The sequence below is a fragment of the Erigeron canadensis genome, chromosome 7, assembly GCF_010389155.1.
Source record: "Erigeron canadensis isolate Cc75 chromosome 7, C_canadensis_v1, whole genome shotgun sequence".
Taxonomy (NCBI): domain Eukaryota; kingdom Viridiplantae; phylum Streptophyta; class Magnoliopsida; order Asterales; family Asteraceae; genus Erigeron; species Erigeron canadensis.
This window is the reverse complement of record NC_057767.1, coordinates 4,672,586-4,728,464: the sequence shown is the minus strand read 5'-3', so window position 1 is coordinate 4,728,464 and position 55,879 is coordinate 4,672,586. Positions and strand designations below refer to the sequence as shown.

The 55,879-nt window shown below is 33.2% G+C and overlaps 5 protein-coding genes across 8 annotated transcripts; 1 reads left to right on the top strand and 4 right to left on the bottom strand.

Moving 5' to 3' along the window:
- Positions 1-1,508: 1,508 nt before the first annotated feature.
- On the bottom strand, positions 1,509-4,266 carry LOC122607770 (F-box/FBD/LRR-repeat protein At1g13570-like). Of its 2 annotated transcripts, none has more exons than XM_043780807.1 (5): positions 4,130-4,266; positions 3,045-3,673; positions 2,840-2,968; positions 2,598-2,756; positions 1,509-2,072 (listed from the first exon to the last, which is right to left on the bottom strand). In XM_043780807.1, exons 2-5 carry the CDS (start codon positions 3,642-3,644, stop codon positions 1,758-1,760), a joined length of 1,203 nt encoding a protein of 400 aa, XP_043636742.1. In that variant the 5' UTR covers positions 3,645-3,673; positions 4,130-4,266; the 3' UTR covers positions 1,509-1,757. The 2 variants fall into 2 exon arrangements, with proteins under 2 accessions (XP_043636742.1, XP_043636743.1); XM_043780808.1 differs by having other exon boundaries at positions 3,045-3,670.
- Positions 4,267-9,882: 5,616 nt separating this feature from the next.
- Positions 9,883-11,535, bottom strand: LOC122608796 (adenine/guanine permease AZG2). Its single transcript, XM_043781879.1, has one exon. It carries the CDS (start codon positions 11,533-11,535, stop codon positions 9,883-9,885), a length of 1,653 nt encoding a protein of 550 aa, XP_043637814.1.
- Positions 11,536-20,218: 8,683 nt separating this feature from the next.
- Positions 20,219-25,402, bottom strand: LOC122607536. 3 transcript variants are annotated; one of them, XM_043780527.1, is made up of 9 exons: positions 25,191-25,402; positions 23,558-23,638; positions 23,231-23,437; positions 22,880-23,002; positions 22,738-22,795; positions 22,169-22,242; positions 20,890-20,978; positions 20,490-20,602; positions 20,219-20,413 (listed from the first exon to the last, which is right to left on the bottom strand). In XM_043780527.1, the coding sequence occupies exons 1-8, from the start codon at positions 25,278-25,280 to the stop codon at positions 20,533-20,535; spliced, it is 792 nt and encodes a 263-aa protein (XP_043636462.1). In that variant the 5' UTR covers positions 25,281-25,402; the 3' UTR covers positions 20,219-20,413; positions 20,490-20,532. The 3 variants fall into 3 exon arrangements, with proteins under 3 accessions (XP_043636462.1, XP_043636463.1, XP_043636461.1); XM_043780528.1 differs by having other exon boundaries at positions 23,228-23,437; positions 23,558-23,632; XM_043780526.1 differs by having other exon boundaries at positions 23,228-23,437; positions 25,191-25,400.
- Positions 25,403-26,792: 1,390 nt separating this feature from the next.
- LOC122606964 (elongator complex protein 3) lies at positions 26,793-33,777 on the top strand. Its single transcript, XM_043779869.1, has 9 exons — positions 26,793-27,365; positions 28,986-29,055; positions 29,151-29,323; positions 29,510-29,684; positions 29,961-30,127; positions 30,554-30,773; positions 30,878-30,982; positions 31,711-31,863; positions 33,408-33,777. The coding sequence occupies exons 1-9, from the start codon at positions 26,887-26,889 to the stop codon at positions 33,564-33,566; spliced, it is 1,701 nt and encodes a 566-aa protein (XP_043635804.1). The 5' UTR covers positions 26,793-26,886; the 3' UTR covers positions 33,567-33,777.
- Positions 33,778-49,724: 15,947 nt separating this feature from the next.
- LOC122607869 (kinesin-like protein KIN-10C) lies at positions 49,725-55,626 on the bottom strand. Its single transcript, XM_043780939.1, has 11 exons — positions 55,410-55,626; positions 54,511-54,691; positions 52,972-53,353; positions 52,443-52,645; positions 52,080-52,362; positions 51,447-51,634; positions 51,300-51,346; positions 51,188-51,209; positions 51,036-51,098; positions 50,429-50,467; positions 49,725-49,966 (listed from the first exon to the last, which is right to left on the bottom strand). The coding sequence occupies exons 1-11, from the start codon at positions 55,613-55,615 to the stop codon at positions 49,922-49,924; spliced, it is 1,659 nt and encodes a 552-aa protein (XP_043636874.1). The 5' UTR covers positions 55,616-55,626; the 3' UTR covers positions 49,725-49,921.
- Between the last annotated feature and the right edge of the window lie 253 nt (positions 55,627-55,879).

Genomic DNA, 55,879 nt, shown 5'->3' with positions numbered 1-55,879 from the left:
TTCTTATACATGTGGATAAAATGTAGATAGTCTTGTTTATATTAAAATAAAGAAAATAATTAATTTTTAAAAATATTTTTCTAAAATCTTCTTAAAACTTTTAAAGTATGAGGTGTATTCTACATTTCTATTATTTGTCTTTTTTAATCTCAATTCTTGATTTTATACATGCTATAATTTTATCATTAAGAGAATTTTTATGAAGCTTAATCAGGGGAATTTATCATTTCCCTTAAAATAAAGAGAATGCCTACATCAAAAATTTCCGGCCAAACAAGAAAAAAAATGAGAGTATATAAAAAGAAGCAACCGTGTTAGTCGGTCGAATATGCCAATACTGCTTACATTACATTCAAATTCACATATAAAACATCTTCAACAGATAAAAATACTTGGTAGTTTTTTATTTCGTCATTTCATTAATGCACTAACTTTAACTTGTTAAAAACCTAACATCTTTACAAGGAAAAAAGAAACCTTAAAATTTTTTTTTTTGTTATTATCAACTCATTAGTTTTAATTAACTTATTAAAAAAACTATCTATGAGGTCTTAACTTAATGCTATCAACCTCTTCATAGACTATTTCTTAAAAAAATAAAACTTTTTCATTAGTCTCCAGTCCCCTATTAGACTATCCACACTCACAACTTGCATCAACTCAATATTTAATAAAAGTTTAGTTTTTTTTTTTCTACCTAAACAACCCAGGTTAGCTCAATCTTTTATACACATTTATAACCCTACCTAAACTACTTTTTAATTAAAATAAATATGATGGAAAATAGAGTAATATACAAATGGAAAAGAATAAGAGTGAAAATGAATCAAAATTGTGCAAACAAAAGAAAAGGAGTTGTGACTTTGGGTTAGTATTGTGGATATTGATGATTTATTTTTTATTTTATTTTTTTTTTTTCAATTTTAGATGACTTATCTGATATATATTAGTTACATGTCAGAGGTGGAGACAGTGATGACAGTAATGGTGTGATTATTACTTAATAATGCAAAATTAATTGATATAAAATAAAATAGTATAGTTATTTAAGAGTTTAAATAAAAATAATTGGTAACGTCTTAAATTTGAAGTATTCAAGTTTAACTTCTATTAGGCTTCTACCCAGCCACAAAACATGCTCGAACATATCTAGTTAGTTAATAAATCTAAACAAGTTTAAAAGGTTGCTATTCAAAATCTTGTTGAATTTTTCAGACTTCCTTTTCATTTTTTTTTCCTGGAAAGGATGATATCTAGTTAATTAACTAGCTATTGCCTAGTAGAGACTACGACCGAATCACTATAGGAAATTAGGAACTTAAAATGAATTCAGCAATCTATGCCGACCACAACATAGTTGACAACATCAGACCCTAGACTATTGTTTCATGTAATATTTTGGACCAAACACTCCAACAGCTTCGGCAGCAACTAATTACTGAAACTTGTAACAAGTTTGGCTGTTAGGTTGAACACATTTAAACACTATCTACTGCAGCACAAAGAAGTAAAGAAGTCATATAAATTCTACTTTAAATATTTAACATCCCAAACGTTTCAACAGCGGGATTTGGGTAGAAGCCAGCAACGTAAATAAGAAAGAAACAAAAGATCTAAATGGATGAAATCAAAGAAAGACTAGTAGCAACTCAACATGTGCAGATTACTTTCTGAAAGTGTCAAAAGTTTCCACTTACCAAGCTGAGTGATGTAAAATCATTCGAGCTAAAGCATCTTTACACAATTCAGCATGCAGTTCAATTGCATTCTTTACCACCTTCAGAAACGCCAACGATTTCAACCATTGGTGATGCACGTGGGGAAGATACGAGACTCCTTAGTATCTTTAACTCTTCATCTTTACTGTAAACCATTAATCTGACAGTCTTGAGAACAGGTGATTTGGCCAATATAAGCTTCACAAAGTCCAAGTTAAGTTTATTGCTGCCAAAACTTTCCATCTCCAATTCAATCAGATGTTCCAAGCGAATATCAGAATAATCTTGCATTGTCACAGGGTAGAAGTCATCTTCAGCAAAGTAATTCCAGTGACCTGTATCTTCGCATGACATCTATCGATGTATTTTTGGGTCAGTCGATTTTGGCATAAGTACAAGAATAAGATTTCAACCAAACAATTCAACTATCATACATACCCAATGTAAACACTAAAAGGATCATATCTGCCAATTGTTCGTTTATAAAAAATGTAAAAAAACAGATTTTACAGCCTAAAGGTCATTTCACCTCTCATATATACTAAATAAACAAAATACATTTAAGTTTTTACACCCATTCTATGCCATCACTGGTAACTGGATATACCTTATAAAAACCAGATCTCAGAGATAAGATGATGTAATTTAGACACAGGGAACATAAGGTGAACTTATTTTATTCGATTACAATTGGTATTAAAAAGGAGAATACATTATATATGAGAGTCAAATGGGAACTCCCTGTAGCATATACAGAACTGGTATTAATAGATTTCTAAGTAAATTGGTAGTAAGAGACTTTTAATCATTAGAATGGGTATATGATACCTATAAGGAGACGATATATGAATTTAACCAGAGTAGATTCATGTTGTGTACCTCTAACTTAAGTTTCTCCAAGTTCGGGGAGCTCCTAATCATAAGTACAAGGAAACACAACCAATCTTGCTCCAGGAAACACATTCTTTCTAGACACAAGGATTTGAGGTGGACTAATGGAGCTGCAAGCGCTTGTGGGAGTGCCCCTCCACCAAAACACTGTAACCACAGGCCAAACAAATATATTATCGAAAAAATTGCCAAGTTGAATCCATAGAATTTCATGTGGGTCATAAATTTACCCGAATGTCCGAAACACAAAACGCAAAATGTTCAATCACAGGCAAGTACTTAAACAGGTCAATGATAGTGGCATCTTCGAATTCGTCTTCATTATTAGTGATATGAATATCACCATCACAACCCGTGAGCTGCAACAAGTCAGAGGATTGAGATATATAGTGAAAACCAATGAGGATTATTAGGAACAACTTACTAATTACTCACCAACGTGAAGCTTTTAAGTAGCGGATTATGGGATAAGATATGCACAAGTGTTTTTCTATAGATGTCTACATACTTTAAGTATAAGGTTGTAAGGCTACCATATCCATTGAAAGTTGTTGGTGATTTCTTAAAGCTACAACCAAAGAGATGTAGGTCTGTTAACTGATGAAAGGAGAAAATCGATAAGGGCAGGTCACACGTAGAAGTCAAGTGAAGTTTCTTGACAGTATTCTTAAGCGACAAATGAAGTAAAATTTGATCAATTTCAACACAGTAAATACTTGTGTCACATGGTTCCGTGACCCTCATGGAAAGGGTGAAGTCGAGTATCGGCCCTTGGTGTAGTAACAAAAAATTGTACATAGCATTGAAAAGTTTACATCTCCTACTCTTCTTTCTCCTTTTCCATGGTTGTTCCTCCAGATTTTCATCGGTTGAATCATCATCAAATAGATCCTCCCTAAACACAACTTTCGGAATTTTGGTCCAAAAATACCTCCATTCCTTAGAGAGAACACTCGTCCGTACTATCTCTTCAGTCGGTAGATTCCATAGCATCTTTTCTATTAAAACCGATGGAAGGGTGATATCGTTGCTCATCGTGGAATTACTAATTAACTATGCTGCTGCTGAAAAAAAAAAAAAAAAAAAAAAGCTTAACTACAAAACTTAATGCGAGATAAACGAAACTTAAAAGCTCTCAAAATGGCCACATAAATACAAGACGATATTAACCCTACTCAGCGTCGCATCAACAAAATCCCCTTTCAATACTAACCTAATACAAATTTTCTTCTCACATCATTAATCTGGGACCCTAAATATTATATATTAAATGGTGTGAGAGAAGGAAATAAAATATAAAAAAAAAAAACTTGCCCAATACATCCGTATTTAACGATACATGCCCTAATTACACAACATATATAGTGTTGTTCGGAGACAGAGATCATTGAAATTGTAAATAATTTACATGTCGAATTGAAACGCCCCCTATAGAAAAGATAATTAAAGAAAAATATAAATAAGGATTCATACCAATTATGCTGAAAAATGGACATAGATCATAAAAGAAGGATTTGTACCTTTGATTCTCTTCTCCTTCTTCTTGTTGCTGATATTCGGTTTAAGGTTTATTTTTATTAAAATTTTATTAGTCTAATTTAAAGACGAATGAATAGATTAGGCGGTTAATATCAGACTTAACCCCCGAGTCTTCTTTTGTAAGTCTTCAATTTGATTTGAGTTTGGGTCCCAATATGTTCTACCGGTAGAAAAAGACCTCCAGTTTTGTTGGACATGAAAATCAAACACTTGACCTTTATCTTTAGAGATAATGGCTTTAACCACTGATTCAACTCAACTTGTTTTGTAGCAATCCCTCTATAGCAATAATAATGCACGAAAGTAACTAAATGCAAGTTTTTACGGAGTATATATATAAAAATAATAATTAGTCTTTCTAACTAAATAATCTAAGAATCCTTCTAATTATGAGATGATGATATGAGGAAAAATCATAGGCAAAATTAGAAAAGAAAATGAGTGGATAACACATGTCACCTTTTAATAGTTTTAGAAGGATTTTAAGGTTATTTTTTATGAGGATTGATCATTTTCCATATATAAAAATATAATAATAACAAGGAAAACGATAAATCTACAACTATAAGAAGGTAACATGTGGTATCCAAATTCTCTTTCCTAATTTTGACCCTTGATTTTGCCACATGTCTTCATCTAATAGTTAGGACGATTTTTAGGTTATTCTACTAAGAGGATTAATCATTTTCCTAATAATAATTCGAGTATATGCACGATGGTATATTTTGTATATTGAGGAAGTGAATGTGGGGTTGTCTCACATCCAACTTTGGTGAAAAACCCTTTACATTTTGTTTTTTTATTCCATAAAATTCATGGAAAATAATTTGTGAGGGGTTTTTCACCCAAGTTGGATGAAAACACCACATTCACTTTTCCCTTTGTGTATATAGTGTTTAAACAAGAACACCCTTAAAATAAGAACAAGAGTAAACGACCCAACTCATCATTTTGGCTTACCCTAATGATCAAGTTTCATCCTTAACTATCTGAAATGACACTGCCAGTCCTTTTGGAGAGGAAAAGGGCCACATACAGTCCTTTATGTAAACATCCGTTTGCTTTAATCCTTTAGCCCTCGCACGTGGATAACTCGTGAGGGCAATTATGACTTTTGCCACCCCCTTTTTCATTTTGCTTCGGTGTAGAAAACTATAGATATACATGTAATATAGACACTCATCAAAGCAACACATAGAGAACGAGCTAGTCATAGATTGAATCGAGGTTTAGATACAGAAACAAGACAAGAACATAGAGATTACATCGAAAATAAATTAGGGTTTTATCAACGGTAAGAAAAACTGCTTCAACAAGGTGAGGGAATGATGTGCGAAATCTAGCTTTAAATTTATAAACACGATTTACCGAAAATACTGATTACTACACACTCACAGGCAGTGTACCTGATTGCATGCAGTATAGTTAAAACTAGTAAGCCGAGATCGTTCGCAAGGACTTAAACAAGCATTTGTAAAACGCTAAATGATTCAAGTAAAAATGGGGGTTTTGTGGCCGAGTTGCCACGTTGCAAGTAGTTAGTAAAATTTGTTAGTAATCCCGGAGGATTAATCGAAAGAGAAGTTTGTTGTTGAAAACAATAATTTAAAAGTCACCCATCTTGATTTCGCTCAACAGAATGTTAGGATTGCACATTTGATGAAGTTCAAATTCAATTTAGTGATTAAATGATCGAGACTCAAATTAATCGTCAACCCCGTACCCGTCAAGTTAACAACTTATTCTACTCTCTTGCACAAACTAGTTTCAAGTTAAACAATTGTTTTGGTCATTTCAGATAACAATTTTTGCCTATCGATTGTACCCAACCGTCAACCCGTTAATTCTTATCAAATATCGATTACCCTCTACCGTACCCGTCATAGAACCAATTGCTTCTAACTAAGCAATCAAAATAACTTATACCCAAATCCTAGTCGTCACTAAGCAATGAGCACAAATTATCCGCAATCAATAATTGAACAACAAAGAATTAATAGATTAAGTTCACGACAAAATGTTAAATCAAATCACTTGAATTAATAAATATTGTGCAATCCCTACACAATGTCTCACTCCATCAAGATGGATGAAAAGGCGATTAGCCACTCATATTAAAATACGAATAACAAATCAAATAGAAAGAATTCATCGTTACCGAATACAGAGAATTGAACGGAAATAACGAGAATAATCCAATCGTAATATTGATCTTCAAGGATGATAAATCTGATCAAAAGTCTTCTCAAAAGGTCTTCAAAATGGCTGGAAAGTATATGATAGGGTTTTGGAATGAAAAACAAGCTATTTATATGTTTCCAAAAATTTTATGCAGATTCGTCCTTAAGCTGCGTGGCAGCCCCTCATTGACTGCTGTTGACTTTTTGACTTTTATTGACTTCGTCTGGGACACCACTGGATAAGCTGCTGCGCAGCTTAAGCCTTTTGTTTTACAGTTGCTGTGCAGCTTACTTGACTCCAGGTTTGACTTTTGTTGACTTTCACCAAACTTCATCCAAACGACCCGGTAATCATCCGTAAGCACTTATTTCACTTCAGGAATGTCGTTTTCTTCAGAAATACGCTCAAGTATCTGCTATTAACCTGAAACACTAACAAATACCATAAACGCACCAATTGTATACGAAAACGACTCATTAAACATGCTAACTAACTATATAAACCGTGGGAAATGGGTATAAAATACGACATATCAGGGAACAATTCCGATTTTTTTCTATTTATACACGAGAACAAATGATAGTTACATGATAGGTCCTTCATCTTCAATTATATCCAAAGGCTGCTTTAACTTGAATCTTCATGTGTTTGTCCATCTTCAGTCCTTCCTAGTTCAAGAGCTTGCACCAATAGTCCTAATGATTCCTACAACACAACATTCTAAGTTAAAACAATTAAATTGGTATTTTAACATTCGGGCTCGAATTTTTTCTTTCATTCTCAAAGATGCTCTGGGCCGAGCTTAGTCTCTATAAAAATTGAAAGAATTTCTTCTGAAGCTAAACTTAAGGTTGGAAAACTAATGCTTGTTAAACTTACAAGTCAATCTCAAGCTGAACCTAACGTGTGCGAGTTCGACCCAGTTTAGTTCGACTCTTGGGCAATAGCGTAACGTTGGTTTTCCAGGATAAAGGTTATAAAAACGCAACCAAACCTTCTAACTTCTAAATGACCTGTTTGCCAATATATATATATATACATAAACCAATTTTGATTTTACCACATATTTCAAATTTGTTATACAGAGAAACCACTTAACTCTGCTAGTTTGCTACAAGTCGTCGTGATATGCACTTTGCCCTATGAAAACTAGCATTGTTTGTTACAAAATGACACCGAAAATCATGTCATTTAAATAGGATCTGCATTTTTTCAAAACTAAGTGGGACGCTTGCTCTGCTGAACCTACCGTGAAGTCCGAATACAAGAAATCTGGCACCTAACATTGCCACCAAGCGTCTCCTGTGTGAAAACAAGCACCTTGAACAAGCAAAGCGTGGAAACGGAGTTGGCTGTCAGTAAGAATCTATGCAACTAGTCGATAGTTTATACTATGGTTATTGTTAATTTGCAATTAAAAATATGGAATACAATGTTACCAAACACAATTTGCCCATAACGACAGTTGTAAATTTCAAAACAACGTAACTTTTGGAATTGATAAAACTAAGTGGTTTAAAACATCTACTATTGGATTTCGAAGCTAAGACAAGAACAAACACCCTAAAACATGAACCAAGGAAAAACAACCTAAACTATTTCATCAAAAGATGCCCGACCGGCCATAGGAAACCATTCTAATGGTCGCTCGGCCATAGGAAATCATTCTAATTATGTAGTTCATTGGGGTGTTGCGTACAAAGTACTCAGCATCATATTAGTTGGCCGTTAAAAAAAACAGCATCTTACTTTACCAAAGACGTTCTTATCCAATCTTTATGCATGCTTCTTAAACATCTCCCTCACAGCTTCACTATAGGCAGCCGTCTCTTTGCCATCAAAATCATCGTCATCAATATGAATATAACGATCATAATTATATCCATATGGGAGATGATCATTTTCATATAAAATTAGTTCTACTCCTTTCATAACAAACCCTGAAACAGGCAAATCCAACAAGGGGATGTAACACCTGCTAACCTTATGACGAAAATCGTCTACTTTAGGAGGTGGGGTAGACGACTTTCTAACCTCGGAAAGTTTTGCACCACTAAGAGAGATCCTTCCTCTTTTACATCTATCTGTAATGGAAATCTTTTCCAAAAAGGGACAGTCACGAGCCAAACCGAACAACATCATATACCTTACAAACGTATCCTCCAAACATTTCCATCCAATGTCGATATCACACCAATTATTCTTCCTCCTTGTCAAATATGGTTTTTCTTCTTTTCCATTTCCGGTAATGTAATATGATCCCTTTGTGTTACGTATTATTGAAGTGGATGACAGAAACACAAATGAGACGATTCTATTATTACTAGCTATAAAACCTTTCCACTTTAGAAATTTAGGTAAACCATTGAAACATGACACGGGAAGTTCGATATACAAAAACCTGATTCTTGTAAACTTTTTCATATAGTCAATCAACCCATAAACCAAATTATAAAACCTCATAGCAGACCAAGCACCATAGCTGCTCTGGTGATCACGACGTTTTGATATAGCAAACATATATACATGCTCACGGATTATGCGTTTATTGGTCTTCCAACGAGAAGGAGCATTAAAGTAAATGGTGTCGACTTGACTCACGATTTCATAAAAACGTTTGGAAACACGTTTGCAAATGCCTAGTGTTTTCAAATTCGTTCTACTTAAAATTTCGAGAACAATTTCGTGAGGCAAACAAAGTAATGCACCAAGTCCTTTAGTAACCTTACCCATATATGTACAACTTCTTCACCTGATCAACATAGCATATTACTAAGAAAAAACGTAAACACTCATATAAACTCGTTATTATCAAAACCAGAAGTACACTAAAGTAAAAGGTATATTATTGGCTATTGCTATATAATATACTCCGATATATATGTATATGTATTATAATAATATGAAACAAATATGTATACCTGATGGAGAAGAGGGTCAAAATAGGTTTAGATATTGTTTTGATGAGGAAAAAGGGTGCATATATAGTGTTCTGTTTGTATATTGGTTTTTATTAGTACATTTTTAATTAATTGAACACACCTACGTTTGCCTATATCTTGTTTTTTAGATTAACTAAACTAACTAATAATCAGGTGGAAAGAAAAATTACTCCAGTAATTTTCGGAGTCTTCAAGTTTACTAACTTTTATTGGGCTTCAACCCAGCCCAATCTACATCTCCTGTGTGAAATCTATGCGACTAGACGATAGTTTATTAGTTTGTAATGTGGGTGTTTGTGATTACATCTTGTTTTATGGTGAATGTATGAAAAAAGTAACTTTTGAAATACAGTAGAAAAAAAACTTGCTAAAAGCGACAAGTTCAAAACATCTAGTATTAGAATTCGAAGCTAATACAGGAACAAACACACTAAAACATGAACTAAGGAAAAACAGCCTAAACTATTTCATCAAAAGATGCCCGGACGGCCATTGAAAACCATTCTACTGGTCGCTCGTGCATCTTTTGTCATTTTGGCTAAATGGCTAGGCATAGCTCAACTAAAACAAGAACTGTGAAAAAAAAAATTGAGTTTTGCTGCTAAAAATATTTACAGCACCTCAACAATGATCCGATCAGCTGCAATAGTAGCGGATACTTGATTTTGCTCTTTTGACACCATCTTCTTCATCTTGATCAACCATTTGAACCACCAGACTCCATAATCATACAAATTTAGAGCAATATACATACCAATCCCTCCTATAATCCCATTTGAAATCGAGTATGTCAAAGGCATGAGTAAAATGGTCACGAAAGCAGGCACGCTTTCTTTGATATCGTTCCAATCGATATCTTTGATAACCTTCATCATCAAAGCCCCAACCATCACTAAAGATGGACCAATGGCCCATGGTGGCACACTACTAAACAATGGTATGAAAAATATTGACAAAAAGAAATAAAACCCAACAATGATGGCAGTTAATCCTGTTCGTCCACCTTCACGAATCCCAGCTGAAGATTCTATGAAGGTGGCGATTGGAGAGACCCCGAGCGTTGACCCAACAATCGAGGCCCCTGCATCAACCATATATGCTACATATTCCCCTTGGAAACCGCCTTGTTCATTTGTAAAACCCCCTAGTTCCGCCATTGTATATAATGTGCCCGTTGTGGCTAGTATGTCTACGTATAGTAACGTGAATAACGCGACCCATACTTGACTTCGGTTAAAATTTGTGAAGCTTATCGCGCCTAAGGTTGAGTCGATTTTGTGAAAATCTACCACTTTTTGGAAGTAATGGTATTTTGTGTCACCTAAAGGAGTATCAGGGAAAATAGTAACGGATGTGTGCCTAATCCATGATATTAAGGTTACAAATAAGATACCATAAATCATACTTCCTTTAATATTCTTCATTAAGCCATAACAGGTGATTAAGAACCCGACTAAGCCCAACCAGAACGTTGGGCTTCTCATGATTCCGTCGGCACATTCTCCAGTTATGCTGTTTTTATGAGTGCATGCTGCTAGAGTTACTAAGGTGTCTGGGTCAGGACCTACAAGACCAACACCTTGATTAGTCTGTAAACCCACAAATGCTATGAAGAGACCGATACCAGCCGCACAAGCTAGCCGGACAGAACGAGGTATGAGCCGGGCTAGCTTGGCACGGAGCCCAAAAGTGGCAATGAATAGAAATATACAAGACTCAACCAATACAATGGCCATAGCAGTTTTGTAAGAAATGGGCCCAGACCCATGAAACCCCACTAAGTTGTAAGCCAAGTAGGCGTTGGCTCCCATACCTGGAGCCAACCCGAAAGGCAAATTGGCAAAAATGCCCATAGCTAATGAACCAATCATCGAAGACAAGGCGGTGGCAACAATAAGGTCGTTTTTAATCTTTGAAAGGCAACTTTCATAGCCTACATTAGGCTTTAACATGCAATCCGGTGAAACAGCCACCATCGTCTGGTTAGATGATGGTGGCGTGCAATCGGATATGGAACACGTCCCGCCAGAATCCGCCAAGATTGTGGCGTTGACAGTGATAATGTAAGCCATTGTGAGGAACGTTGCCGTAGCGGCCCGAAGCTCCTTAGTGAAATACGTTTTTCTATCTTGTAACTTGAAATATTTGCCAATTTTGCTATTTGAAATTGAATCATTTAGGTTTCTCTCAAAGTTTTCCCACGAATTTCCCAACTTCACACAAAAACCATTTCCATAACTTGTACACAACTCTCCTTTTCCCATTTCTAACTCACTTTTTTCTTTATTTGGCTTGCCTATTTCATTAGTTGTCTTATATACAAGAAACTTTTTTATATTGGCCTTAATTACTGTGTTTTAATGTTTTATATTGACATGTAAAAATATGCCATGTGACTTGTACATTGTTGATTGTGAGCTTTTTAAAAAAGGTCAATTTTAAATGATGGAAATGCAAATGGGATTGTTTAAATATTAGTGAAAGATTCTGTTTTTGTTGTATGAAATTACCTATTTTTAGTGGGACAAAAATGTGTGCTTCATGTGACTAGTTGACTGAATAATCTTTCCTTCTTTTAAGCTATATGCCAATTATCGATTTTTCATTTAATACACTTAGAATATTATTATATATTTCATGGTTATGTGAGCATACTTTATTACCTTATTATTTTTTTAAAACCAGAAAAATTTTATTACATAGTAAAAACTTTGGTGAGAATAATACTATAGTTTTCTATTGTTTCTTTAGGAAATTTGGGTACTTGATTTTAATGATCAATTTATCATTCTTTTAAATAAATCTTATTTGACAGTCATTTTGATTTGAAATTTTAACATAGTTTCTCTCTAATCGTTTGTTGTTAAGATTTCTCAAAGATATATCTATTTATTTAAGCAAAGGTTTATCTAACATATTAAATTATATATCTAACATGTTAAAGTTATATAGTATTTAAGGTTATATATAACTTTTAATAATTGATTGATAACTTGAATATAAACATTTTAACTTCATTTTATTTAATTTTAGATAGTATGTGAAGGTTTTTGTCAGATTTATTGTATCGGATAAAGATAGAAATTATCTACGTGTTATATATATATACATTTAATATCTCATGTATAATAAGGTTGGATGTCGTTTTTATTGTATATTCTTGTTTTAAAACATGAGTTATAAATACCCTTTCATAATTTCATTGCAAATACATATATTTTTTAAATTTAGTAGTCCTATATATACTTCTACAATGTCATGGTTGCTAATAGAAGTATTTGTTAACATTATATTACCAAAAATTAATAAATGTTTCTCTGTTAATTAATCCAATGTATTTAGTGATGAACGACAATATGACATTACGTTGTTAAAGAGTTAGGCCTTACCTTTTGAATTGTGACCATCAAGGAGTCAATTAAGGGTTAATTATCTTTACTATTTTATAAAGCAAAAACCTATTTTTATTTTTAGAAAGTTCTGCCTTTAAAATACCGAAAGTGCCCTTCGACATTATATGTTTTTAATGAATTAATTTACATTTCAACTCTTATATTTACAATATTTTCACTATCACCTTTACATCAACCTACAATCCTAAACCATTTGACACCGCCACCACCACCAATAATACCATCACCGACAACACAAAACCGCCATCCCCGCTAACGCCGCCGCATTGCGCGGGTACCATGCTCGTAATTTATAATTATTATAACAATGTTAGTATGTATCCACTCAACTTTGAGAGAGTTCGTACTGCTCAACAAGTACTTAATTAAGATTATACGAATTATTAGCTGTTTTTCTGTGTAACTTCGTTCTAACAAGTTGTTAATTAATGTTTATATCTGTGTATATATGCTTCCAATAATTACTCAATGTATGCATGTATGTAAACTACTTGTGTTAAACAAAATATACGAATGTCAACTAATTAATTACTTAACATACCAACAGTTGTTGTATAATGCATTTGAAAAAACTAAATTAAAGATAATATTTTTTCAAACTTGAAACTATAGACCTGTTGTGATAAAGAACGACACCTTCGACCACTAAATTATCTTGGTGGTGATATAATATATATTCCCTTTATTAAGTCAAAAAGTCAAATATACATTCTTAACAACTTAATTGTTTTATTACAATTTCTCTTATACGTTGAATATTAAGTACAAAAACTACAAGTTAGCTAGACTTTTACAGCTCATAAACACAACAAAATTTTCAAATTTAACTTTTCTACGTTTCAAACAAGCCTACTATACTCACTTTTGCTTTGTGGCCAAACCCACTAAACTATAGATATATTGAATGATTAACGAATCAGGTTAGTTCCATTTCCATTTTTAATTTGTACCTAAAAAAAATATTAGAAAAGCTACATAATATTTGCGTTTGACAAAATAAGATTTCTTTGACCAGTTTTTTAGACCTAAAACTCTAAACATCCTAAATTGGTAAATATATACTAGCACGGTACCTGCGCAATGCGGCGGTGTTCGTGGCGACGACATTGTGGTGGTGGGGACGGTTGTTGGTGTAAAGGCGGTGTCGAGTTGTTTAGATAATTGATGTGAAAATAACTGACGTAAATGGTTAATGAAGATATTTTAAAAGATAAAGGACTTAATATATTCATTAAGGGCTTTACACATTTTCCTCTATATAACTTTCAGTATGGAGTTATTCTTTTTATAATATACTTGTATAGAGTATAAATATTTTCTAAAACCAATTTCAAAATATTTGTCTTATGTAAAAGGTAAAATCTTTAGAAACATTTTCAAACGTTTTCCTTCTTTTTTTCTGGAATTAAAAGCTTTTAGTTATTTATGAATGGTTAAGAAAACAAACTTATTACTCAACAAGTTTAGAAAGAATTGTCCGAGAGTTAAAAGTTTCATTCTTATTCCTTAATTAAAAGTGAGGTCTTTTATAGAAGCAACCTTATTCCCTTTTAAGGTAAAATTGTCTACACCCTTCTTCTTCTTCTTCTTCTTCTTCTTCTTTTAAAGGTGTAGATATATCTGCTCGTAATAGGAGATGTAACTTACGTTGTCTTAACCGGATTCGCGCTAGAGAGCCCCCTCACCCTCAATATCTAGTAGGAGGAGAAACTCCCAACTAAACCGCTCGAAAAGGCGACATTTAATTGGGATAAAATCATGCTCCATCTGCATAACTCAAATCTGCTTTACTAGAGCACTTTATTGTGAAATTCCTTCAAATTTCCTTCTCATGTTTCGAACTCGAGACCTCCGGCATGTAAAGTTGGTACTCAACTACTGAGCTATAATTAGAAGTACGTCTACACCCTATCTTATTTGAAGTTTTAAGTGCCATAATATGTAAAACATAGTATTCGATATTGTTTTTATTAGATAATAAAGGTCAAAAGATTGGGCTAGGGTCTTTGTCCATATGGGTTGGTCCAATTGGTGTGTAATCTTAGCTATTAGGGCGTCACATACAGAGTATTCAGCGTTGTCTTAGTAAAAATGATGATATTGTAATTGTTAGCGTGTAAAACTTTATGACATTATACAACAACATTTTATTATATGTTTTATGATTATTTATGTATTACGTAGGACAGTGATTTAACTTAAGTTTAAATACAAGCCAAAAAAGATTATCATTATGTTAAAAAAAATAGAATAAGTGCACAGAAATGTATGTAACTATGACTGAAAAGTTATAGTGTACATGAATTATTAGAAACCTTTATTGTATGCACGAACTTAGTAAAAAAGTTCAAATTATGTAAAATGATATATGTATCACCTCATATGAACTGACACGTGCAAATTATTCATTGGTTAGTCATAGTTAGTTCCATAACATGAACATTTTTACAAAGTTCATGCATACAATAGAGGTTCTGAAAGTTTATGCACGCTATAATTTTTCGATCTTAGTTATCTACATTTCGACGCATTTATCCTAAAAAAAATAATGTTTATTATTAATTTTGGAGAAATTATTCAATTTAATGGTCACAATTTTTTTTAACTAAATGGTGCATATTTTTTTAGATATAGAAGGAAATGATATATTTGTTTCAATAATTTTAGAAAAAACGTTATTATCAAAAAAACAATGTTTGAAGGAGAAAAAAATTAAACTGGTTATATATGAAAAACTCATATTGATCACAAGACATCTTTTTAAAAAATGGCCAGCAAATAAAAGTCCAGCTATCTGGAATAACCCAGACAAAAAACGAAGTGAATGCAGGCAACATTGCATAGCCACTAAAAAAAAAATCCATTTGTTCACATTTGATTATAAAAAGTGTGAAAAAATTTATGAATTTTATCATATATAAAAATGTGTTATTAAAAAAAATTACATTTAAAAGTGTGAATAAATTTTAAAAGTGTGAACAAATGTCAAGTATTTTCACACTTAAAAGTGTGAAAGTTAATTTGTAACCCATGATTTTTTCACACTCTCCAATGTGAACAATTGATATCACTTTACACACTTGAAAGTGTGAAATTTTCTTTTCTACATGTATAAGTGTGTAGATATTGTGATTTTTAAAATTTATTCACACTTTTAAATATAAAATTATTTACGCACACTTTTAAATGTGATTAAATTAACAAAATTTTTTAGACATTTTTTAAAATTATAGAAAAATAAGTGTGAGAAAATGACATATTTATTGTAATGGCCCAAGCCTAACTATATATCTCCATGTCCAAAAAAAAAAACCCAGAATTTGAACTTCGGGACTCGTGATAAGTAGGAGCGTATTTATTAAATTTAATTGTTTAAGATGTATATGTAAAACACTTCAAATACCAAATGATAATGTTGTTAGGCCTATTAATTATTATTTTTAATTTTATTCGTAGTCTTGAATATAAATGGAATATGGTGTTTGGTAAATTACAAATATATGGTATGTAATGCGCATGCAAATGGGTTGTGATTAGGCTCGCAAGTTCTTCTTAGCCAAAGCTTTATTGGGACATGTTCATTTATATATAATTTTGTTTTTCTAACTGTCGAGACCTTTTTATTTGTATATACATACAAATATACAATATGATGTTTTTAAGACAATGTTTCAATATTTTATAGTACTGTTTTGTTTATTTTAAATTGCATGCCTAAAGATACGGTATTATAGTTCTCGAACTATGAATAATGGTTCAGCTTTTAAGAAATAACTTTTCAATATATTGCAATTATAGTTGATAATACATGTGTACAAAAGCTTTATAATCATTAGTTTTTGTGTGCTTTATGGCAAAAATGCTAGAGTAAGACTTTCAACTTAGAGATAGGGAATAGAGATGTAAAAACAAGTATAAACTTTTATGTGATAACTTGGACTCAAATTGGTTTCAGAGACTATCACAAATCAAATTGGACTCAATGCAGGAGTAAATAACCATAATGTTGAAATATTAATAGTCCGTATAATTTTATATTGATATCTCACAATCATTTTAGTTTTATAAACCATTTTTTTTATTTAATTTAATGTTCATATCTCAAAAACATATATAAAAAACATATCTAAAACGAATTAAGTTAGTAGTTAGATGAGTTGTATTTCCCCTTATATCTCAGTCGTTGAGCACCAACTTTTCATGTTGTAAGTCTCTAATTCGAGACATGGGAAGAACATTCCAAGATATTTCACAAATAAAGTCCCTCAGACCCTAGTGAAGCAGGTATGAATCCCGCAGAGGAGGAAAGGTTTTATCATAATTAAATGTCGTGTCTTCAGGTTGCAAGCAAATGATCCACACCTTTTAAAAAAGAAGATAGTTAGATGAGTTTAATAGGTATGACTATATGTATAAGGAAATTATTATTTAAATTTAAGTTGTAAAAATATGTTAATATACCCACGCAATGCGACGACAATGGTGATAGCAGCGTGGGGGTGGCGGTGGCGACATGTGCTGCTGTGACGGGAGGTAGGGGCGACAATGGTGATCAATATAAAAGTAATTGATGTTAAATGAGTTAGTGTAGTTATTTTAGGGATTGAAGAGTTTATGTTGTAAATCATTTCATTAAGTGTATGATAGGTATATTAGATAGGTGAGGATGTTTAAATTAATGAATAAAGAAGAGAGTATTTTTGGTAGTTTGAAGTTGTAATTTGATATTTGAGAAAATGATTCCTCTTTTATATAGGAGTAAGTATATAGATTAACTGATTAAGTAACACAAAATAAAGATGTAAAGTTTTTATTATTAAAAACTATATCCCTTATTGAATTTTACTCATTTTGGAATATGTAAATTGTCGAAATTGTTCTTAATTAATGAATAAATTACACTGGCCATCAACTATTTATCTTTAAAAATATCTCCATTAAACCTCTTTACATCAATTACATCCATAACTCGATGTCGTCACTAGTACCAACAGTCGCCGATATTACTATCGGTCGCTACCATCACTACCAATTGTTGTCACCACCGACGCCACCATCACAACATTGTGCAGAGATCTTGCTAATTAAGTTCAATTAAAATATATGCTTCTAACATATAACAAGTCTAAAATTTAGATAAGTATGAGTTAAAAGAACTGTAAAGCTTTCCGGGACATCAACTTGAGTTTGTAAATTGGTATTCTACCTGGATATGAAAAAATAAAATACAAAACGTTCATAACGATCTCAAACTCCTATTCCTTTTTTGATACTCAAAAACTTTTAAAATTGTTGTGACATGATAATTGCTTAATGATTATGTAACTTCTATTCCTTTTTTGATACTCAAAAACTTTTAAAATTGTTGTGACATGATAATTGCTTAATGATTATGTAACTTCTGGACAATAAACTCGTGAAGAAACTATTTTCTGTCCTTGGTCATGATCGTTTACCTACTCAATAAATTAACAAAATTTTATATTTGTTAACAAATTAAAAAATGAAATTCCTTAAATCGATGAAAGAAAACAATTTCTCCCTAATTCAAACATGTTGGGTCTAAAATGTTGATCTGAAATTTGGTCAAGCTATCAAATTGGGTCTGCCTTTAAAAAAAATGCCGAAGAACTCCTTAGTCTTTTAGAAAATTTTTCCTATCATTCTAACAACATGCAACGCTGTCTGACGGTGAGACAACACATTCTAATGAACTTGGATTTGGACTTATCAATATCTCGCATCCTAGGTCTGATTTTGATTGTGATCATCATATGATGAAACATTTACGTAACTCTCATCTTTTATCTCATCTTTTTTTTTTCTCTCTATCACATGAACACCATATCATCTTTTTCTCATTTCATATTTTACAAAATGCGATTACTAACTATATATTCTACCTCTTTCTTACTTTTTTTTCTCAAATAATTTATTATATTACGTAAGAAAAATCCTCTCTTTTTTTTATCATTGGCTGAAACATCAAGATGTCCCATCCCACCTCTTTCTCATATTTTCTCATAAGAAAACACTTCCCGTAGGAGAAAACATTGTTGGCATCGGTTTTTTCGAGAACACGTACCAGAAAATGGTGTGAAAACACCCATTGGGTATGACCTTAGTTCATTCTACAACTTGAAAAAAAGAAAATAACAATGGTGTACCATGGGGAAGTATAGAGCAAATTTCTTTAGCATGATAAATGAAAAATATAAGATAATCAAATGATTTATGACTTTATACAGTGTTGCAATAATAACTTCATATAAGTATAACACCTTCTTATATTGATGATTGATCATGTTTCTTACAAACACTTTGTTATGCTGCTTTCATTTTATACGGTTTTTTTTTTTGAAGGATAAGATATGATACACAATTCTTAAAGCAGGATTGGCGAGACCAAAACTCCAAAAGCCATAACTAAGAACATATTAACACAAATTAATTTTAATACAGATTCGAAACGATCAGGTGAGCTCAGCAGCGATAAAGAAATATAAACAAATAGCGCCACAAATTAGAACTCCATTGTAAGCAAGTAGATAAAACAAATCAGGAGAAGCAAGTACGCAAAGTAGAATTATTAGCACAAGGTTTGAAGATGAAAACCAGTGGTAACGTCGATCAACTAGCTCATGAACCCCTAGATATATTGCAGCAACTAAGATTAGTAATAAGAAAGGAGTCAAGCTGATCTCTTCAGACATTCCTGAACTTATTTTGTTTAGATTTTGATGATTCTTGTTTGCTCATTGGCATTAAATTAGTGATGTAGGTAATCTAACTCAACAGTTATAAATCAAACACTATGATAATGAAAGATGGAAGTGATTTCAATTATAATCTATCTTGAGTCTTGACAATTGGTTGTTTGTAAATTAATCTTTGTTCTTTCTTTTTTTGGAATTTAAGTAAACCAAGAGAGAGTTGGTAAGCTGAATAAATGAATATTCAATTGAAACATTAGCCTCTCAAATGATCAATAAGCCAGTGCATGTACAATTTCAGTTATTATTGAAAAGAATAATTTTTACATAATAGGTGCATATTTCTATGTTCCTCTAGTGAACACACAATTAATGCCTAACAGGCTAACACCCACAAATCCACAATTGATAAAAACGCAACTCAAGTGTGGCTAACGTGAACCCAACAAAAGGCAGCCGTTGCGACCCATTTACTTGTATATTGGTAGCTTTTTATCTTTAACAGGTAAAAATTCGTCCAAAGCATTGCATAAAACATCTGGTATCGTTAAATTATACCGCTAGTTACAAAGCTCCAGTAAGGTATCGAGAGGGCTATCACATACATATAGTTATATTTGAAGTTGAAACCACATAACAATTTTAGTCAACACCCAAACAATTCATTAAAATTAGAGTAGATTGCATGAATGGTCCCTGTGGTCCAATTTTCTGGGAGTATAAGAAATGTTTCCAGAAAGTTGAAATGGCTGCAACTGCTTGCAATGACCATACAATAATTTGACATTCTAGTTAGTGCTAATACAAGTTCTCAGATAAAAGACGTCCAAAAGTGGAGTTCATCAGCTCTCTAATAATAATGTATGATACAAATCTTCAGACTTTGACAAACTCACCCATGGATTATATTACATGAAAAGAATGTGTCAGAAGATAAATTATACAATGGCCTGTGAAAAAAATTGGCACTCCATGCTCCCAATCTTATATGGTGCCGTATAATTCACAAGCTTCACCTAAAAAATCAAAACAACTTTACAAAGTTGGACTTACTTGCATTGAATTTGAAGATACAAAATATGTCATACATACCTCAATGAACTCTTCTACTGAGTAATGTCTCAAGACTTGCCAACTAATATGGCTTTTTCTTTAGACTTGGTTTAGAGATGCGCCTTAGTATCTGCGTACCCTTTCTCAGTTCTCTGCAACATTAAAATAAGTTGTGATGTAGTTCCAACAATAAATTAATTATAAGGGGGGTGGTAATATAAGGTTGTTAGGTACCCAAGCTTACGTATGGAACACTCACATATTAGTTTTTTAATCCATAGAGTTCATAGGGGCCCAAGCATTTATTCATTAAGCAAAAAATTTTAAAAAACTAGTATGTGAGGGGTTCCACACCTAAGCTTAGGTGTCGGACAGCCTCATATTCACTTTTCCCTAATTATTATTAGTAGTAAACGATACTGGAGTAATGATGTGGCACCTTTGGTACACATATACTATGAGATAGAAGACAGGGAGCAGCACCAGAATCATTACTGATATAATCAAGAAGAATCTGTTGGTATGCTTCTGCAAAGAGTTAGCGTAAGTCATCAGTTACACCAATAACAATAAGGGCATCAAATAGGTACAAACATTTTACTGAAGTTGGGAAGATATTTGCAGAGACTTGTAGCGAAAGGATTCTATGCTTTGAAGAAGTGTTTGGAATTGCATTTTGAAACGTATTATCTGACTAACTTTTTTTTAAAAGACTGATTATCTGATTAATAAATTTTGAAGTCGTGAAATCAGTTTTAATTGTGCAGATTATCTGACATTACTTCTGATTATATGATTATTATGTCGAATAATCAGTTTCATACCTGTTGTACCAAACTGAAAATCAATATATACAACAAAGTTACCTATTAGTTAGTTGATTTGTCACATCTAGAACACTTACACAACTTGTAATAGCTTCAAATAGAAGAAGCACATTTAAAGACTATCTCCTTCAGACTGTTTATTGCAGCTAATTATCTATTTCAATAGGAACATCCAAACCATCCCTAAATAATGCGGTAACGTAATACTTGTAATAGATTATTTGCCAACGAAAGGAGTAGACTATGTTTATTAGATCTGTATGGCAACCAACAGTCCAAAATATATGTGATATAAGAATTGAAAATTAGCAGTTATAAGGGGAGCAGATCTAACAGTCGGTATTGGTATTAAAAGCAAACTCAATGTGGGAATCATATTAAACAATTATATCTAGCATTCTAGCGCTTCATGACATACTATGACACCATACAAGTGGCTAGAGGTAGCAAAATGGGAAAATCAAGTAACAAATCGAAATGTGCCCCTTTCTAGTAATGGTGAAAATGAACCGGACGAGTTGACCTGAGAACTCTTTTTGATTAAAGGTCTCCTACAAAGGATTATGCTTTATTATATATTATCATTGCAATAGCTGAATAACAAATTAGATTTAAAATAACATTAGCTGGAAAGCTGTATGCAGCAAAAACAGACTTTGGACAAATGTTAATCGTTCCATGTATTGACCACTTGACCCAATTCTGTTATCGTTTAAACCCGTTAGAGATAAGACACACCCAAACTGAATTATATATAAGTAAATAGGTCGAGATTTCCACCTATAACATTGAGATGCGCTCAATCTGAATTTATTTGGAATTCAAGTATCTAACCTTGGTAGATCTAGTCAGTTAACCAATACAAAAAAAGTAGTTATGAGTGAAGCTTACCCTGCCTCCCCTGCCAAAAGGCTTGATTTTGCGTGAACAAGAGTGGGCATCACAGAATTGGTGCAAAAATAGTTCTGCAAAAAAATCATAATTTATTACATCACCAGCAATGTACATGGTAAAAACATCATGTAGATCCATTGGGAGTGGCAATTTAGGCAGGTTTGATGAAAAATAAAAACAATTTCAGGTTAAACCTGATCATGTTAAGCACATTTTGTAAAATGTTGTGTCAGTTGGGGGGATCACGCTAATGCTCTTTCCAATTTTTGCAAAAAAAGAACAATTAATGAGTTAAATAATACTATTAATGAGTTTCATAATAATTACAGCACAATTCTGTTAGAATATAATAATGATATATATACTCGAATGTAACGATTAGGAGGTTGCAGGCACTGAAATAGACTTTAGGGACGAGGGACCTTTCAACTCATTTGACCAGTTCCGTTTTAACCAATATTTTTAATTAGGCCAGGCTGAGATAATTGACAGCCAAGTCAGTTCATTCATAAGTTTAATGGGTCAAAAGTGCAGCCTCTAAGATCCAAATAAACATCAAAAGTTACCATGAAGTCGGCTTGCTGATGGACCCTGACGAATAGGAAAACAGGTGTCTGCAAGGCTCTGCATTAAAAATTTAAAACTAGTATTATTATGCTAGAACTTTTTTTGTAATGAACATCTAAAAAAGTTTTCTTGTAAACAAACCTCACATATGTGACGGTTTCTTGCTGCAGCTGCCGGGTTGCACTTTGTTTTTGGAACATTGGAATTCGCTACATAATCACAGTGCAATGCTCCACACAAATTCGACAAGCAATTGCTGTGACTCTGAATTTTAAATAAGATATCTATCTCAGAATACAATAAATCTAGTGTAAAAAACAACTTTTAGCGAGTCCGCGGAGACTACAAATAATTACCACGGAGATAATATTTTGTCAAATCGTAAAATATAAAATGCAGAATTTAAAAAAAGCATGGCAGTCTGGACTACAGATAGCTTAAATTGGAAGTCATAATATATAATAATAACTGTAAATAGAACACACATACAACATTTAAAAGATTGTAATGCCTGTTGTCAAAATGTTGATCAAGAAATTTCTCAGCTCGAAAGATTTTTTTGCAGTATCCACAGCGCCATTCATTCACGTCCGGATGAATTTTGTGCTCCTCTTGCTCCCTGAATATGTCATTGCCAGGATGAAGCTTACAATTATGTGGCAACTGATAATTTTCTTGTTCAACAAACGGAGTCAAATACTGCACGTACAAGGGTATATTATTTCCTTACTGATTTATTAAAACCAGTGTTTAATCGAGAGAATTATATAGAGTAATAAAAATAGCAGATGCCAGCCAAAATCTGGCAAACATCAATACCTCCTCAATAATCTTATTTGCAGCCCTGCTTCTTTCTCTTGAACAATGAACCTCATGAGCATGTTCTACTGAATCCTGGAGCTAAAATATTCACATCAACTTAGTAGGAAAGGTAAAGTTGCAATCAACATTTGTAAACCAATGATACAAGAAAAAAACTTTAGGAACTCTTGCCATTATGCAACTACCTTATGACATTAAAGTTTCTCATACGGCAAAAATTGCACTTATACAACATTTACAAAGAGTACACTACTGACAACAAAAGCCAAATTTAAAGTACAGCAAAATAGATCATCCCATTGAGTATCACCTATTAAGCAATTCAAGGACACTTAATACTTCATTTGAGCTCAATGGTAGAACATCTAACAAGTACAGTAGCATGATTGGTTCTTCCAAAGATTGAAACTTAATGTATAATGATTTTTAACATGCAATTTGTTTTTCGTTGCATATATGTGGCTGTGTATGCCACTTACTTTCTGGAACACAAAATTTACTAAACCTACTTGTCTCTACCGTAGCAACACACATACCAAAAATAAATACTTTCATCTTCAAAATGGTCAAAGCTAATATCTTAAACGTAGTTTTCACACAAATTCCAGTGGATAGTTTGTGAGATGCAGTAATGCAAAATCTTGATCATACACTCACTTAGTCACATACCGATTAAGATTTACTATTTACTGGCATACGGAAGCCTCAAACTTGTAACAAAATACTTGCTCGCATATCCTAAACCAAAAGAACACCTATACATCATACAACAAATTTATGTAAGAAAATTCACCTTTAATCAAATACAGAGTGATGATGATCATTGTCTGTGACCGATCTTTAAAAATTAGTCTTAAATGGGAAAAATAAGCTTTTTAGAAGACTACTAGGTGTCTGGATTTGCTTGCTTTCGCTTATCGGCTTATTGAAATTTAAAAAAAAAAAAAAAAAAACAATAAGCTCGTTTATTAAAAAGCAAAGAGCTTTACACTCCAAAAGCTTCTAAAAAGCCCCTGTCACCCAGCCTATATCACATCTTTACAAGCTAGTCTTAATTGGGAAATATAAACTTTTCAAAATTTATACTGGGAGTTTCAATTAGCTTATTTTCTGAGCCGATCAGCTTACGAATAAGCTCATTTTTTCTAAAAGCCGAAAGCTTTAAGCTCCGAACAAGCCTTTAACAAAAACATGCACCTATATCACATATTTACAAGCTAGATCATAAAAGGTTTTAAATTTGCTATAAAAAAACACTTTTCAAATTCTTTATAGAATTCATTTTTATATTACAAAAATAACATAAAAGTCTAAAACTTAATCTGATTGACACATATTTGATCTTCAGTAACATAAAAGTCTAAAACTTCTATAAATCTAGAAGTTCACAACTTGCAGAAAATCACACAATCTGACTTCAGATATGAATATTCAAACTTTTAAAAAAACAATTTAATAAATTTACATTTTTTTCACACAAATATACATTTAGCTATATCTACATATCATAATTTATCATAATACCTCTGTATATATATACTCCATATAAATAAACAATTGGAATAATAAATTCTATAAATTTAATTTAAATATAATTAGAGGAAACAAATAAAATAAAATAAAATCATACCTGAGTAGTTGCAAAGACTTGAATAATCGATTGTAATGAAATTAATACTACAATCGTTAATTTACATGCCCTAGTTTTCGGTCTCGCCATCTTCAAATGAACTTTATTATAAAAAATTTTACTTTAATGGAATTTGGCATGTTTAAATTGGAAGGTTAATGTATATATTAGAGACTTGAAGGGTCAAAGTGAAAAGTTTATGTTTATCCTTGTTCAGTTATTTACGATCTCAATTCTCAAGGACCTCAAGTCCCGACGGTCCTGTCCCAATTTTGGTATTCAGAAGTAGTACCGAGCCCCAAGTGGGACTGAAATGAGAAGTGATATCGTACCATCTTTTTTGATAAATTTACCTTAATTTATAGCTTACACAGACCGTATAAATTGTTAATACAGTAGTTTGATAAATATATTAAAAAGAATGATGCGATTATCACTGCCCGATCGAAATGGTAAAGATTTTTGAAGGTTTTCTGGGCTGAGATCAAGACAAGACCACGTCGAGAATTAGAAATTTTGCAAAAATTATGGGATCTTTTGGTCTCGTCCCAGTCATCCCGATCCCGCAATGCGGAAAACCATAAAAATCGAAAAACTGAACCGAAAAAATGAAAAAACCATAAAACCCGAAAAAACCCGAACCGAAAAAAATGAAAACCGAGAAAATCATGGTTTTCGGTTTTGATTTTCTAAAAACCGAATGTTATGGTTTGGTTTTGGTTTCATATGAAAAAACGAACCATAAAAACCGAACCGAACCGAACCAAAAATATATATTGTTTATTTATTTTGTATTCATCTCATTTTATACTCATTCTCATTAGATATGTTAATATATTTGATTTTGTTAGTATACAAAACAATATTAATTATATGTGTTATGTGAAACTAAGCAACAAGATCGTTTCAGTTTAATCAATTGCATATTGAAACAACACGTGAAATATATAAATAGTTATATACGAAGGTTATTTGAAATAAATATTTAAAGTTTGTTCAACTTATGTTATGGATTTATCGTCATTGTTGTATTGTGTTTGTTACTGATATTGTTTGAATAAGTTATCGATGTTGTATCATAATCATAGGGTATAAACTTTAAACATTTTTAGCTCATGTTAGCTTAAACCCATAAGTGGTTAAAAACCAATTAAAACTGAACCGAAAAAGACTCAAACCGAAAAAACCGAAAATCAATGATTTTAGATTATAAAAACCAAATTATAATGGTTCGGTTTTTGATTTTAGTTAAAAACTGATTCAAACCGAACCGTACTCACCTCTATCCCACATTATAAGAGGACGAGACCAATACCACATTTAATGGATGGCTTATATAACGTATGTTAAGGGTCAGGATGAAAAGAGTTGACGGGGTAAATTGTTTTGAACGAAAACTGAAATTAATTAAACGTTGGGATGAAAACTGCAAGTCAAGTTTTGGATGAAACCGAAATTCATTAATCGTAGGGATAAAACCCGCGAGTGGAGGTACATGATAATGGCGATTTGTGTAATTAACTCCAATTGCAAGGTATAGTATGGCCACTTCAGAAAAAAGATAACCCATACTTCTGTTTACACACACAAAGTCACGAACGGTAACGCATCAACAAATCTTCACTTCTCTGAGTCAAAAAGACGTTAAAAAGAAAAAAAAAAAGTCAAAACCCTCAAACCTTCCCAAATCTCCACTATGGCGACGGCGGCAGCAGCGGTCCCAACTGACGGCAGAAAGCTTCCACGGCCAGGCCGCGGCGGCGTAATATCATCCGGATTAACAGAAGAAGAATCACGAGTTCGCGCCATAACAGAAATCGTAAACAACATGATAAATCTCTCACACAACAACGAAACTGTAGATTTAAACGCTTTAAAATCCGCCGCGTGTAGGAAATACGGACTCTCACGCGCTCCGAAATTAGTGGAAATGATTGCGGCGTTACCGGATAGTGAGAGGGAAGTTTTGTTGCCGAAACTGAGAGCAAAACCAGTCCGAACAGCGTCCGGAATTGCGGTTGTTGCGGTTATGTCGAAACCGCATAGGTGTCCGCATATTGCGACTACAGGGAATATATGTGTGTATTGCCCAGGTGGACCTGATTCGGATTTTGAGTATAGTACTCAGAGTTATACTGGTTATGAACCGACTAGTATGCGCGCCATTCGTGCTCGGTAAAATTGTGATTATTTTGTTTCGATTTTAGTATTTTTATCGTTTGCGGTATGTTAATGTATTAGAAACCCTAGTTCATTGTTAGGTTAGTGGAGTGAAGCCGGTTTTGATAACGTGGCAATATATATAGCTAATATGTTAGGGAATTTGTTTAATACATTCAAGAACAGACTAGGCTATTCGTGCTCAGTAAAATTTGATTTTTAGTTTTTGGATATGTTGTTTCGATTTTAGTGCGTTTATAGGTATGTAGAGGTATAGGAAGCCCTAGTTTATACTTTTACAGGTACATTTAGTTTTTTTTCCAAAATGCATTGAACTTTAGTTGAATGTTTGTTGTATGTATTGACCTTGTGTGACTGACTGACTGCTAAGTTAGTGACGTGATGCCGGTTGTAATGACGTGACAACTTATATAGCTGACATGTTAGGAAAAACATACGGGTTACCTGATGAAGAGGTGAGGATACGTACAATAGTAATAAGTGAAAGTTAGAGGGATGTACCTATGCTAGAATTTCTGTGAATTGTAATACATGTAAAAATGCATGATCTAAAATTGAAATGGAGGAATGTTTAGAACTTATGTGATGCTAGCAAGATAGGGATGTTGTGTAGTGGATAATTATTCCATCACTTTTACTGTATATTCAGCGTAAAATAAATCCAGATTGATACCGGTTTTGAAAAGTTGTGCTAAATTGATGAGAATTAATCATATGCCTAAAACGGAGATTGAGACATGTTTCATAATGAAAGGTTGGTTTTACGGAGAAAGAAAATGCTTATTCCAAATGTCAAGTATTGAATGAATTAGTCATATTTATAGGTTCATTTTTTAGGCCATATGTGTTATTACATAATATTCACTATATACCCTCATCTTTTTATAGTTTGAATAACCCATGTATAGGAAACTGCAGGCTACCTTGAGTTTAGCTAGGTGAGTGTGGGTTTGTTAATTTAGTATTTGCCACTAATACCTTTTTTTTGTAAATTTCAAATTTAGTATTTTTGAAGCTGCAAGCTGCTGTTTGGATTTGTATAAGTTACTTTGTTGTAGAATATAATTGAATGGAGACTTCTTTGAAACATCATATATCTTTACTGTATTTTAAACTTATAAAGCATTATTTGGCCTTAGTTTTGATATAGGTGGTCCAATACTGTTTTAGGCATATTCATATTATCTAGGTTGCACAATACTATTTTGATCATCTGCATTTAAATTCAGTCATCTAATACTCTCTGATTATGACCCAATTATGAGTAGTAAGTTAAGGGATTAATTGTCAATATAAGCCGATTGTATAAGGAAAGGAAGGAGTTGGAGTCGTCAGTTTGGCTATGAGATTGGGAGAAAAATCAGTTTAGATTCACTTTAAGCCTTAATAATAGGGAGAGGTGATAGGGGATAAGTATCCACTTCATTTTATGGTTATTTTCTTTAGTATTCCAAACCGAGCATTTTTCTCTTTAGTATCTTTTTTGTTATACGATATAAGCACTTAACTTTGTGACTTCGCTATTAAGCCTTCAAATGCTCAAATTTTGGAGATAATTTCTCTGTTAAATTTATGACATGTATTGATTATTTCATTTATTATTTACTTTCGCAGATATAATCCGTATGTCCAAGCCAGGAGCAGAATTGACCAGTTAAAGCGATTGGGGCATAGTGTAGATAAGGTTTGCAACAGTTGCATGTATGTCTAATATTCTTTTGGGTTGTCTTAATGATTGTGATTATTGTTGATAGAGACTTGCTCATGTGGTTAATTTAGGTTGAGTTCATCTTGATGGGTGGCACCTTTATGTCATTGCCGGCTGAATACAGGGATTACTTTATAAGGAATCTTCATGATGCTTTGTCAGGGCATACTTCTGCAAATGTTGAAGAGGCGGTTGCCTATTCTGAGCATGGCGCAACCAAATGTATTGGGATGACTATTGAGACGTAAGTTGCTTAACTTGCCAGAAATTTCATATCACATTGTAGGCAAACAAATCACTGCCAAATCTCTTCTAGCTGGTTTCTTATAAGCATTTAATTAACGTTATGATTTGGAAAGATATGATTCTTGATTAAATTTTTGGTATCAAAGGTCTGTTTTTAACATCAATGCTCTTTTGTTTCTTTTAGGAGGCCAGATTACTGTCTTGGGCCTCATTTGCGACAAATGCTTTCCTATGGTTGCACAAGATTAGAAATTGGAGTTCAGAGCACGTATGAGGATGTTGCTCGTGACACAAATAGAGGGCACACGGTAGCAGCTGTTGCTGATTGCTTCTCGTTGGCAAAAGATGCTGGTTTTAAGGTGATCCTTTTTCCAATATATGCTATTGCATTCTTCTTAAAGTATCAGAAAGACTCTACGTTACTTTGCTTAAACTTTATTAGTTTGTCGAATAATAATACCTTCTTTTGAATTATTTTTTTCTTTTTCCAATTAGTAGAAAAATTGAATGACCTCATCAACTGTGGTCAATGTATGTCAACCTTTCTTTTTAGTTATATGTAGGTTTTGATGATCATTAGATACTTGGACTTTGTTCTTTGCTTACTTTATCAGACTTTCTAATTGTTGCACTAGGTGGTTGCTCATATGATGCCTGATCTTCCAAATGTTGGCGTCGAGAGGGATATGGAAAGTTTTAAGGAGTTCTTTGAGAGTCCTTGCTTTAGAGCTGATGGGCTTAAGATTTATCCAACACTTGTTATTCGTGGGACAGGTCTTTATGAGCTCTGGAAAACTGGCAGGTATTGTGTTTTACTCTTGGAAGCACAACATTTGGTCATGTTCAAGTAATTAGCACCAATATTAATTATTGTGTGGTCAATATTGACCAATTTACCTACGAGTTGTTTGATCCAGGTTGCGTTTTATATTGAGCTTTACTAATGTGTCAAACCAAAAGCCCAAAAGTCTACTTTAAGGTGTAAAACCTCTTAAGCTGTCTCATGAGCTTCATATTTTTATTTATTACAATCGTAACATACTAGTTTTTTGCCATAAATAAAAGATGGACAAAAAAGTGTGTGTGGGTCGACGCAACTCGTCTTTGCGCTGTCCTAATAATTACCCATTCTTCCTGTTAAATCCATTATCCTGCTCTCCTTAAGGGTACATCTTGTCACTTCTAGCCAATATGATTGTATATCTACCGAAATTTTATTGATTTGCAGATATAGAAATTATCCTCCAGAGCAGCTTGTAGACATAGTAGCTCGAATCCTGGCCATGGTGCCCCCCTGGACACGTGTTTACAGGGTTCAGAGGGATATCCCCATGCCTCTGGTTACATCTGGAGTTGAAAAAGGAAATCTTCGAGAGCTTGCTTTAGCCCGTATGGATGATCTGGGTTTGAAATGCAGGGATGTTCGTACACGTGAAGCTGGAATTCAAGTAAGCAGCAGACATATGTGATTGCACATTACCATTTCTGTAACATTTATCATCTACTATTGATTGAATTCACATAGAATTCCGTTATACTATATTGAATTTAGGATATTCACCACAAGATTAGACCAGATGAGGTTCAACTTGTTCGACGAGATTATACTGCCAATGAGGGATGGGAAACTTTTCTTTCATATGAAGACACAAGACAGGTAAATAGAACAGCTTTTTCCTTTTCTTTTTTCTCTCATTATGAACTTTATCCACAATGCCATATTGAATAATGAATACATGGAAAGCTACCATGATGCTTTGAGGTGGGTTTTATATTTCCTTTTTATTATTGTTACTATTATATTTTTGTTATAGATGTGCTTAATGTGGAACCACTTGTGCTTGGATGCTTGTTCAAGTTCCTTTACATATAAAATCATTTTTTCTAATTTCTGAAATGTTAGTCTTTTTATGATTATTCCATCCATTTGTTATTTTTATGGTTTACAAATTTGTTCCATTTTTTATTAAAGTAATACAAATTTTTTTTTTGAACGGCAATAACTCCTACTCCTACTCCTACTCCTAAACTAACTTGAATGCCTTGGATCATTGGATGAAACCTAGGACTTGATTTTGAAGAATTTACCATCTACATTAAGGAGGTTTTTGTTGTTCAATTTCATATATATCTTATTATCTATTGATTTACTAGTATTGGCCCATGCATGATTTGTATCCCAAGGTCAACCTTTCACCTTTGGGAATGACTTTTATACAAAAGTGTGGTTTTGAGTAATGCCTTTACTGCTTCTATTGGTTTAAATAAAGTAGGCAGTTGACAGTGAGTGTTTAACTTTGTGGTTTTTTGGTTTCAATCCCTGGCTGAATCCATTTGTGCTTTTATTCTCGACTCAGTTTAAAAGCTTGTCATTTATGGATGCAGGATATTCTTGTTGGATTACTGCGACTGAGAAGATGTGGGAAGAACGTTACATGCCCAGAACTTGTTGGAAAATGCTCCATTGTTCGTGAACTCCATGTTTACGGAACTGCTGTTCCAGTACATGGCCGTGATGCTGATAAACTGCAGCATCAGGTACTCCTAATTCTGATAACTATAAATTCCTTTGGCAAAATTTTCATTGTACTGAAAGCAACTCGCTTACACAATAACTCTTCTTAGTTGTACAAAGCACATTTGGTGCTTGTGATGTTCTTTAGAGATCCGGGCTAGTCAATCAGGTTGGGTAACATACTAACATGTCAAAACAGGTCCCGATTTAAATGGGTCATTTGTAGATAAACAGCTTTTTGACTATTCTAAATGCTTTTTATGTGTGATTAATGCATTAATTATGACTACGGAACAATAATATTACTGATCTAATCTAAACTTGAAATAGGAACTATTTAGGATTTGTCTGAGTTATATATAGAGCTAGTGTGACTTTCAGGGTTGTGAAAATCACTAATTTAAATCAGATCGGTCCAGGGACCTTGGAGAGGGTATTTAGATTTTTATTTTTATTTTTGGTATATAAGACTAATAAAAGTTTGAATTCTATGTATGAAAATAATAAATGATAGTTATTAGTACTCTAAAACAATATTGTATATTCAATACCAAGTTTCAAAACTTAAACAGCGTGTAAAATAACTTTATATCACATAAAGTTATTTCTAGGAATCTACCTGAAATGTTTGTTGGATTACCCTGAGGGTCAGGTACCCTTTTTCTTGGAGGACTCATGCATTGAAGATGTTTGTTCAGTTAATCTATTTGACATGTTTCCCATTGGCCAATACTAGTATTCTTTATTAGACATGTATGACTCGTTTGACATAAAAGACAACCACCCCATTATATATGTGTGTGTATATATATATATATATATTATACTAAAGGAATAGTACATGAATAGTAACCATATCATGTGACCCAATAGGAGGAAGACATGTAGCGTTTTTTTTTAAATTTTTTAATCTTATGTTTTTTTGCTCTCTTGTCTATATTAATAACAAAGGGAATGAACTCGTTTCGTTTTCTGGTTTCAATAGTTTCTTATGGATTTGTTTTTTTAACATTTGTTGTGATTTTTTTTCTACACACTAAACACATGTATCTGATATAACAAACTTTTACACATGGTTATCGTATTGCCTTTAGGTATACATATATTTTATATGACAAACTTTAACCAACATGTTTTATTTTATTTTATTTTATTTTATTTTTGTAAATTAAATATGTCTTTGATATGAGAAACTTTTAAGCATGGTTATAGTATTTACCTAGATACATAATCTGCTTGTTTGGTTTTATTTTATATTGCAGACTTTTTACCTGGTCACATTCTCTTTTGTTTTTTGTTGCAGTATACGAGTATTTGTTTTTTATTGGAAAATTTTAAACGATCTTCGTATGAGATTTTTTGATTTATAAATAGTATAACGGAACCGCTTCTATAACAAACGCAAACAAGATAATTGAAGCCCCGTAACGCCGCGCTATTAAACCATCTGGTCAACAATTAATGGGTCAAAATGACTTCTACCTGAAATGTAACGATTGCTTTTTTGTTGATAATATTTATAGCTTGCCAATGATAAGTTTGTTTTATGTTCTGTTGGATCTGGCAGGGATATGGTACACTTCTTATGGAGGAGGCAGAGCGGATAGCCCGTGGGGAACACAGGTCGACAAAGATTGCTGTTATATCGGGTGTTGGAACACGACATTACTACAGGAAATTGGGTTACGAGCTTGAAGGTCCTTATATGATGAAGCACCTTGTATAACAAGTTCCAGTTCTGTATGATATTTAGTAGATGGGTGGAACTGTTAAGCCACTTCTCCTTTTGCTTATATAGTGCATTTTTGTTAGCTTAAAGCTCTAATTTAGACTGCAATGTCAGCTGTCTGTGCTGCTTAATGTATTCGAAATCTTGAAGGTGCATGTATAATTACTCATTTGAATGACTTGTTTGGCCGTTGCTGCACTTCCGTCCATTTGCCATCTCAAGTTTGTGTCGTGTGAGTTTGATAAAATAAAAAAGAAAAACAATCTACGTATTATAACCCGTAGAGTGTTTCTTGTAGACTTCAACTTTATCTAAAAAAGAAATTGAAGCAAATATATCCTCAATAATTTTGTATGCATTCCTATTTCTTCAGAACAATTGCGTTTTAGATTTAGCAGGAAAACATGTCAAATGAAGAAAGCTCATCAATGATTTATTTAAAACACATAAATCGAAAGCTATCTGGATCATACTTCATCATAACTTTTTCGTAAGTAGATGGGTAATCGCACGATGTGGCTAAGACAATATACAACGTGCGAGACGTTATGACTACATTAATTGTAAATCAAACAACGTGCGAGAATGTTATGATTACATTAATTTGAAATTAAACGCTTTCTCTAAACCATAATATTAAATGCTTATATTTATCTTTAAAATAGATAATATTCTACACTTGCGTCGTCATCCTATTTTCTTGCTTTATTTATTTGATTTTTTTATAACATGAATTTAATCGATTAGTCTGTTCTGTTTCTTCTATTTTTTACTAATCGGTGTACCAACACCTTAATGATTTAGAGATAATAACGTTAATCTTTAGTCCTACTCAATGGAGGCTATTTCGCCCCATCTATTGACAAAGCCTTCAGACTTACATACCTGGTCACTCTAGCGAGGTTGCTAGGCTCAACCCTATTAAGTCATGGTCTTGAACACTAAACCCTAAATTCATACCCCCATAATTCTATAAATAGAAGAGAAAGACATAAAACAAAATTATCTTCTCTCTTCCTCCCTTAACACTCTCATTCACTCTCTAAGTTACTTCGACTAGTGGCATAAACACGTTAGATTTGCCACCAATTGGGAATCACCACCCAAAGTAGTAACAACACTATCATCCCCATTACACCTTTATCAACATATTGCGTTTTAACATTTTGAACTCTGAAAGTTTTGTTTTTTAATTCAGGCTCTACTTGTTTATTACTTAGTAGTACATTTTAATTGAAGTCTATTGAAAAATTATTGTCTAATTTAATATTTTATTTTAGTATAATAAATATTATTTAATGAACTGAGTTTTAAAATAAAAGAAAAAATTATAAAAAAAAAAGGAAAATGAGTAATTCTTCCAACCAATCTTCCTAAAAATCATTCTAACTATTTGATTATGACACTTAGTGAAATCAAAATAAAAATGAGTGGATTACACTTGTCTTAATTTAAGGTTCTTGGAAGGATTATAAGGTTATTTATTAAGAGAATTTATCATTTCTCAAAAAGAAAAGATGGGGAGAAATAGGTAGGTATTCCTTACAAGTGAGAATAATGATGGTAACCGGGGAGAAACAAGCATACCATCCACCCTAAAAAAGCTTTCATGTCTCAGCAATAGATCACAAATGAGAATCCTAATCTATAAGCACTAAGCACAAAGACCTTCCTGTAAGTTTTTGACCTGTTTCTTCTTTTAAATCTCCAATATTGTGTAAATTCTAAATTTAGAATCGGATGTTATAAAACAATCGCATATATGATACGTATAATATATTCGATTTTTCTTGACTTTGTATAGATAAACTTAAATAGCCATTAGTATTATCAGAAAATGTCTTTGATTTTGTATAGATAAACTAATGCACACCATGGTTTGAAGTTTTGTGCAAGCTCAGATCCTGTGAAAAAAAAATATATATATATATATAAATTTATTAAAGTAGAGACATATATACACTAAAGTAGAGACAAAGATTCTTCTGCTTCTTTTTAAATATTAGTAAGCTGTTGTCCTCACATTTCGATGGCAGTCTCCTTAGGAAACCCAGTTAGAAACTGATCACATGTAATTATAGGGATGACAACGGGACGGGTATGGTCCAGGTTTTGCTATTCCTAGATCCGGACCCGATTAAAAATTCCCGCCCCAAACCCCGACCTGGACCCGATGGGTCCCTGTTTATTTACTAATCGTCGGATAATGGGTTTTTCCACGAGTAAACAGGAACCAGTATTATTATAGTTATTTTGTATATGATAGAAACTGAAAAGGAAAAATTAAAAATTGAATTTAATACCCTTGTAAACAACGACAGCTAAAGGAATCCAATAACTTGATGGCCTTTTTTGAAATACTTATTTACTGTAAAACGACATTAGTATATCTTTACATAGTTATTTGTAGAATCATCCTCAAATTTGCCACTAGGATCAGTGTATTATATACTATATTATAAAGCAAATCTATTTTTCAATTTTCAACATTCAATTTCAATAATGTACACATGATAATGCATGATGTACCATACATCAATGCCTACAACTTTCTCTCTCCTTCATAAATTATTTTATTCCTCTAATTATTTCAAAATCTTTCATCTCAAAACCGTACATCGATAAATTATAAAAATTATATGAGTGTTCTTAAAATTTCATGCTATTTCATTAGAAATGTTATTCGATTTACTTTTGACGAATTTTTAAATCTGAGGGCGGAGCCCGTATGGCTAAGGCATTTGGCTATGACACTCTATGACGTATCACCACCTATGACCTATCACCCTCACCATCTTACCGCCGCAACGCGCGGGTATTTGCCTTCGTATGTTTATAACATATGATTTGAAGCACTACAGTATAAGGAGCGAAAACTATGATAACATTATTATTATTATTATTATTATACGGGTCGCGTAAACGGGTTTCAGGTGTACAGGTTGGGTAATGGGTTTTCATCTAAAACCGGACCCGAACCGGCAAAAATTAAAATTATCTCTGTACCCAACCTTAGACTCGTATACCCGGACCCGAACACGATCCTAAAATGTCAGGTTTCAGATTTTCCCATTGGATACGGGTATTCAAATGTACCCAAACATTTAATCTGGTCATTTCACCAATTACCGGTTTACTGGTTAAGCCCTGGTTGGGCCCTCTTTGTTTGACTGCAAGCACTTAATTGCTGTATACGTGCGAAAATATATGTAAACAAGATTTTGGAATTACTATATGCAAAATCCTTAAAAATTTGAAATGCAATATCTCTATTGCTGTTTGAGATTGGTGGAGATTGGTGGAGTAGAAATGCAGCCGCCCGCATCCCACCTACCAGCCACAACCACCATGAAAACCAAATAAAAAACTAAAATCGCAAGATGTTATTTTCATTTCAGAAAACTAGAATACATGTTGAAGATCTAAGATGGTCAATGAAAATGGAAAATAGAAAACTTGTTTTTAAAATTCATGTTAAAATAATGGAAATGGTGTTTTTAATTTTCTTGAAAAAATTTTTAAGAGGGCCATGTTTGGACAATGGTTTATCTTTTTTATGTTTTTTTTTATAAAACAAATATAAAAAACAAAGAGTGTTATTTACACATGTCCTAATGTTTTTTTATTTTAGTTTTATAAAAACTGAAAGTTTTGGTTAGGTTACGATTTCATATGAAAAGTAATAGAACCAAAAATATAGATATAAAAAATCCGTGCAATGCCGTCAAAAATGAACTCGTCATGAAGGGTCGTGCGTTGCTGGTGCCATTTTGTCATGGTTTCAAGTTGGTAGGAACCTCAGGTTTCCTATAGAACTGTAAGCAATGTGGAGGAATTAATGGTATATGTGAGTGGGAGGGTGATTCTAGGATGTGTAAGTACGCTTGATAATATGGTCATTTGACCTGGACACAAGCAAAAAAAACAAGGTAATGGATATTTAGTTTGTTGAGGATGGTAGCAAGGCGCACTCTAGTTTCAGAAAAACATCTAAATATGGCGATGTTGAGTATTGAGCTGACATAAAAAAAAACTATATATGATGATGTTCAGAAAAATTGTTATCTATATAAGGTTGTGTTTGATAACACGGAATGATTTAGTGCTGAATGATTCTGAAGCATGAATGGTTCAACAATTCTGAATGAATTTGATTCTGAATGAAAATAGTATGTTTGATATCTGTTCTGAATGACTATTCTGAATGATAGAAAATTGCCATTTTAACCTTTTCTTGTATGCGATGACTGTAATAACTCTAGTAAATGAGTTCTATAACTTTTTTGTTCATATATACTACACACGCAAACAAAACATATTTAAAAACATAAAACTATAAATATCTTATGCATAAATATTTTTTTCATTAATAGTAGTTAAACTTTGCAAAACATAAGAGTATAAAACCCTTTCAAAGTTGCCAAACACAAAAACGAACAATATTTAATTTGAATTACTTGAAAATAGTTGATTAGCAATTTCATCACGTAGATTGGCCATATATTCATTGCCTTGTGAGCCCCATTCAACTCCATCCATGTCTTGTTCCTCGGCTCCCTCACGTTGTTCATCCCTAGCAAAGATGGTACTCGAGTCACATTCCTCAAAAAGTTGATCTGGAATATTCCATTTCCTTATATAGTTATGAACCGCGAAACAAGCAATCACTATATTTCTTTGAATTGGAAAAAGATAAGGAGCCATTTCTTTTAGGATCGGAAATCTTTTCTTCAAAACCCCATGTGCACGCTCAATAACATTTCTAAGTTGTGCATGAGCATGGTTGAACTTTTCTTTTTTATTTAAGGCACGACGACGACGAAAATCTGCCAACCAATACCTCGTATTACGGTATGGTGTCAAAAATCCACGAGTGTTGGTGTATGCAGCATCACAAATATAATATTTATCTATTATCAACATGTTAGTACTACAATATTGTTACATGTATAATATTAACTAGAAAAAGAGCAATACATACCTGGTGGAGGAAACGGAAATCCCGAAGTTGGATTAAATGCAACTTCTGTCAAAACTCTAGAATCATGTGCTATGCCCTCCCAACCGGCCCAAACGAATGTGAATATCATATCAAAATCACAAATTCCTAAGACATTTTGATAGCATTCACCTCTTCCTCTTCCCCTATAGCGAGTTTGTTGATCAAGAGGCACAACTGCATGTACAGCAAATGCATTATACAGCTTAATACACAAATCGGGATACATCAATGGTGCATTTTTAGTGGTTCCGCGTACTTGTTTAACTGTTTAAAAAATATACATGTACGTAAGCCATATGAATAATCTGAAACTCGGTAAAATATAGTATACTAAACGAATGCAACCTTCATCTCTATCGCCCATTCTTCTTCTGTCAAATTGAAACTCTTGGTTACTGAATCATACACATTTCCAGTCCTGTTTTTCAACTTCATCCACACATTAAACTTCCCTTTAATATAGTCAAAACGATTCTTCATTTGTCGTTGATCGGCAATAAAACCATGTTCTTTTTTTAGCGTTTCTCCAACAGTTTTCCATGCTTGCATCGTCAGGACACCACATTGTCCATTTTGGCTCGACTCATGTATACATGCTTCAAGAAAAGTTTTCTCTAAGCCTTTTTGTTTCCAACTAACCCTAGGTTTTTTTGTTTTCAAAGAATCCCCTGCTTGGTCATTTTGTTGTTTCAAACACTCTCGAACGTTATCCATAAATATATTCCTATATATGACCAAGAAGTAGATACTAGCAACCATGATTTCATGAAACATATATAAACTCAAGAGATAGATATAAACTAGCAGTCATGAAAAAATAAAACTCCTAAACAAATATAATTCTAAACAAGTATTGAATTATGCCTAACATGTAGTCATATACAAATATATGGGTTCTTTGCTACTGATGTTACACAACAGACATGAAATAAAAAAAAATAATCTCATTATCAACAATCAATAAAAATAAATAATCTGATTGAAATTTATAAATAATAATAATAATGTAGAAATCGGAGTTATAAAAATAACAATAAAAAAAATACATGTAATACATATATAAGAAGAAAATAGTGGATGAAAATAGCAAAATAATAATAATAATAATAATAATAATAATAATAATAATAATAATAATGATAAGAAAAAGAGAAGATAGATGATTACCCGGTGATTATGAATGGAGAAGATGAGAAGAGATCGAGATTATGGAACAAAGAAGATGAAGGAATAGCAAAAGACTCTCATATAGTGGTAGTTGAAGAAAGGGTATTAGGGTAAAAATTAGATAATGAATGGTTAAGAGAGATATTAGAAGGGGAACCATTCAGGGATATTTTTCCTCCCACTCAGTGTTCAGCAGATTTACCAAACAAGGGGAATGCTGACCGATTCAGCATTTGGTGCTGAACCATTCCCTTCAGCACAAATCAAACACAGCCTAAGTGTACACCCGATGGAAGAGAGTAAAAGAGTGCAAGCAAAAATTATCTTTTCATTACATCGCAATGTTAAAAAGATGAGGTAAAATCCAGATTACACTTGTAGTTCGCCAATATGAGGTAAAATGTAGATTACACAAGTCACCCTAATCGAGTCACGAGTTCAAAGCTTACAAAGGACGTACCACTCCTCTACCATGAATGGGTGTTCCCCAAACAAGTGTAGTACTGTCCGTTCTTTGAAGCAAGGAGCTAGGGGCCCTTTTAAGCTTTGTATTCATCTCGATCCACCATGATGAACTTTGTGATCTGGATTTCTACCTCAATTTGGTGTACTACAAGTATGAATCTGAGACCTAGCTAGATGACCTTTGTGACAATATAATGATCTAAAAAGACAACTTTCACCTGCACTCTATTCTTCCTATGCTGCCTTTCTTCCATATAGGGTCTACACTTCTAGACAAGATAGAGCCTTTCAGAACATCGACATATTTGTCTTTTGTCAGCCACAAAATATGCCCTTTCGTTACCTCTTGCTTGCTACCATCCTCAACATATGGGGGATATCCCTTACCTTTTTTTTTATGCTTGCTTCCTGGTTGAATGACCATTATCCAGCATACTAACACATCCGGCAAGCACTCTCCCTGTCATATATAACACTTAATTATCACTTGACATCGGTTATCTTTTCAATAGGAAACCTGAGATTCCTCTATTGATCATGCCAACTTGAAGCCGTGACAAAATGACATTAGCATGGTTCGACCTTTGATACGAGTTCATCTTGACATCAGGGTTCTTTGTTATATTCTCTTCATTAAAGCAAACATATGGATCCATAGGTTTCTCGAAACACCTAACACCTGATAAAGTTGCTTCTTCCTGATGTAGAACATCCTCTCCTCATATCCTACATCATTCATCTTGCAAAAATGAAAATCGAAGTTATGTATCCAAAATGATTAATTAATCTAATAACTAATTAATAAAATTAATTTATAAAAAATAATTAATCGTATAAAAGAGAAATTAGCAAGTTAATTAAACACTTAATTCACAATTCACAAACTAAAAATATACATGCGTGCAATACAATAAACTAAATAGGAAAAAGAAAATACTACCCTTCCAAATAAGACATTAGTTAGGTGCTATCCAAGATTCCAAGCTTTAACAAAAGCTTCAAGTGGCTAAAAAAATATAGCTAACTAGGTGGTTTATAATGCCTCGTGTTACGGGGCCGCATATATCATTTTTGAGCGTTTTCTTTTCTAAAAATAATACCACAATTGCAATATTATGACTATATTTACTCAATATAGAAGTAGCTAGTGAGAAACAAAATGGTAACAAAAAAAACCCAAGTATCAAGCTAAAGTAAAAAACTAAAAGAAAAAACATTAAAAAAAAGTCAAAAAGATATATTTAAAATGAATATGTTTAGAAGACTAAAAAGTTACAAAAGCTACAAAATAATTAAGAAATACAGAATATACATTCAAAAAAATGTTACAAAATGTGGAAAACATAAATGTTAAAGTGCAAATTATAAAAAAAAAACTAAACTACACCAAAAATTGAAAAAGGGAAGGGGAGAGGGGCAGATTTCAAACCAATGACCTATCACACGTGGCACTCATACCATCTCTTCTAGATCTTTATATGTTTTATAAATTGCAAATCAAATATATTCACAAAATTCAGATAAAAATTTAAAAAAAAAAAAAAAAAAAAAAAAAAAAAAAAAACTATTCACATACTATTGTCTTAATATAAAATATAATTGGTTCGCTCGAGGGCTCACCATAAAATTGGTGAGGACGAACCCCCATAAGAGAGAAAGAAAGAACTTTGGTACAATGCTAAATGAAAACCGATAGTCTCTATTTAAGTATTTATTGGAGAAAAGATGGGCCTTCGGATTTTTTCTCCCCTTCTCTTATCTTCCTTTTGGGCTATAGGGTCTTGGGCCAAACGTTTTGGTTCATAGTCAAATGCTTTGGCACATGGTGTAACGGAGTCCAATCCAATTTGACTCATTTTGAATTTCTAACCTTTAGTTATGACTGATATTTTATTTTGATAGCTTTTAGAGGCAGAGTTCAGCTAGTATTTCATTATTCGTCGTGTGCAACCCTAATAGATTATATATAAATGGTATTATAATTATGTTGAGATATTGTTGATATGTCCCTGCAATTCTTACAACCGAAGGAAGACCTTTATACTTTAAAAGGGAACTAAAGGAAGAAGTTTAGAGATGAAGTTTTATAACAATCTAGAAGTCTAAAAAAGAAGGCATCAAGAAGTCCGCTGGGAGGAATTATTTATTATGGATTTCCTCTGGGGTTTTTTTTCCTTTTGAAAGGCAGAGATATGCATTAATAAAATATTTGTGCAAATGGCCAGGCAAGGCCAAGAATACATATCTACATACAAGTAAAGAAAGGGAAAATTACAAACGAAACATCCAATTTGATCCGGATCTTTTATAAGAACACTAAAATAGATGAAAAAAAACTGAAAATGACCAAGAGAAAATCTCCAAAATTATGACCCGAACCACCGGTCTTCACCACTTTCCTTACCATTTGTACTTTATTCTTTCCCTTTGAAGTAATGATGGAACTGTTGCTATTACGAGAAGCGTTTCTGATACAGTTAATACATGAAGAACAGTAGTTTGCACCATTCATCAACCAAGCATTGAAAAGTTTCCAGCTCTAAAAGATTGTTCGATTAGAATCATCATTTATATTTCGTAGTCAATACGGTTGTTTCGCACTTAATTGCGTATATGTAATGTAGCCGAAAAAATCATGACATTTTACAATTAATTGCTTATTTGTATATATCACAGTCTTTTGCAGACGATATGTCCATCCATTACAATACAAAAAGCCAAACTAAATTGTGTACTACAAAGTAAAAAAATTACCATCACTATTTCTTTCCAAAGTCAACCCCTAGGTAAATGCTAGACATATATGATCGAGTTAATACTGAGCAGGACTTACTCAAACCATAACAATAATTTACTAGAAAAAAAAGGGTTTACAATGTTTTAGAATTAAATTACAAAACATGAATTGAGATTACAAATGCAAGTGAGCCAAGTCTCAGTCAACTAATCTTGCCGTTAATTTGTGACCAAATCATAAGATTACAGCTAGCTTGTTTCGTCCGTGAGTGATTTATCGTTTACATTGAGAGTTGTGGAAGCAAGCGAGGTTTGGTTTTTCCACAAGTACCAAAGTGTAGTGTGGATTGTAACATTAATCCACACAGCCATCTTGGTGTACTTTTGATTTGAACATGCATCCGATAACAATTTTAATCTTGCTTTCCAAAAAACTTGACACAAGTATGAGATCGATCTGGGAGACACTAGATGATCGAGAAGAAAAGAGGTGCTGATTGAAAACGAAACCCTCAAAACGTACACTTGCTCAGTTGCTTGCATGTTGCTGTCGTGGTGAAAATTGGAAAAATAAGAAAAGGAAAAATGGTATTTTGATGATCAATAGGAAAGAACAAAAACCTGGCATTTTGGGGAAGGAGAAGAGAGGGATAAGTTGTTTTCCTGTTGGTAAATCACATGAGAAATGAAAGAGAAAGAGAACAAAGTTGGAAGTGCTAGGTGTCTTTTTGTTATTGGTTCCACAAAATCCGTGTGTTTTTCTACTGTGTACCACGGTAAAATTGTCTAAATTGGAGATTTTTATAAAAGTAGTCCAAACTAAGTCCTACACCCTTAATTTTGTCTATCCAAGGAATTTCCCCTTTATATTATATATTGTTTGTTATGGGTAATTTCATTAATGAATTGAACGATGATGATAAAAGCCTTTTGGGTTTGTACTATGACTTTTACAGATTTTTACATATTTTTTTGATATCTAACTTTTTTTACACATGGAATTCTATTGAAATCATCATTATGTGACCACATGAATCTATAGATAAAGACAAAGATCATAGGAAAAAACTTACCAAAAACAAATGAAGAAATTAGAGAAATTGTCACTAATCGTCCTTGTGGTTTGCTCGATTCGAATTTCATCCTTGTGTTTTTTTTTATCATTGAGTGTCTCTGTAATTTTCATTTTCATTGTTAGTTATCCCTGCCACTAACAACCGTTAGTTTTCATCCGTTAAACCCCTCAAGTGCATGAGGGCATTTGCACATGAGGGCATTTTTGTCCATTTTGTAACCATAGGGACTATTTGTGATAAAAGATCTTTGAGGGACTATTTGTAATAAAAGATAAAAACTCATCATCTTCCTCCCTCTCTCACTCCCACCACCAGCCAAACTTCCAGCCACCCTCACAGCCCTAATCTTCTAAACAAACTCATTTCGTCTCTCTCTCTAAAAACCTTAATCTTTTCCTTTTTTTCTTCTATTTCTATCTCTCGCAGCCACGCACCACCGAACTACTACCACCCACGACGTTCTAGAAAGAAGAAGAGACGTTCAAGCTTTAACACAGGTCGTTATAGATCTTACCATGCTCGATTATTATGTTTTTCTTTTCGGTTTCAGCTTGAATCCGCCATAGACACCAGTTTTCACCACCTGTAGCATGTGGTCGCCAGTCAGTCAGAAGTGGTGGTCGGAGTTGTGTGGGATAATGAATCCAAAGATTTTTTTTTAATCCAATGTTTTTATTACAAATAGTCATTGTGGTTACGAACTTGATGATTATACCCTCATGTGCATTGCACATGAGGGATTTAACGGAGCAAAACTAACGGCTGTTAGTGTTACGGACGGTTGGCAATAAAAATGAAAAGTACATGGACACCTAATGATAAAAAAAAAAACACAGGGGTGAAAATGCGAATAGAGCAAACCACAGGGACGATTTGTGACAATTACTCAAGAAATTATATCTTATTATCCATATGTGAGAATAAAGACTTACCGAACATGAGTTCTATTTGTTTCGGGGTACCAAGATGGTAAAATATTGCACAATTTTCTCTTTCGCTCCATTTTCTCTTTTACCTTGCTATAATTATAGAATATTGTATCACTCTATATGTCCTTCCATTAAAAGATTGTAAATGCGTTAATTTAAGGGATTATGACATTGAAATCTAACCAACTATGACTCAATGGTTATGTAATGTAGTGACCTTTCAAATTGGTTATCTGATGTAAGTACCTTCTATTTTTGTTCTTTTAATGTATCCTACCGGGTAACATCCTATTTGTAACCAGTAATGTCACGTTGGACGTAAAAAAGAATAGGTTTTAAGGCACCGGAGTGTAACCAAATATGAGTGAATGGTTATGTAATGTAGTAACCTATGAAAGTGTTAAAATTGATGTAAGAACCTCTCTGTTTCGTTCACTCGATGTATCCTACCGGGTTACTCCGACGACTTTATACTCTGGTCATCTTCTCCGGCTAATTTCCGACACTATCTTCGGTAACAACAATTTTTTCCGGAGAGCAAATGTGAAACTGTAACTCAATGTCTAACTTCAATCCCGAACACAAATCAACACTAGATATAGATAGATGCATATATACATTTATTGATTTCAGAACACGATTCAATAATAATCATACTAAATCCTAATCCCAAATCAGATTGTGTTATGATCACCCCATCATCATTTACCATAAAGATCCGACCATCCCATCCCCACCACAATTAAGATCCAACAACTTTGGTTTACAATGGGGTAAAAGGGAGAGATTTTGACAGAGAATGACGACGGTGGTTGTCTGGGTGGCGGCTGACATTTGTTTATTTTATTGGTGGTAATCAGCGGTGACACGTATCCAAATGTAGAGACGATGGAAAAATGGTCGCACCTCTTGAATAAAACAAACAATGAGACCGCGACCACCCACTACAACCTCGTCAGAGTCTAAGACCATCCACCATCCATTTCGTCGGAGTTCATAACCCACAACCGTAACCATGACCGTACAATAGGTCAACCGGTACATGAAAAGTACAAAAATGAGAGGTTCTTACATCAGATAGCCAGTTTTAAAGATCACTACACAACATAACCATTCAGTCATAGTTGGTTACACTCTAGTGCCATAATCCCAAAGTAAACTAACATTGTTACCGGCTATCGGTATAACAGGTCAACCCATACATTAAAAGAACAAAAATGAAAGGTACTTATATCAGATAGCCAATTTGAAAGGTCACTATATTACATAACCATTGAGTCATAGTTGATTACAGTCATAATCCCTTAATTTAATGTGCCGGTATTTTGCCAAATTATATCTTATAGTGCATACATTCCCCGGTTACTTAGCATTAGGAAAGTTAAAACACTTCAAATGAAGGCATAAAGATATCAAGCCATCTTATCATTATTCAAAAAACAAAAAAATTTGTGATTTAACAATGAAAAGGATGTTTAAAAGGCCAAAAATGGAAGGCATTTATTCTAGCAACATGAGATGAAATTTTTTAAAATTATCTCTTCTCTTTTTTCTTTTTTTTTTCTTTTTATGCTTGGGCCAAAAAACTTTTGCACATAATCAAATTGTTTGGCCCATGGATCCCAATCCGATTTGACTCGTTTTGCATTTATAACGTTTAGTTATATAATGCCATTTCGGTAGCTTTTATAGTTCAATTAGTGTTTCATTACTCTCCATGTGCGACCCTAATAGGTTATATATAAATGGTCACATAATTACGTTGAGGTATTATTGATATGTTCCCACAATTGTGACAACCGAAAAATGACCTCTGAAGTTTAAGAGGGAACTCAAAGAAGAAGCTAAGAGATGAAGTTTTAAAGTAATCTCAAAGTCCAAGAAAGACATCAAGAAGTCTGCTGGGAGGAAATAGTTATTCTGGATTCCCTGTATTATTTATTTTTTTATTCTATATATTGTTTTTTATGAGTATTCCTTAATGATTTGAATGATTTGGTAGTCGATGCATATTGGGTTATGCATGACTTTTAGAATCTTGCACAATTTCTTTAACAAAATGTTAAAAGAAAGCCTTTAAGGTTGTATTTAACATGCATAAAAAATTTAGATTTTTCATATTAAAAGATCAACCTCTGAATTTAATATTAAGTGTATGCGTTTAGCAAAATCCTTTCCCTTAGTATCAAGTTTCAAACAATCTTATAGAATATTGCACATTTTTCTCTTCTATTACAGCCATTTTATAGCCATAAATCTACTACATACTTAAATAAGCGCGCATTACGTATTTCCTAAAATGCATCGTGCTTCACAAATTCACATGTCGAAGTCACTCTATAGGTCCTTTCATTAAAAGATTGCACTCTCGTTAACCCAATGTGGCGGTATTGTGCCAAATTATATCCTGCATTCATTCTATAGTTACATATATTTCCCGACTACTTAGCGTTAGGAAAGATGTAACACTTCAAATGAAGGCATAAAGATAAAGGTAAGGTTGCCACCTGCTTCTGTTTTGTAAATGTCTTAACAAACGTAGTTGACGATTGTTCACTAGATGGGACTAAAGATGATAGTTTCGTTTTTAAGACAGCGCAAAATGATAGTCGGGTCGCTATAAATATTTCCAACATCAACCGAGTGATAAAAGAAATCTAGTCATTATCATTATTCAATACAAAAAATGGTGATTTAACAATGAAAAGGATGTTTCAAGGCAAAAAATGGAAGGCAAAAAACGAAAGTTCTATTCCAATATGTGGTTTTTGTTAGGGACAGAGAAGGAGGGGAGGGGAGGGGGATTACGGGTCTTATCAACCCATATACGAGTTAACGCAATTTGGGATATTGGTTAATATGGAAAACTAAAAACTTTTGAAAGTTTTTTATAGCAACAAACTTATAGAAATGTATTTTAGTAACTAAATGGAAAATGAAAACTAACAAAAGCACTAAAACTCTTATAAAATGTTAAAAATAGTGAAAAATCGTTTGAAAAAAATGCTTAAAAATCATAACAATCTAGTTATTAATGTTACTTTGCATGAATATGTGGCTTGTGTTAAATTTTTTGTGCTACTAGTCACTTTGCATTCTGGTTCTGTATTTTTTTTTTAACATTCAAAGTATTTTTTTAACATAATTTTGGTTCTGCTACCACTCTTTTTTGCCTTTTTCAATTATTCTCAACCACTTAGTAATCCCCTGGTTATCTCAAGTTTGTCTTTGACAAGACTCGAACTCAAGACCTCCTCTAGAAAGTGGCGGCTGGTGGCCACTGGGCTATTACCCAATGGTTTACAACTAATATACATATATACACATTTAAGAGGATCTAGTCTGGTTTCAAGTCACACTTAGATTTCACAAGATGTTTGTGAGTTGGCATTAAAGTATGGGAAATAATAAATATACCATTACTTTTGATTCATCTACCATAATATACAAGTTTTATAACTAACTGTACAAATCAATAATGCATACTTGTAGTGAATACATCAAGTTTTGTTGTACAGATATCACTTCCCTTAAAGTATATCATACCTTCACTTGTATTGGAGCGTCTAAACTTCATAGGAGCCCAAGTGTGTCATTTTTGATATGTCATGAATACTGAACACATGATTCAGAAACTTACAGTAAATATTTAATATGTGAGTTATTTCTCAACCACAAAATACCTTTGCAGTAAATATTTAAGGCGCGAATCAGAATAGTCTGATTTTATTATGGAAATTGATATTCGTACCGTTTATTTTGATTAAACAATTGAAACAACAGACTATACAAGTGGAGGATGCATTTATATGATAGATCTATTAAATTACATGATACTAATATCATCTTCCTTATACTATGTGCATTTAATAAGTGTATAAAGGTACTTTCATTTATCTATATAAGAATGGATAATGACAGGATACCAATAATATTACTCCGGATATGTACAATATAAATATTTGAAAACTGCATACATACAATAAAAACTTTTTTAAGTTTGGACACCTACAATGAAACTTATATTAAAATAGGATACACTTCCAAACATATTTCTCATATTTTTCTATTAAACATGATTGGAACAAATGGAAATAGTATGAGTAATAAGTACTCTAAACTCTCATGAGTAATTTCAATGGGCATAAGGTGGGGTGGGTCAATTGTTACCCGTTTTAACAAGTAACTGCTAAAATTTACGAGGTTTACTATTTAACATGTAATATAGTCTTCTAATTTTGCTATCTCTACCAATAGCACTTGTTGTGAATAGATCATGGTAAAAAAATTTAAGTGAATGAAATGTGACTTTTACGTGAAACAAATGAATCGCTCGGGTCGAATTATATGTGGTTCAATAAATATCCAGGGTTCTACTTGATGCTTAAACGGGTCGTTATGACTCCCAAACACTTTTTTTTTGTCCATTTTGTCAATTCCATAATTAAGTGATGCGTTAAAGATTGGTACCAATGTTTATGAGGACCTTTTGGTAAATATTTGTAATGCATGTAACTATGTAAGTACATTATTTTGGCTGATATTTTAACCTTTCTGCTTGTTTTCACTATAAGTAAATACTATATTTGAAACAAAGTTATCTAAGATTTTACAAATTCGAATTTCACTAGAATTTGAAAACAGTAACACCAATTTGGTCAACCAAGGCACCAAGCCAAATCTTTCAGAAAAACCAGCTTGATTAACCTACAAACTCATACTGTTGGTCTCCTTTTTGGCTTCTATATTTTGCAGACTCTTAAACGTAAATTACAAACTCTTTTGTGGTCAAAATATAATACTCGGACACTCAAGTGTGAATTTACAGACAAATCTAATAACTCAACCCGAATTGTTTAAAAGAAACCGTTACAGGCCAACATGAGAACCATACAAGTCAAACTAATAGGTCAATTTCAATCTACAATTTCTACCACACGAACACAAATGAACACAGCATGATTACGTTCCACTTGGTTAATCAAACAGCCCTTTGGCTGTTCTTCCAAACATGTTACCAACCTGCAAAATATATTAACACGTTATTATAAATCCGAAAAACAATTAACTAGGCTTATTTGAAACCTTGTGTTCTTTTCAAACTAACTAATATTTTTTGGATAATGCTAAATCGAATAATACAGGTCGAGGTACAAGTCTTCTTTTACACCTGGGGGGAATGCACATGCAAAAGAACCAATATTTGATTTCAATGAAAAAATTCTAAAAGGGTTACTTTCATCATTGAGTGACGGGGTTCGGTTTTAAAACCCCTGCTCATGAGGACACATCAACTTCCCTAAAAGGGAGAGCTGTCCGACTTCGTGTTTGTAGTAGTGAATGTAGGACCTCATGGATTTTGTCGGCCAAAGGTCCTACTGCACATTTCTTGAGAGCAAATAAGGCGTATTACCATAGTTGTAGAGGTTGGTGAGAATTTTATAGCTATGTCACTTATCTAGAATAGTAATGGATATGGTTTACCTGCTTCGATGAAAGACCTATCTTCTCCAAATCATTCAGCTGCACCAGTAAAACATTTCAAATGTATTTTAATAATCGATGCCACCAAATAATGATAATTAATGACACTATTAATGGGTCTAGAGGCGACAAGATGTGTGCATCTGGCAGGTTGAGTAACAACCGGGGTTTGGGTTGAATCTAGTCGTTTTAAGAGTGCTGCTTAAGATGGACCTGGTCAAACTGTATGGACCCTCAAACACTGCTTTGTCCATGTTATTTAGCTGTTTCATAGGTAACTAAAATTTTGTTACAACTTACATAAACAATATAATCATAACAAAGATAAATCTGAGTTCGATTAATTTAGGAGATTGTATTTATTAAAAAGACACCATGTGCAAACGTAGACCCCTCGAAATTGACCGGTTTCGCAGTTACAGATTTACTTGAATATTTCTGATTGACCCGTTTAAGATAAAACAAAAGACACCCAAATTAATTCATTAGTAAGCCACTCGAAACTGTCACCACACAGGTGCTAATGAGAGGATTCAGATGAACATATACACACAAATAAGACTGAATTAGCACAAAATGAAGATCAGCCAAATTAGGAAGCACTTACTGATTCTAATGGGCTTGCATCTCTAAGCTCAAGTATGTAGTCAGCCATCTTTTCTCCAATTCCCTGAGAAAAAAAAAACTCAGTGTAAGGTAGTAGTTGAAGAAGAAACTCGTAGACTTTGGATGCTTGTGTTAATAGCAATTGAAAATTACCTTCAGCTGCATCAGTTCCAACCTGTTTTGAAAATTAGAAACATATGTCAGTAAAAATACAATTTAGCATACATTAAAACAGATATGAAGTAATGAGAGCATAGAAACATACTTTCCCGCTGTGTTTAGGAAGTTAACGTATTCTTGGGCAAGAGTGTTCTGCAGAATGATCTTATCGTAAGTAGGTTGTAAATTTGAAGGAAAAAAAGCCAAAGTGGAATTCTGATGATAGATATATTATTATATATATACTCCATACCTTCAAATTACAACTCATTGCTCTAAGTTTGTTGAGTGGAGTGACAGTGTTTTGAGTCTTGTCATCGATAAAAGATTGCTGCTGAGAAGTCACAGGGTCAATATTTACATTGGAGTTGATCGGAGACAGAACTTTCCTCTCTTTGAACATGGGTGTTGTCGCGTTCTCAACTTTTCGTGCATATTGTTCTGATAAAAAGAAACAGCCTCTAGTTAATATTGAAATCTCTTACTTCACATTAGTGTTTTTCCTCATGTTTTGGTTGATTCAAGTTTTTTTTATTATTACTAAAACACAGGCCAAAACACATGCATCTTATCTAAATAAAACAGGTTAACTGGGTTGAAGGGTTCAAACTTCAAACAGGTTCCATAGTGTACTTACAACCAATAGAACTTTCTAACTCATTTTTTCATCTAAAATAGATTTATTTCTAAAACGTACAAGTTTCCAAATCATATTTGATAAGCTAATCTTTTTTAAAAAAATAAAATGTTCGAATATAAGATGTATATGCCCAGCCAGGGAGCCGAAATCATGATCCATTTTGTACCGTTTAACAACCCACCTAACCTGCGCATTTTCCTGCCTCTACTACAATCAGAATATGCGAACTGCTTTTGAATATAATACCTAAAGTGTGAACTGCTTTGGGTTTTCCAGAGCTTTGGAATGTGCTATACTTCTTCATAGAGCTTACGGAACGAGGAGTTGGTGTGAGTGTTTGACTTTGATTCTTTCTCTTAGCACTTTTAGTCTTGCCTTTTGATTCAAGCCATGCACGAAGCTTTGCTTCCATGTCAACTTGAATTTCAGGAGTATTATGCTTCCGGGATGAGTGACAAAAGTTAGAGATACGGCGTGACCTTGCTGCTAAACTAACTGTATGAACAGACTGTTCATACTCTCTTGGATTCTGTTAATATGATAATATCAGTTACAAAACTTAATAAATAATACAACAGAAATCAGAAAAAAAAATTATGTGCAGCATACCAGACAAGCTACCATGAGTGCATGACTTGTTCCCCCTAGCGAATCCTGTAAAATACGTGTCAACTTGCTATCTCTAAAGGGAATTCGAGTGTTGTTGTTAAGTGCATATATAACTTGCGACAGTGCAAACAATGATTGATTGATCTTTGTACTCTCAGTAAGTCGAACACCTTCATTGCCACTCCTTTTGTTATCTTCATTGCCTAATGAAAAACATGTAGTTTCAGCAAATGTATTATATATTTAATCAAGTTGAGAAATGGATGGGGTTATTCAAAACAGGTCACGCTGAGTTAGGATGATTGCAATCACTTTTTAACTAAAATTTAAATTATATTTTCTGCAACCGGGGTTTTACAGTTTAATGGGCAACGGTTGACCCGTTAAGTTTATTGAAGATATTTTCGTATTGGATCCATTTGATGATGTTTATAGATCAAACAAAATCCAGCACATTTATCAACAGATGGGGTTAAACTGATATGTTTAATTTTTACAAAATAGAATAAGAAACAAGTTTAAAGAAAACCTGCTAAATCGATGAGATTCAGTTTCCCGATCAAAGTGCTCCCAGGACCCTCTGTAACATTAATGACTAATACCCCATGACTTCTGCTAGAGACATCATTAAGAGATGTATGTGCAACTTTTCGCCTCTGTGCGCCACGAAAGAAAGCCTGCTGGAAATCATTCATAGAATGGATTAGGACTTTGGAAAGTCCAACCGGATGAGGATGTCCATCTTTATCATCCAATATGGTAATTTCCTTTCTGTCTCTATCCAAAAGATCATAACACCTCTCTAGGTAGATCTCATAGTATGAAATTTCTACAGTTTTCTGTGTGTTCTCACACATAGAGAGGATGGTTGATGCTGCCATTGGCATTAGACCTGGCAGCTCATCACTTCCCTGCATTTCACCAATCGCTTATCAATAGATTTCATGGATATCATCACTAGTGATTTGCATACATCATGTGAAAGCTCAAAGGTAAAAAGAGTTTCAGGTTTAGAAAATATTATATATATTATAGATATTGGATATGTGGATAAAAAAGATTTAGGAGAATGAATGCATTGGGTAGCTTTCAACTGGTTCAAAGTAAAATACAACCCAACTCAACCCATTGAGAGGTAACTGGCCCGAAATTGCTACCTATATAATTAAACCTTACACGCTTCCTATACAATTCCCTTGTACATATCATGTACGCATAGTATGGGACTACAGGTAATCAATAACTAAAATAACAGTAACAATGCAAGAAATGCATCTCTAGGTGATCCTATTATTTACATCACATTCTGTTGATCCTAATGCCCTGTGTACTGCATACTTGATAGCTTCTGTTCTTTATGTTCCTTGAGTTCATTACAATCTGATTATGTCCATACATTACTTCATTTAAGAGGAAACACATATATAAGTTTTTACTTTCTGTTTCATATGTTTGAAGATAAAACTGTGGAAAAAAGCTAATTACTTTATGGTTGCAAAAATTTTCTCAACATTAAATAAATTGACGTTTAAAAGCATGTCCCAACATGTCTGTAGGAACTAGGAAGACACGGATGATCACTTTTTTCACATGTTATGCAACACAGCAACACAGAAAATATACAAATGGGACACAAAAGAGAAAACACGCGGATTTAACATGGTTATGTACTTATGTTTAGATATTCTTGGGCAGAAAATATACAAAAGTAATACATAATTGAAGCCCTATCACTAATACATATATAACTATCGAACAGTAAACATCATGGAAATCTACTGGGGTCCACCTATTTCTTTGGGTTTGCCAACTTTCAATATGGGTCGGGTATAATTCCAATCGGGTCCACTAAACAGTTCAAGAGCATACTACATTTAGTTTTTTCGTAGGTGATAATGAAATAATCTCCTGTACCTCTTTTGTTGGTTTATAATATGCATACTCACCGGAGTAAAACAACCCTTTACCCAAAAAATGATGAAATAATCTCCTCCAAATCGCAACCTCAAAAACCCTCTTAGGCTCTTAGTAATGATTAAAGGCAAAAACAATATACTTTAACACAAACCTGCATAGTAAAAGTCTTTCCGCTTCCGGTAGCCCCATAAGCAAAGACAGTAGCATTAGATCCATTCACTACTCCAGGAATTAAAGGCATCACTTCTCTTTCAAAAATTTGCCTCACATTGCTCTTACCATCATTTTCTTCTTGTCCATAAAACGAATCCACATTGTAACTTTCATTCCGACTGCACACCAATCAACACAAAAATATAGGAATAAGTGTTTGGAAACATATTCAAGAATTAGTCCAAACTCTTTTCGTATGTATCAAACTTTAAATGTGGTGTTGTGTATATCAAATTTTTTGCAAATTTTGTTATAGTGTGTGGCAAGTACTATTTGCCTACATGGAGCCAACGTGACATCTATACAAGTTGTCGCGTCAACAAAATTACCACCAGATACATACAATAACAATAATCTTAAAAAAATAAAAATGGATACACATGATAGGAACCGGTGTTACAAAAATAGGGATACAAGGCCGGATAGTCCCAAGTTCTTACTACAATTTCAATGACATCTCGAGTACTGCCTCATTGTCCAATAAACTAAGTCTGGTCAAAACTCGGTCAACCCTTGGTGTTAACTCAGTCAAAAACTGGTCTGAAGCATTTGAATATCCGTGTTAACGTTTCTTGATAAATATTCTACAGATTTATGAAGAACATGTCATACACATAGTTTCAAAAACTTATATACCAAATTCCAATCCGAGGACTCCCCCAAAAGGCCAATTAACAGTTCGAGTACCGTCTACCAAGTAATACAATCACAATAACAACATTTTATACATTTGGGCTATAATTATATACATTCCCAACCTAAATCATATACCATAATAAAAACAATAATCAAAAAGGCGAAAACTTTATCAAAAAAAAAAAGACCAAGAAAGAATACCAAGAATGTGGATCTTTAAGACACACAGAAACTTCTTCATCTGAATTTTTGGATGATGATGATATACAAGATTTAGAAGGAATCTCATTTGGCAATAGCCCACGAACCCTTATGATCACACGAACTTTTGAAGTTTCAAGATTTGTTGAATCTTTTTTTGGGGTAAAAAGATTGTTATTTGTATAATTTGTTTCAAGATTTGCCATTTTTCTTGAAATTGAATTTTTGGGAGAAAAAGAATTTGGGGTTTGAAGTGAAGAAAGGTGGGGGTTTAAATTTTGAACTGAAAGATGATATGGTGATGATGGCAACGGTTTCAAATCAATAAAGTCACCAAAACTCAAATTACTACTACCTTTATGAGAAAATATTTGAACGGTAAACAACCTCTTAATATATTCATTAATTCTTTTTTCTAATAAAACCCTGATGTTATAATCCTATTAGTTAGAAAAATTTTTAAATTAAAT

Excerpts from the sequence above, each read along its gene's own strand:
- LOC122607869 (XM_043780939.1), bottom strand. The coding sequence starts at position 55,615 with ATGGCAAATCTTGAAACAAATTATACAAATAACAATCTTTTTACCCCA. Across the intron at positions 52,363-52,442 it reads CACTCATGGTAGCTTGTCTG|AATCCAAGAGAGTATGAACA; the intron begins GTATGCTGCACA and ends TCATATTAACAG. Across the intron at positions 50,468-51,035 it reads ATGCAAGCCCATTAGAATCA|CTGAATGATTTGGAGAAGAT; the intron begins GTAAGTGCTTCC and ends TTACTGGTGCAG.
- LOC122606964 (XM_043779869.1), top strand. The coding sequence starts at position 26,887 with ATGGCGACGGCGGCAGCAGCGGTCCCAACTGACGGCAGAAAGCTTCCA. Across the intron at positions 27,366-28,985 it reads ATGCGCGCCATTCGTGCTCG|ATATAATCCGTATGTCCAAG; the intron begins GTAAAATTGTGA and ends TTACTTTCGCAG. Across the intron at positions 30,983-31,710 it reads CATATGAAGACACAAGACAG|GATATTCTTGTTGGATTACT; the intron begins GTAAATAGAACA and ends TTATGGATGCAG.
- LOC122608796 (XM_043781879.1), bottom strand. The coding sequence starts at position 11,535 with ATGGGAAAAGGAGAGTTGTGTACAAGTTATGGAAATGGTTTTTGTGTG.
- LOC122607536 (XM_043780526.1), bottom strand. The coding sequence starts at position 25,280 with ATGGCGAGACCGAAAACTAGGGCATGTAAATTAACGATTGTAGTATTA. Across the intron at positions 23,639-25,190 it reads AAGTCTTTGCAACTACTCAG|CTCCAGGATTCAGTAGAACA; the intron begins GTATGATTTTAT and ends TGAATATTTTAG. Across the intron at positions 20,979-22,168 it reads CTTTTGGCAGGGGAGGCAGG|AAGCATACCAACAGATTCTT; the intron begins GTAAGCTTCACT and ends AACTCTTTGCAG.
- LOC122607770 (XM_043780807.1), bottom strand. The coding sequence starts at position 3,644 with ATGAGCAACGATATCACCCTTCCATCGGTTTTAATAGAAAAGATGCTA. Across the intron at positions 2,757-2,839 it reads TTTGTGTTTCGGACATTCGG|TGTTTTGGTGGAGGGGCACT; the intron begins GTAAATTTATGA and ends CTGTGGTTACAG. Across the intron at positions 2,073-2,597 it reads TGGAGAAACTTAAGTTAGAG|ATGTCATGCGAAGATACAGG; the intron begins GTACACAACATG and ends ATACATCGATAG.